At 34.0% G+C, this 72,089-nt stretch overlaps 1 protein-coding gene across 2 annotated transcripts; it reads right to left on the bottom strand.

Annotated features, from left to right (window-relative positions):
* Nucleotides 1–16,019: 16,019 nt before the first annotated feature.
* LOC128984481 (cytokine receptor-like) lies at nt 16,020–70,272 on the bottom strand. Of its 2 annotated transcripts, XM_054403810.1 has the most exons (24): nt 70,022–70,272; nt 58,680–58,820; nt 56,714–56,992; nt 55,384–55,522; nt 54,343–54,518; nt 53,266–53,423; nt 51,989–52,160; nt 49,953–50,115; nt 49,487–49,641; nt 48,327–48,475; nt 46,776–46,929; nt 45,141–45,296; nt 44,179–44,337; nt 43,007–43,176; nt 39,409–39,520; nt 38,393–38,557; nt 35,956–35,988; nt 34,335–34,484; nt 28,680–28,770; nt 25,855–25,924; nt 22,435–22,545; nt 21,665–21,856; nt 20,231–20,416; nt 16,020–17,288 (listed from the first exon to the last, which is right to left on the bottom strand). In XM_054403810.1, exons 2-24 carry the CDS (start codon nt 58,792–58,794, stop codon nt 17,037–17,039), a joined length of 3,507 nt encoding a protein of 1,168 aa, XP_054259785.1. In that variant the 5' UTR covers nt 58,795–58,820; nt 70,022–70,272; the 3' UTR covers nt 16,020–17,036. The 2 variants fall into 2 exon arrangements, with proteins under 2 accessions (XP_054259785.1, XP_054259791.1); XM_054403816.1 differs by lacking the exon at nt 35,956–35,988.
* Nucleotides 70,273–72,089: the final 1,817 nt, after the last annotated feature.

The following is a 72,089-nucleotide window of genomic DNA, read 5'->3' as shown; positions in this document are numbered from 1 at the left end:
GCCTGGTTGCATTCATTAAATAAACCTTTTAAAATTTGTTTACTACACAAATAAACTAATAATTAATTAACAAATTAGATTTATACAACCAAATCAAAATTAAATAATCAGTTACAGTTATACAATTCACACAACTGTATTTTAAAGAAGTAGAATTGCTGTTAAACAAATATTTATTTTCATTTTAGAGTTCTGGCAGGATCTCCCTAATCCCCCATAGTAATACCACTGGTTTGGAACTGGTATTAGACTGCAACAAGGAAGAAGAGGCGAGGGAGCTCATTGAATTGTTGTCAACTCCAATATCCGATGATGCAATTCCGTTGCCTCGCATGGTTAACAACAGACAAGAGTGGAGGATTGAATGGGACGAAGCATTTGAGAACAAGTGTCAATAATTCATGGAATGGCACGGATACCAAGACTTGGCCTCGACTTACGTTGAACCAAGTAAGATTCTTCCAAAGACGGTATGCAGTAGGAATAAACCTTTGTCCTTTGCTTGACTCTTTTGATAAGGCATGCAATTATGTGAAGATGCATGATTCACAATTAATTTTCAGTTAAAGGAAATTGACGCTAGTCATGTTTTATATTTGATATAACAAAATGTTCATATAGGCTACATTGAATTTTAAAAACACAAAATAATACTAAATTACTGTTAACTGTACCACAAAACTGCTTTGTTTACTGTGTATATAACTTTCAGCTTTCAATCCTTATTCAATTACAACGATAAACAACTTATGAATCGCTGGCTCAGTGCGGTCTAGCTTTTTTCTTTCAATGTGTAATGACAATGTATCTTACAAAATAGGTCACAAAATACCCCCGCCGCAGCAAACCTGCCGACTAAGCGAATTTCCATTTGTCTGAATTGATTTTCAATTAAATATATTTTAATAACATTAGGTTTAACGAGTACCTAGGTTTGCTGTTACAAGGAAACTAATAAAGTGTGTTTTTTAGTAGATAGCTAGTACAAAATAAATAAATTAGCCAAGTTTGATCAAAATATATCCATAAACAAGCAAACTACAACATATGACAATATTCTCCATAAGAATAACATGGGAATTTTAAATTTACAATTTTTTAAATTTTCTCCGTTACTAATAACCGAACAAAAATACTTTTATATACTAAAATTTGTTTTTTTAAGCTCTTTAAAAAGGTTTAAAGAGAAATTGGCAAATTTTGTGTTTTGAGGGTCAAAAGTGAGAAAAACCAATTTTTACCCCATAAAACCCCCCGTAAAGCCCCGTTCCCATGATCCGATCATGCTGGTTCGCGAACTCATTCAAGTTTCCAGCTTTACACCTTTAAACCAAATTTCATCAATATCGGAAAGAATTACTTAAGTTATCGCGTTCCCGGACGTATATATATATACGATAGATTTATATATATATGATTTATATATAGATTTATATATAGATTTATATATATGATATATATATATATAGGTATATATATATATATATATGTAGGTGGTAAAATGTAGCTTAGTGAAATGTAACTTAGTTGTATACATATATAAAAATTTGAACGAATGGTGTTTTTAGCCTCTGGAACATCAAAATGAAAAAGTAAATCGGTCCCGGGTCTAGGTCTTACCGTGCCACCTACGGTAATAGCTACTTCCCTGAAAAGAAAAAAACTGCTGGATTACTAATGAGATTAGAGAAAAAAGACAAGAGCTTATTAATCTCTATTAATATTAATAACTATATCTTATTGATATCTCAGTAGAACAAAAGATCCTCATCTATCAAAATCAATAAAAGAACAAATGTATTGGTATAAAAATGAGTTGAAAAAATCAAAAATTTCTTATTATAATTGAAAAATATCAAAATCCATTAATACACAAAAACTGTATGGGAAATAATAAACTCTGAAATAGGTAATAAAAAGCCCAATATTAGAGAAATCATCTCATTGGATATTGAAGGTCGGAAATGTACTAACCCAAAAGAGGTCTGTAATATTTTAAATGATTATTTTATTAACGTTGCTCAAGAAGTTAGTATTAAATGGTCATGATGATTTGCATATAAGGAATAATGTAAAAATAGAACCCCCAATATTTGATGTAAACCCATGCTTTAGATTTAGACACAATTGTCAAGAAGAGGTGGAAAAGGTAATTAGTTCTTTTTCAAACAAATTATCAAGTGGGTATGACGAGATTCCAATTACAATTATAAAAGCAGCAAAATTCGAACTTAGCAAAGTATTAGCACATCTGATAAACTCTTCTTTTGTTTCTGAAATTTTTCCTAATCAGCTAAAAATCTCCAAAGTCATGGACTTTGGACACTGACAGCCAGCATATGCGAGTTTGCAGCTAATGTGAACACCCCACCTCACACTAACTCGCGTCACTTAATGCATGTGCAAGCAATGTGATCCAGTGGCGGCAATAAGAGCCCGCAGGTCCCCCCCGCAAGTTTGTTTGGCGAGCCCACCTCTCCCAATAATCTTTAAAAACATTATCACATGTATTACCGCCTAAACTTGCATTAAGCTTGGCACTGCACCTCACAAGGCCCCGAGGTCATCATCACAGCCATGATCGCGGTCAAATCGTGAATCCTTCCCATAGTCATGGACGAAACATCATCATAGTCTACCGTGATTGCAACCAAACCTATGACATCATCTGATAACAACATTATCGTCTCCCGCGTTTACGGCCCAATCCCTAATATCTCCCGCGACCTGTGGTGACAGGGAGAAATCATTTTTTACGCAATCATAGCAAAATCTAGATTTATCTTGCAGAAAAAGAAATGTCATTTCCGTCCTCGGAAATTTCTGCAAAATATTGAACATCTATGGCCACAAAACCGTCATTGTCACCCGCAGGGAAATTTTCTCGTTGATATCCGCGATCGTGCCAAAAGTGTACGCCTAATCTTTCACTCTCGTGAGCGTGATCCTCGCGGAAATAAAAGCTTTTACTTTAAATTGGGCATTAGTGTATTGAGTACAGTACTGAGAAAATCGGCTCTAGTTTGAATTTTTGACTTTGTGCTTGATCTATCAAGCTTGTAGGCCAGGCGCTGCTCGGCTCAAAAATCAACATTATATAAAAACCAAAGCAAACCAATTTTGAACCAATCTGATTTGGCCCGAGGCCAATATGCAGGCATACTTTGGTATAACGAATAGAAATTCTAACGAATAGCAATATTCGTTAGTTTTTTGCTAACTTCTGTTTTATTCGTTAGTTTTTAAACTAACTAACTAATAACTTCTATCAGTTTCTTTTTAAGGGACTAAGTAATAACTTCTTACTAGTTAGAATTTTTAACTAACTTTCCAAATTATGCGAAAGTGTCTCAAATACGGGTTATTTAATTTACGTGAGGGTTGCGTGCGGCTAAGAGAGGTCAGCGCCCTTGTAGACAAACAACGCAGGGGGTGGGGAAAGAGAAACTCAAAGTCCAGTTGCTTTGGAATGCAGTGGGCCTGTGGAAGGGCAGTGACGGCCATTATCAACACCCCAAGTACTGAGGGGTTGTAAGGGGGAATGTTTGTTTGTTGATTGATATATGGTCGCAAGTGTCAAAACATTGTCTTCGGTTGATGTTCATTATCTGACAAGTTTTAAGTCATTTGTTTCTGTTGTAGTAATGTAAAATGTGACAATGTTTGATTAAAACACAAGTACCAGGGGACTGAGCTTGCTCGAGGGGTTTGATTTGTTCAAGAGTTAAAAAATAGAGCTTATAAGCCTACAAATATTTTCAGTCTTACTACGATTAATTAAGTTGTAAAGTCAATTCGGTTTTGTTAGACATCCACTCGTCCTTAATTTACCTTACAAACTTTTTCATGTGGACGAGCAATCTATAAAATGTCTACAATAAGCTTCAATCAATATTAAACTCATGATACATAACATCTGTTATCTGTTGACCGTTATTGCATTAAGTCACTGGGATTGCGAAACGTCACAACTATAATTACGGGATGGTGTAATAACCCATCAATTCGTGCGACGCATCGTCGAAAACTACAACACGTCCTTGGCCTTTCCTTTGGATTTTTAGTTTAATATAGTGTATAATGTTTTGAGGTAAAACACTTAATGTTTTTGAACAGTCGTAATTATACCTATGGTTAATTAATACATCATACAATGCAAATTATATTATATAAGCAATTCTCAATAGCATTGCAATAATTGGAGGAAATTGTAGGAGCCGTTTTTTTTTAAATCATTGTGCACAAACTTTACTCATATTATAGTATAGATTAGTAACCAAGATGTGTCATTACGAAATCATTTCAAACAACTGCCCAACAAACAGCTAATGAAAACTAACTTTATTTTCTATCAGTTAGTTTTTCAACTAACTAACTTATAACTTCTATCAGTTACTTTTTACGGGACTACCTAACTAATAACTTCTAACTAGTTAGAACTTTTGACTAACTTTCTCAACTATGTACGCAGGGCCGATTTACCGAATTGGCACGGTAGGCACCTCCCGAGGCAAAATTCTTATCTTTTCCAATCACCTCCCGAGGCAATATTCTTATCTTTTCCCACGTAGCGTCTCCCAAGCGCCGAGCGCCGTGGGCAAATGAGTATCCCCAGCGCCGAGGCTGTAAATTACCAAAGGGTCTGCTCAGTGAAGTAGAAGTGACAAGGGTTAATACCTTCTCTTTTAAAATGGTATCATTGAGTTTAATCTGCGAAGCAGTAGAGGTTGGGTTAGATTAGTTTACATTAGGTTAGTCATTCAAGATTACGTGCGAGCATATCAAAAGTACGAGAGTCGGTAAGCTGGATTACAAAATATTGATTAAATGTTAATTTAGAATTCAAAACGTATCATGTCTGCAGAAATGTATGTGAAATTAACATCATTCCAGGTGCTGATCGTCTACAATGCTCAATTGGGCAAACGCCTTTACCGCAGTTCGTTGCTTTTTTGAATTCCTATTCTGCTGTCAAAACTGTAAGATTATACCAGATAGCCTGCTCGGCGCTGGGGAAACGTGGTGCTTGAAAGACCCGGCGCTCGGGAGACGGAATCCTTTTCCCGCAACCATGTGGACATTATCATCGTCGTGCGCGATCGCGGCATAATTCTGATCAACCCTCGCGGACGTGTAAAAATTATCATTGTATCTCCCAAGGTCCTACCGCAGGCCCTGCGAGCTCGCTATTGCTGCTACTCATGTGATCGTAGCCTTAACTGTAGTTAACTCAACCCTGTATTTCAATGGAATGACTAAAGGCACTTTGGCCTCCTTCAGGTTTAAGTTTGGGTTTTACTGTACTTGATAAAGATGGTTAACCCAAGTTGAAAACAAACTGACTCAAGTTGCTTCTACTTGTTAGTTTGACATGTCACATCCTTAACACTAATACCAAACCCCACCTAAGCTGACGTTAACCGAAACCCCCGGTATGTGAGACCCCATTTGAAAAATAATGGACCCCGCTTAGAAACACACAAACCAAAACGCTCGGTCTGTGAGACCCCGCTTTAAAATACACTAACGCTGGGCTTCTGAGACGGACATGTTATGAACAGGCGACCTGTCAAGGTCACGGCACCCATGCAAAATGAACAAACGATATATCAATAGGTAGGGGAGGAAAAGGGGGGAAGGTATTGGGGGAATGGAATCTACCAAGTAAACAGTGTTGCCAACATGCGTTTTTGAAAATTCCCGTGGGCCTGTCAGACCGGGGTTTCGGTACTAGTGTTAATTGTGAAAGGTGTTCTTTGATATTGATACTAGTGATATTATTTTGCAAGTTTTTCAGAGAGATGATGTTTCCAGGTGTCTGTAGAACCCAGCCTGACTCATCACAAGCTACAAACAGGGGTAATCAATAAATGAACACGCCTAGACCTGCAGCAACAGGTCCAATCTCAACCATCAGCTTCAATCTGAATTCGTTGTTAATTCTTTATTTTTCATTTCAAGAGAGTCTAAAGTCTGAACTTATGTGTTATTGTAAGGTTTAAGTGACAAAGAGTCTTAAGACTGAACTTCTACCATTAGCATTGCTTATATATTTATTTTACATACATTAGTTTAGGGATGGACGAGATGAGATTTTTAGTTCGAGACGAGACGGGACGGGACGGGATTTTTGATTTCTCATAAAATTTCGAGACGAGATTGAGACGGGATTTTCCTTCTCATACATAACGGGAAATGCACGTTCCACATTTCAACCTGATTTTTTTTAACATTTTTAAATACCTACTGATTTATGACAGACTTGTTAAATAAAAAATAATAATAATAGACAAAAATATTTGAAAACTTTTATTAAAAAACTTAAATAAAAACATCAGTATAAAAAAAAATTAATAAGGCCTAACTTAATAAAAATAACTCTTCGGCATAGGAAACTTGGGGATATCAGTTAGTATATAGTTCAACTTTGAAAAATATCAAATTTATAATAAGTCTAAAACAACTAGTCAAGTATCAAGTTTTTTAAGTCTTGTGTTATTTTTAGAATGATTTTGGAGTAACTTCTCATTATTATCTTTGACAAACATTTTTTTTAAGAATTAATAATTTAATAAAAACGCCTTCGCAGTTTTTTTAATTAAAAATTTCTAAGCTTTTCAATTTTTTTTTTAAATCTTGTCTCGAAAAAATATCAACCAAAATAGAATCTCGTCTTGTAGAACAAGATTTAAAATTTTCCGAAACTTTCCCGAAATTTCGAGACCCGTCCATCCCTACATTAGTTAGAAGTACATTTTTTATTCTTTTATGTTCCTATCAAGTGCAACGTTTTGATGAGTGATTTTTTTCTTACGCAAGTTAAGAGGATTGTGTTTAGAAGTATTTTGTTGTTAAAGTTGGTAGTAACCATTTTTTAAAAGCTACCAACTTTTACATTTACATTTTTCATATAAATAAGTGTTGTCTGTTTTTTGTTACCGTATTTATTTTGGTAATTATTTGAATAAAATAATAAGTTAACAACTTGTTTGTATAGCTTTACCATTTAGTAAATAAGTTTGTCATCAACCGGTAATAGAAAGCATTACGTTAAAAGGTTTCAGATTTATATCCTGATTATTAGGTATGTATGAAACCAGTTTCAGTAACTGATTTATGAATTTCAATTTCAAGAATAAATAAAATACAGTACAACTGTATACTCTGGTAGCAAATGACTTATTTGATGTTTTTTCCAAATTCATCCTTTAAAATCTTAATTTAGCATTTTGGTTATTGGAATGGTAAAATTAAAAAATTAATTAAATTTATTGATACCGTACTATATAATAGAGAATATTTTCTTAATTTAATACTTAAAGCCTGACTGAAATATCTTATTGAAATGTAATTATGTTATCCACAAAGTTGTTGAGTGTAGTTGTTCATGATTTGTTTGTTAAGTTTTGATACTTTTATAATAAAATGCTTAAATGTTTCGTACTGTTCTTAACTTACCTTTACCTCTTATCTTTCATTTATTGGAAGGTCATCTATACTACATTTCATACCACTGCAGTGAATTTCTTATTTGAATACATTACATTACATTAGTATTGAAAATATTGTATCATTAATAATATGATTAAAGAGCAGCAACAACATCCCGTTATACAACATGTTTATGATGTTTGACATGGATAAGTTTATTAAATGTGTCCACATCATCCTGCACTTTGGCATAAACACCTTTAAGAGTACTCTGAAATGTTGGACTGAGAAGCTTATCAAAAGATGTGATGGACATTCTATAATAATTCAAAAACTTCTTATGATATTGCCTTATACCTTGATAAAATCCCTAAAAATGTCCATCTCTATACTTTTTGCAATGAAAAGGGTTTAACCAATAACACCTATGAATAGTTCTTTGTAACAAACAATTAGCTTCAAGAGCAGAGACAAATTTCACTTTGGACAACATTTAAATGTTGTTGCTATCAACAGTCGGTTGGCTTTGGACAACAAGACAGCTACCATGGACTGTTCAAAGAACATACAACAATAAATTACTTACTATAGTGGCACCTCACATCTGTCAAACCATCATACGTGCAATAGCCTCCCAACAAACCAGACATAGGGACCTACACCATCACAAAAAATACATGCAACTGACTTCACCCCTCCAGTCCACAAGCTATCACTTCCTGAAAGAAAACCATTCAATAAAGGAGCTAAATATTTCAACCTCCTTTCAGAACAACTTAAAGCAACTAAATGATTCGACCACTTTCAAGAAAACATCACAGACTGGATGCTGGAAAGACACTTCTATGCTGAATTCATCCAAACTCCAAACATGACCAGGGCCGTATTTAGAATCGATGAGGCCCCCGGCGGCTCTCACCAGTGAGGCTCCTTTATTTTCTGATTCTCCGGAAGGTTGGAACTTAAGGGTAGAAACGAGGTATTGTTTCACCTCGATAAATTGGCCTTTTGTTTTTAACAATCTGATCGGCAAAAATACTCAAGAGACTAGCTTATAAAATAATAAGTCTATTATTTTTTTTAAAAAATAAATTATTATGGGTCTTAGAAGGGACCAGAAATTTTTCATTTCTTTCATGTTGAGTAAACAATCTTGATCTTTGGGTATAGGATCAAAATCGGGTAGTTTCAGAAATAATAAATTTAAAATATATTAATTGATATAATACTATAATCGGTTTATACAAAATATGGAATCGCGGCCAAATTTTTAGGGTCTTCTGCGGTCACAGTAAGATCGTGGACATCTGCTGAGGTCGCGGACGGAAATGCACGTGTCTACGTTCACATCAAAATAGTGAACCTCATGAAGACATCATCTTCTCATTCTGCAATCCTGGCAAAATCATGAGGTTTTTGAATTATTGAGGTTCGAATCAGCGAGGTTCTACTGTATATTCCTGGATCACTGTAAAATTGCCGAAATTATACTAACATATAAAAAAGGTTGCTGTAATTTAATAGATAATTACTGCTTAGTAGCCCTTTTGTAAATATTTACCAACATTTTTAAAACATTTATTTACAGAATATTTTAAAGTTTTTTTTTAAGAAAAATTTCATCAACAAAAGTTAGCACGGTTGTGGAGGTATATCAACAATAACGGAAATTTCTGATTTCCTTGAGATTGTTATTGAGGCATTGGAAAAAAACAATTACACTTTTGGAGTATTTTTTATCTCCAGAAAGCTTTTAAGTTTGACTGTTTGAACCAACCATCCTCTTTGATAAGCTGGAAAATTATGGAATTAGAGGCTCCGCACTGGAGTTAATAAGGTCCTACAAGCTAAAAAGAAAACAGTTTGTTTCAATCAAGTATAACGATAAAAATTGCTGTTCCAACCAGGTAGAGATGAGACTGGGGGTTCCCCAGGGTTCAGTCCTAGGGCCTTTATTATTTTCAATTTACGCTAATAACGTAAATAGAGACGACAAAGACAAAATTATAACATACACAGATGACACTTCTTTAATTGTAAATCATTCAAACTTAAATACTTTAGAAATCTCTGCAAATATATTACAACTAGCAAATTCAGTGGCGGATCTAGAACAGTCACAAGGGGGGGGGTCTGGGGGGTTCTGGGGCTTTTGTGTAAACTAAATTTGTGAAAGTCTCCAAAATGGTATATTTATACCATTTCTTTGTCCAAAGTTAGTGTGACAAATTATTTTACGCAATGTGTATGCAGTGTAAGCTGTGAGGTGTAGGCCTATGGCGGGACTGAGCTTTGGGGAGTCTTGTAGGGAAACTTACAAAAGTCTTGAAAATCTTACCATTCCTTGCACTATCATAATTTCCCTCTTAATTTATTACAAAGAAATTAAAGAAAGTTTCAATTAAGCTCTGTCTTTACACAATAGACGAATTTTGGCTAGTGACTAAAGACAAATATAATTTACTAATTATATTTCCCATTGTGAGTGTCTTTAAAACTTCTAGGAGTGCCTTGGAGGCTAATTACGCGAGTTGTGTACACTACTTTACCTACGACCATTTATAATTACAGTACCAACAATCTCTATTCAAACGTCTTAAGAGAGGTTATGTTTTCGTTTATAACCTCTCATTGCCACTGATAGTGATCTAATGGCTCATTATCCCAACCACTCACTCATTGTATAATTAATTAAGTTGGTCCTAATAGCTTATAAGTTGACGTTCGAAGCATTACAATTTTTGCATTTTACTTCTTTTTTCTCAACTTCTAAGAGAGGTTATGTTTTCTTTAATACCTCTCATTGCCACTGAGATCGAGTTAACAAAACATTGTACCAAACACTAATTGCACCATTCGACAATTAAATTGGCCTCAACAGCTTATTAGTTGAAGTTTGAATCATTACAATTTTACTTCTTCTCTCTCAATCCTTGAACCTCATTGGTCCGTTACCCGTGTTGTTAATTAAAACTATGCTGTTAAGTATGTAAACAATGCTGTTATATGAAACTTTTCAATTCTAAGAACTGAACTGAAACAGCTAGTTTAACACGTTGGGTGCTGATGACGGGAATTCCCGCAATTGCTTAACATTGAATAAATGCAACTTTTATGTTCAAACATGTCGACAGCACAAATAGTGTTAAACAACGGTCATAGGTAAAGCAAGTAAACAACACTGATAACTGAATCTTTTTCAATTTTAAGAACTGAATTTAAGGTAAGGTAAACATACAATTTTAGAGATCCACTGTAATTATGAGGCCACAGCCAAAAACAAAGTTTAAGGTAATAAGACTAATAAGTCAGACTTTTTTTACATTTATCTATTTATTTTTATTTACAACAAATTGTACAATGGTTAGTAATAATGAAACCTACTTATAAATAATAAAGTATCTTTCAAAGCGATAACTGATGAATGGAAATAGAAATACCACATATGATTTGGACGATCTGACCTGACAGATGAAACACCCAGTACACAAATACTACAAAATCATCGACTGCTTGAAGTAGAAAGTCTGAAGATTTTAAATTACATTGACTACCACCTGTTTCAGGAATTTAATTGAACTAGAGGAAAAATTCTCAAATGCAACATAGATTACGGGTTACATAATTGATTTACAACGCTTAACACATATTTACCTTCACATTCTCCGTTTATATTGACAAATCGCACCAATCATCTCAATCCTAGATCTGTTTAGGTCTTTACTGTTGGACATATGTTACCAAATTTTAAGACTTTTGTGTATTTACTTTGGTACAGTGTACTTAGAATACAGTGTAAGTACCTATATATATGTTTAAGTATGGATGGTTTATTTGATTATATGAAAAAACTATAACATATTGCAGTTTGCTTATCACTTTTTTAGTAAAATATATTGGAAAATTTGGTGTATTTAAATAGCATAAGCAAGAGCAACGCTCTAATAATCTTAAGACTTTTATTATAGCTACTTGTTTTTCCAACATAAGATAAATCGTAGTTCTCAACTTTAAAAACTATTTTTGAAAAGAAGTATTCATTGGAGTTTAAATAAAGACGATTATTAAATTAAAGAGTTTTGAAGTAAACCAAAATGATTAACAAAAGGTATTTACCTTCTTCTACAGCTCAGTTCTAACTTGAGTTACAGCCGTTTTGGCATTATAATGCCATCGTCAGACGTGGAACATTCAGCTGAAGAAGCGCTGTCATAGTCAAAATCAAAACACAAACAAAATTTTACAATTAACGAAAATACAACGAATAACAGGCCTGTCGCACAAACGGTACCGGTTGATACTGCTGCGATCTGAACTGGATGCCGACTCTGTCAGCAGATCGTGACAGAGCGCGGCAATGTTAACCGGTACCGTGTGTGCTACAGGCCTGTTATTTGTTGTATTTTCGTTAATTGTAAAATTTTGTTTGTGTTTTGATTTTGACTATGACAGCGCTTCTTCAGCTGAATGTTCCACGTCTGACGATGGCATTATAATGCCGAAACGAACGTAACTCAAGTTACAACAGTTTGAACTGTAGACGAAGGTAAATACCTATTTTTAATTACTATCACAGCTCAGGGGCTAAAAACGGATTTTAAAACAACTGAAATGAATGACTTAAACATATTAATCACCAAACATCAACTCAAAATGTATTCAAAAACAAAAATTATTTATGTTGGTGTTTGGCTATACTGGTCTTTAAAAAATTCTTCAATTCTCATTACTGTATTTCATTTTGGTTTAGAATTAAAATCAATAGTCTAAATTTTTCAACTTAAGAGGACATTAGAATGTTAGGCATTAAACAAACTGGATGATAAGCATTATAATTAAACTCTAAATAAAAATGTTTGTGAACAAACATTTTTTGAATGGTTTAAACTATGTTACTACAACTGACATTCATAGCCAACTTAGAATTTGGATTACCATTGTGAATTCAATTGTTTGAAATTGGTTATGTTTTCTTAAAATATATTTTCAATCTACAATCTTTTATTAGTGCAAGGCTGAACAAAATTAGAAATAAATAACTCTATGTTTATTGTTGAAAATGGAGATAGCTTTCTTTAAAACAATACTTTGTAGTAATTGTAAACTTATTAGTCTATGTCAAACAAATTTGGGCAGGTCCATTATGGTTGACTGTATACTTATTAAAAGTTATTAAAATGTGTACTACCATTTTATTGCTATTGCTATTCATTTTGTAACTCATTATAATGTTTGTTTAATATTGAGGTAATTAAATAATTTTAAAATTTACAATTAAGGCACCTTTGGTTTATAAAATGTCTGAACGCTATTTGTCATTTAAATTTCCACTAATCTTTGACTTGAAGTCTATGTTCCTAACAATTGTTTACCAACCAACAAGTGATATAATAAGAGGCATTTTATAGTAATTCATTTGGGGAGGGGTCTTGTTTATTGTTGTGCGTTTTTTTTATGGGCTTCAGAATTGAGTTGCACAGCATTATGGAGGGATGATGAAAGTGTCCAAGATAGGTCACAAGTAGTTTAAACCTTTCGTTGCCAGTACAGAGTAAATGGACAATTCCTCAGTGTAGGTAAAAAATATCAATTTGTATTTTAATAGTATTTAAACATTATGGCACTTTTAAGGTACAGTGTGATTGAATGACTGAGATTATCTACAAGTATAGATCATGTCAACTAGGATGGCGTGTACGGAGGGGTTAGGGTGGGAGCCTTCTCTGAGGAGACACTAGACGCTACTGGTATTAAATTGATCTTATGGCAATTAATTATTGAGACGATTTTACAAAATACCAAAAGCAACGTTGGTGGGGGAAGGGTTCTTATGTGCATCCTACTCACCATCCTAAATGACAAAATCTATAACTGAGTCGCTTGCTATAGAAACGTGTGTTGTATTCTCCTTTCCCATTAGGGATGAGATAAACTCTTCTCTAACAATTCTCTAACAAAAGAATCATTAAAATTCATACAGTTAAGAACAAAATACCATGATCTAGGATATCTCTTTGAATAAATTACAAATTTTTAGTATTAACTCTTAAGTGAATCACCAAGTAAGATGAAGTTAATCTTTAAAAGTACACCAACAAATCGTGATTTTCTATAGCTAACTTATGAATAATGCGTCCTATCATCCTTGAGCCTTCTTTATATACAACTGTGTAGTTTCAAAACTATATTTTAAAACAGTTTTGATAAAGTTATAAAAATAATATTTTTATGATATGACACTTCATACTGTTAATTTTACTTATTAACAAGCTCAGCAGTGGCATGAGTTATACACACTGCCTTTGATAGATATAACACTTATAAGTATAAGGCAAAGTACAGCAACACTAAGTGGCCTATGAGCAAATATTTTTGACAATTTAAGACAAATGCTTTTATAACAGTTTAAAAAGTAAATTAAAAAAAAACTTTAGAAATCAGATTTTCAAATTTCCACCCTAAGACTTTGCAACAGTAAGCGATGTCACACATTATCATAGTTTAATTTAGATGTGCAGTGTTTCACTCAAAAGTAAGACAGAAGAAGTTCTGTCTTTCGATGATAATAACCACAATTAATTAAAAATGTATTTTTAGTACAGCACCAACTGTAAAAGGGGATAGAGAAGAAAACACGAATAACATGTAGGACAATGAAAATCTACACATCGGACAGCTTATAACACTTAACATCACTTCAAAACATTAATAATAGCATTGATTATACACGTACTAGAGTTGACACTCAATGGAGGCTACCATTATCTGAACAGCGCTGTTGCAGAGTAGTGTCAGTGAACCGAACTACACCACCTCGGGCATGTCGGTAATGCAGTTTAGTTGTTTATTAATATTGCGTTTGTTGTAGGTTGTAAAATATCGTTTTTCTTGATGAAATTGTTTGTTTGGTTTAAGTTCCATTGTTTTATAATCCATTTTTAATATTCAATGAGAAGGTGCTCAGAGGCGCACTGCACTACCGACCCGAGCATCTGAGGCCAAAACTATGTCACCAAAATTGGTAACAGAGATTAGCATTACCTGTCCTCTCTTATACGTGTATACTCAATGATAATAGTAAACATTTCAGGAATTTAAACATACTATGGACATTTTTGCAATTCTAGCTTGGGTTTCTGATTGAAACCAAAGAATACAAACCCTTTAGGAAGCGAAATGCTGATGGAGAATAGTCAGAGGAAATTTTACTGTGGAAATGAGATTCACACGGCCGCGCTACTCTATCCCTCCAAGCCGATTCGTTGTCTCACTCAGTCAGCTGATTTGGCCGCGCGCTCACTCAGGATAGACTACTTAGCAGCCGCCACGGGATTTATCCGAAATTCAAATATTCCCAGACTAAATTTTTAATAAAGGCATTGCGCTTCTTATAGGTTTTGTAATCATTGTGGAAACTAAGTTATTTTCAATAACCAGACATGAGTATTTTAATACTGTTCATACAAATTTGTTGAAATTATCTAATTCTTTAATTACTTAAAGTAACTTGATTAACTCAGTTATAAAATAATCATGGACAGCTTATAATGTGCTGTTACTTTCCATAAAAAATATCACAAATCAAACGTTTTAATCACATTATCAACACTGTGTCTTTAACATTCTATGATAAAGGTACACCAGTAAAATCTCTACAGTAGTTTGTCTTCTAAAAATATAAACCTTGAAGATATTCCTTTTAAGAAAAATAATTTTAGTTATTTTATAATCTATGCAACTATTTAGAAACTCATATGTCTTTGCATTGTAAAATTAAGCTCTATAATTATATCTGGTTTACATGCATACTAACCTAGCAGATATGTTTGCTTATTACTGAAGATAAAAAAATCATATTTACACTAATTTTAAAATACACTGCCATCAAGGAGTTTCAATAAAACTTTTCTTCTTAGATCAATGATTGGCTTAAAAACTACTGAACCCTGCAGTTATAAAGTAAACATTTATTTCGTAACAATAAATTAAAAAATATATTTTGATTTCGCTTTTACAAATACAGATTTAAGTACAAAAAAAGTTGGACGTCACTACCAATTTAAGAAAACTTAGTTAACTGATTAAATGCAATAATCATAAAAAAGGGTATTTGTAGTTGAAATATTATTGATGTTTTGTGCTTTTCTATTGGAAAGACTAGATTACTTTAAGCACCGGTGTCAAATTAAATTATTGCTGTTTGTTGGAATATAGTAAGTAAAATCAGATAACTTTTAAGAGGCTTAATTAGCTGTAGTCAAACAATTGAAAGTATCAAAACTACTAACTCTCTTCCTGAACATTTTTGGAAAACTTTATAGTTATATTTTAAGCATAATTATTTTATGCCTCAGATTCTAGTTTAAAATTACTACCCACCTGATAATTTGTAAAAAAGTCATTAAAATTAAAGAGAGTATTTAAAGATAGGTCTACTAAATATTACAGTTAGAAGTTAAATTTACCTTTTCCTGTGTCATTTGTTGTATAAAGGATTGAGTCCAGATTTTGAATAAATTTATTTTATGTCTTAAATTGGATAATTGTTGAAACTGTATTTTAAAGGTCCAAGATAAAAAGGTTCAACGTTTCATTTCCATTTTTTAATACTTTATTTGATTGTCGATTTGAACTGGAAACTGCAGCACAATGAATAGACAATATGCAACAGACAATATATAATTGCCGATGCTCATTTTTCTTCTACAACAAAGTAATGTGCAATGTTTTCATGACTGAAATCACATACTAAAATATACCTAACAATAAAAAATGTCATGAAAATACAAATCACATTAAACGCTACTTAAATTAAACTAAGTTTATTTACAATATTGATCTTAATAATTTGAATAACCTATAGACAACTAACTATAAATGACATGATAAACTTAGGAATATTAACAAATGGATGGAAGCCTTGAATATGCTGATTAAAAAAATGATAAAATGTGGGTTAAAATGTAACAATTAAAATAAGCTATAACAATATATATATAATCTGATGATCCCTGATCTTTCATGGGAGTCCATGAAACACACACGCTATTAGTGCCATGGAATTATTAAATGTTTCCTTATGTACACAATCTGATAATGATTAAACTACTATGGATTGCAAACACTAACAAATATTATTTACAGATAACAGTAAATTGATTTAAAATTCCAGTTAAAATTACTGTTATCATTTAGTTAAAATACATCATTTGACAACTAAACACAAAACATATGAACATGCAAAACATTTATCTCGTGTATAAATAAAATCTCTGTAATAATCTCTTTAAAAAAATAAGGAAATCAATCTGAATTAAAATTAATCTGATCACATTTTATTTTCAGCTTGGCTATGGAAGGAAGAAATTGCGAAGGTACAAGGAAAATTTTCACACAATAGATATGCTAAAGTGTCGTCAAAGAGTAAAACTACTCTATCGACATGACATAATAGCTTTTTGAAAGCGTAAAAAAAAAAACAAATGAGCAGGCTATCGTGTACTGTGTTTAAGTACTAAACACACTTTAGTATCACAGCTCTGAATGACCATATTTTGGCTGTGAAAGCTGCCTACTATAATGTACACTACAGGAGTATATACAATTTACAGGCCTCCATCTAATTGTCTGTGAGGTATGTAGTCGGAGTGGCCGAGTCGACAGTACTGGGGAGTTTCCGTGGTCTCCCCCGCCATTACATACCCCTTGCTGGGGATGGGTTCTGCCTTGAGTGGAGGGTGGGGCACGTAGGTGTGGGCAGGGGTGACTGTTGGGGGCAGAGATACATAGCCAGTGGCTGTAGGGGTGGGACGCCATGCTGTACCTAGCATAGAGTATCCCGATACACCTCCCTCAACCTGTGTACAACAAACACACTACATATAGATACACAATACAAGACTTCATCATAGAGTAGAATAAAGAGAAATATCAGTCAGTGCTGCCAACTGTGACCACCACATTAAAAAATCTAGACATATATTATGTACACCTCGAAGAAATACCTTGTTTTTTGTATATATACAGTAAAACTACAGTAAACTATTTACAGGCAAACAGTAAAACTCACTACCTCAACAATCAACAGCTGACAGGGGTATGTCTAGCTGGCTTTGTTTTACTAGTGCATTCGACTTTTCATTGACAACTGAACATTTCAGGACAAAATTGTTTTATGTCGTTTTCATAGAAAATAACTACTTACTACTGAGAAATATGAAAATGCCTGTGTAATAATATTCTACAAGAAGGCTTATGGTTAACAGAAGGGATGGGTTGATTCCAAAATTTGATTCTAAATTTCACCACTCAAAGTCGATTCCGATAATGATTTCCGACTTGTCTGCGAAGTAGGGGATGCAATCAGAAAACTATGGCTAATGCCATTGTCGCATAAGACAATAATAACGTTTCCGTGACCGCGGAAGATAATGATGGTAGCTTAATGGACGTGAAGGGGATGATCATAATTTTGCCGCAATCATGGGAGACAACGATAATGTACACACGACCCCAGAAGACAATGATGATGTTTCGTTACCGTGGGGGTTATTCTGGGTTTTGCCGTGACTGCGGAAGATTATATCTACACGACATTTGGTAATGATCAGAATTTTGCCGCAATCAGGAGAGACGACAATGATGAAAACATGAACCAGGGAAAAGATAATCAGGTATAGATAGATGGTCACAGGAGATAATCATAATTTAGTTGTGATTGCCAATGACGATGATAATGTCTTCTATATGACCATTACCGCGCGAGGTGTTCTGGATTTGGCCGTGACTATGGGAGACAATAACGATATCTACACAACTGCAGGAGACGATAATGATGTCTACTTGACCGTGGTGGATGATTGGAATTTTTCTGCGATCATGGAAGACGATGATAATGTCCACCGAACCATGGGGGATATTTGTGATTTTTCTGCGATCGCGGAAAACTATGATGATGTCTTCTGGACCGTGGGAGACAATAATGATCTCCACATGACCATAGTAGATATTTAATATTTTACCATGATCGCAGAAGACATTTTGTAAAACTTTTCCCAGACTGCTGAGCGATATTTAGGATTTTGACTGAATCTTTGCTTGAAATTTGGAGGATGCCTGAAATTTTTTATTGAAAAATAAATTCAACATAATATGTATTTATTTGTTTACAATTGTATTAATCTTGTTTTGCTTAACCTTTGTCTTATTATAAAAAAATTTAAGTTTGTGAATTTTTTTTGTTATGTAAGAAATGTATTTAATAACTATTACATGCAGCTGTTGACACTATTCAATGTATTTCTATATACAAGAGATGAATAAAGCAGTTTTGAATTGAATTGAACTGCCATGACCACGGAAAGACAGTAATAATGTTTCTATGATCGAGGAACATATTCAGGATTTATAAGTCATCACAGAAGATGACGATGATGTCACCACTACCTAGAGAGATGATTGAAAATCTTAGGCTAGCACAACTCTTGTTAGAATAAAATTTTAATTTTTTTGTAAAAGGCTTTTTTCATTTACCTTCAATATGATATTTATTTCATGGGTTTATAAAGATTTAAATTTAAATTGACTTGTTAGCATTTTTTATTGCTGGATTCCTTTTTCTTTACTTTAACAGACACCTCATTGCCACAAAATACTTTGTGGAAGTACATAAAGACAGGGGTGGTGTAGTACAATCAATCCAGACAATTTGTTAAAACTAAAAAAAATATTGTATTGATATCGAGAATCAATAAATATTGATATCGATACATCACTAGTAAAATGTTTTAGCATTATAGGCCTATACTATTTTTAATAAATGGAATTGGAATCGAGAATCGGTTTCAAAGAAACAGAATCAAAAATTTCTGCAATCGACTAGTTAACAGTTTGCATTAGAGACAACTCTACTGAAATTAATAAAACAGAGTTAGCCTAATACCTTTTCATTAGGCCTATTTCAGTTAGTTTGATCTTCACAAAAAACTAGAAAACTTTAGTATACTATGAAGAAGATACAAGACAAGGTCTTCTATTTCTTTTGACTAGATTTGTTATTCTTTATGGGAAATATGGATGAAAAAAGAATGTCAAGAGTTAAAAGGACAGAGTTAAGATAAAAATGGATGCTGAGTAGAAAAATACCAAAGGTTACTGCTCAGCAGTTATGTTCATCATAATTATATAAATTATTACAGACGGAAACAATTATCTATGCTGTCTTAAATAAAACACAAGGTTAGTGTCATGTGGTACAGTTCATTATAACTACTTAAGTAGCTACATAGGGAAGAAAAGAATACATTTAATGTAGAAGAACGCTCATGGTTACTGTTACTAGGAATAGTCTAAATAGCTACAAAAGGAAGAAAAGAATCTATGTAGCGTAAAAGAATACCCCTGCTTACTGCCATGAGTTACAGTTCCTGTTGAGGAAAAACATGTATACTTGTTTTACAACTTAAATAATTTTGAGATAGATAATCTGAGTGTGTTAAAGTTAAAACAAAAAATTAAATTGAAGTATTTTAAATAGGATGCATTTTGTTGACAAATATAAATTGATTTAAAAATATCTCAGCATGGGTTAAATATAAATATTTTGTAGTTATTTGTTTTGTAATGACTGTCATTTTTTAACAGTAATAATAACCTTCTAAATGGCTACATAAGGAAGAAAATAATCTACAGTCTCTAGAAGAAACCTCAAGGTTTTACTGCTCCGTTGATATATTTGCACACATAATTATTTAAAACATTTATTAAACCACAGAAAAAGAAAACAATCAGTAAGCCATACCTCAGTAAGATTTGGAGAAGACTTGACCAGGCAAGAGGTGCTTCCCCCTAACATGACGTACGGCTCTCCCCTCTCCCATCGACCGGAGGATGACTCACTGCTGGTAGACGATGAAGCCTTGTTGCGCTGTCGCAAGGAAGTGGGAGGGGAGCCGTCATGGAAAACTCCATCCAGTGATGTTGCTCTCTGTTAACACAAGTTAGAAGTCTCTCAGAAAACCAATAAATTGTGGTTAGTTGGCCATCGTTCACAATAACAACATCAACATTTACCCTTTATGGACATATAAACAATTTTTATACCTCGGTTCTCGGTACAAAATCGGTACGGTACACGGTGTCACGTTCACACAGACTGGTTAACATTTCAACAAGCACTAGGGTTGGTCGCCCTAGGAATATAAGATTGAAAAGGAAACTTTTGAGTATGCAAAGAAGAGTTTTGTTGAAAGTAGGAAAATCATACAACCCAGTATCGCATGATATGATTAGGGTTTTGACCGGAGCCATACCACTCAACCTGCTCATTGAAGAAAGGACTAGGATTTTGGAAGACAAGGCCGCGGATAGAACTACGTTGGAAAATGGAAAGCAAGAGTGCAAGAAGAGAGGAGACATTAGACGAGTGGCAAATGTGCTGGGAGCAGATGAGAAAGAAAGGGAAGCGTTCAGGTATATGCCAAACATCAGAAGGAGAATGGAACAAGATTGGGAGATAGGCCATTACTGAACACAGTTTGTCACAGGACATGGAAAATTTCAAGGCAAATTTGTGGAGATTCAACTTGGTGGAAGAGGAAGTATGCAGCTGCGCAAAAAAAGACCACGAGTCACATATTGATGAATGTCCATTTCAGGAGGCAAATAGGAGAGAATAGGAAGAAGTCTTGGATAGGAAAGGTCTAGAGATGAGAAAATAAAACTTGATGAGAGACAAGGAAACAAGATGTTTAGGAAAGTAGCCAGGGAAATATGAAGAAGGGTAGGTACATACAGGCTTTTGAAATGAAAAAAGAAACAAACAAAAACAAAGAAAGAAAAGGAATGAAAACTTCCCCATGAAGGGGAGAGGAAAGGTTAAAGCGAATCCAAACAATCCCTATCGCTCAGGGCGGTAGGGGGTAGGGGAGTCGTGCTGTTTGTTAGGATTTTGGACACTTAGTGTGTCTGGTCAAGGAGTCAAAGTTGCCAAAGCCTAAGAAGAAAGATTTTTCACGGGGAAAAGGCCTGGCAAATAAATCAACTTAATAAATTAATCAACTCTTTTCAAAGGAATCTGATTATGGACTGAGACTCAAGGGCCAACATTTTTGACCTGACCCGATGTCGATAAGTTTGGCCTGCAGACCCCTTCTTTTTTTATTTAGTTTTTGAGTAAACTTACATTTTAGAGATGCAATCTTGACAGTAGAGGGATTGATTTTTGTTGTCTTACCTGACTGTGCAGCTGGTCAGCCTCAGTGCCGGAGTCTGAGCTGATGTGAGTGCCATGTGTGAGTGACGAGGCAACACTCTCATGACCTGAGCTACACCCAGAACTGTCTCCGTCTCCCTCCCCTAGACTGTTCAGGTCCTCCCCTCGCCTCTCACCCAAGCTCACCACTCCACCCTTCTTCTGCAGCAACAGCTGCAAAGACAACATTTTATTGCCAAACCAAATCTTTAGGAATTAGGAAATTTTAAAATTACTATCATTATCATTACCAATTGAAATGAGGACGCAGCCTAAGAGGATGGAGGATAGCTTAGAAAAGGATCGAGTCGGATAGCTAACCTGAAAAGTTGGTTTTAGACTCGTTTACTAATACGAGTTCAAATCTGTGACACCCAAAACTGTATTGCTGCCCATTGACTTGAGTCCTAATAGATAAACACGTATACAACACACAAGTCATTTACTAGTTCCTTACACAATTCACAGATTTTTTCTCGGTGATAAAAATTGAGGAACGATTTCCAGTTTTCCTGGTTTTCAGGTCGGCTAAACACACTGCAACTGTGGCCATCACATGAACAATAAAGACTACACTGTCTTTTAATTTTAAGTTTTTGAACATTTCACACCATTTGAAAAAAAAAACAATAAAAAATAACAAAAGCGTAGAGGTAACTATAAAACAATTTAATATATTCACACAACCCTAACTTTTAACTTATTGCCATGTGAACAAACAGAAATATGGAATCAGTTCAAAATTGTGTTACCTCCTGGTCCGGGGTAGCAATACCGAGGTCTTGTTTCTCCTCTAAGGGTGGTTTCTGTCCCCAGCCATACAGGCTCAGATGAGTGTGATAGTCTGGGTCACTTGATTTCTCCTGAAAATTTTGTTCAAAGTTTACACACATGTAAAAATATATACTAATTAAAATTAATTTAAATTTTTTTCAAACCAGACATACGCAAAACTATTGAATATCTAAAGAATGTTGCCAAAAATTAAAAATGTAATTTGAACTTTGTTGTTAAAATTTTAGTGTAACATGTATGATTGTATTTTGATAAAATGCTGATCAAATAATGTTTTATCTGAGATTTCTCTCAAAAAGATTTGATAGAAAAAGCTGAAAAATTGATCTCAAGTGTTGATTCAAATGTGCCCCCCTTCTTGATTAGAACCTTAGGTTGATTCTTAGTTGGTTAGCAAATCTGTTTAAATGCAGATTTTTCACAAAATCAGCACTTTTTCTAATTTAAATAAAAAAAAAAACAACACCTAAGTCTAGCCTGAAGTAATGTGAGAAAGAATCTTGGGCCTAGTGTCCTAGGACAAACAAAATTTTGAGATGGACAAAATTAAAATGACCATTATTTTGAAATTTTTAATTGGACCAAGTTCATTTTATTTCTTAAAATTGGTCTTTCCTATCTTAACATACATATTAAGTTTCATAAACCGAACAATCCGAAGATAAGTATATTATTTATTAGGGGTGTGCGAAGCAGCAAAAAATTTTCGATTCGAAGCAACGATTCGATTCAAAAGATTTTCGATTCGATTCGATGCAACTCGATTCGAAGCAATATGGTATTTTTCTATTCATAATTGTCAATTGAGTGGATTAACAATAATTAAAATTTATCACATTTGTGTAATACAAATTTTTGTTGATGTGGTATTAGGCCTATTCATACTTACATATGAATTTTAGGTGAAAAAATATTTATTTTCAATCATATGTATTAGAATAACTGCTGGAAATACCAGTGAGCTGCTTTACTTGCCTATTTCATAATTTTTACTTGGAATTGGCTCAACTGCAAGAAAGAAGAAAATATTTTTTTTATCAAGACACTCATTCTCATTTTAATAACTGTTTAAATAACTAAATAGGTACCGGTAGCTAAATTACAACAAATTTGAATGGAACTTAATATAAAAAGACCATTAAGAAATAAATTTACATATCACAAGTTTAGGGCCTGTGGACCGGCTTCAGGACTGCAAGCAAGAAGAAAATAAAAATAATATGTTTCCACCATGCAACATGTATCATTCATTCCCTGCCTCCTAACCTCCTTAGTATAATAACCTCACACTTACATTATTTGTTACATCATCATAAATAAAGAATTATTATTGGCATCAGTAGGCCTACAGCTTTACATAGGCATTATTTTTATAGGGCCTAAAATAGTAATAGGCTAGAAGCAACATGTCAAGTGGAGAACTCATTGAAGAAAAGATATTGTGTAAACTAATTTCCTATAAAACTCAAAAACAGTAAATAACATACAAACATTGTTTATGGTATAATTAATAAGGACTAAAAAATGCATATAATGTCATACAGTAGTATAGACCTACCGGTACTGCAAGAGATTAAAATCCTAAAACAACTGATTTTGATAGCTAATGAATGAAAAGAATTAAAAATCCATAAAATGAAGCCAAACAATATCACAACTAATTAGGTACCCGAAAAGTAACTCTTAAATAATATATAGAAGATTAAAATAATATTAAATCAAGAGACAAGAAAGTTAAATGCTATCTTCTAGTGCCCTTGGCAACACAGGTCGATGTTTTTAAACTACCCTCAATGTTTTTGGAACAGCAGGGCCTTTTTCTCTTAAGGAAGGGTAGTAGTATGTCAACAAAAACAATGAATCAGTCTCACCAGCCAGGCCCGGGCAACGATGTGTGAATTCAAGGTCATAGACCCTCCCCCTCCCCTCTTACACCACCCGGTTGCTACCCAGTTGCTTCAATTGCTGACAAAATGCAAGTGATGAAACAAGGAAGTAGAGACAAAGAAATATATTTCTTTATTCAAAAACACAAAACTGTTAGAGATTATTTTCAAAGAAATTAATTCAATGTAATTTGTGAGTTGTAAATATTGTATTGGATCTTAGAAATATATTTTTTTAACACTATTTAACCAAGATACAGATCTGTTCACTATATCAGATATTTCTTTTGTTTATAATTTATTATGTAAAATACTAAAATATATTTTTAATTAGGTATTGAATGAACAATAAATGATTATACTAATATGTCTGGATAAATAGTCTTTCTATTCTTTTGACTCTGTTTTCTTTGCACTGTTAGTGTTGCGTCACGGCTTTTGTCTTGTTACTCTTATCAGTAGACGACTAGACCTGGCTCTGGCTAGTGGCAGTGCGGCAATTGCTCTGTTGTGTCTTTATTCTTAAAGGTCGTGAGCCAACTTTATTTTTAATTCTCATTTGAACATTTTAATTCCTCTGTAATAGATATAATAATATAAGAGTGTTTCTTTGGAAATAAATTATTCTTTTTTTTCTTTTGCCCCAACAAAAATTGTCGGGGACCGACAGACACCTAACAAAAATACCAAATGTATCAGTCTATAACATTGATCTTACTAGTTAAGTATTAAGTAACAATTTTTCAGACTTATTTTTAAAATGATTTTGGAGTAACCTACCTTGTTTTGGCTAGGTTCACAGTAGTAAAATATTTCACACACTGCTTACATCAAGACAAAAAACAAAACCTCTAATCATTTGCAATGTCAAAACAAAAAAATATAAAACAATTAAAGCTATATTTAATGCAAAGAATGTATTAAATAAGAACGCCTTCGTAAAGGAAACGCAACAGCAACGCGCTCCTGTATTACGGGTATTGCATTGACTTTCTGCAGGCGTTTTTCGTATATGGATACTGACTCCCTCGTGAATCGAATCGTTTTTTGACCACCACTGAATCGAATCGCGATTCGATGCATCGAATCGAATCGAATCGAAATTTCGATGCATTTTCGATGCATCGCACACCCCTATTATTTATGTAAAAAATACACAATGGTAGATATCTGATTAACAAAACAGTTTTGACAAAAATATTACAATAAAACTACAGATTTTCTCTTTATTTTGACCCATAAAACCATTTTGCGATGTCTGACTTTGGGACACTGGTCAGGTCAGTTTTACTGAAATAAGTCTCCTTAAAACTTAAGGCCTTAGTCACAGTTTATCAAAATAGCCGAAGTAATAAGCTTAGTTCTGTAAAACGGGGTTGAAAAATAAATTTGTCATTGGCAGCAGCAGTCTAAGCATTACACTACACAGCACTATTCTACAGTATATAGCAAGGACTACTATATAAATGAGTGTAAATGTAAATAGCTTACAATGGCTGGTGCAAGTCCAGGAGGGAGTTTCACTTCGACCTCTTTCATTTGTTCATAGCACCTCCATAATCTGAAACATTGCCACAATGCAGTAACTTTCTATGTTTAATATGTTAAATCCACCACGAAATGGTATTTTCATAATGAATATACTTAACAGCCATGGTGTTTTAAGTTGTATAAACTGTTTTACACATATTTCAGAATACTTTTAAACATTTATACATTGTAATGATCCTTCTGTTTCCATGAAAATATACCAATAAAACTACTGTACAGTATTCTCATAATCATAAAACTTAAGAATATTGGGAGCAGAACCTGTTTCTCTTAACCTCTGCTCTTTGAACTGTCAAATTAAAATATTTAAAGCTGACTTCAATTATTATTTGTTTATTTACAATCTTCCAATAGCTCCATAAGCTTAACATACAAACTTTACACCACAGTGGGGCTAAGCCCTAAGGTTAAATTTAAAACTGATATGCCTATATGTAGGGGTCTGCGGTACAGAAAATTTAAGGTCGGTACGGTACAATATTTTGTACCTCGGTTCTCGGTACAAAATCGGTACGGTACGCGGCTGCCAGTATTTTTGCGGTTTTCTTCTCAGAACTGTATCTAAACCATTATTTTGAACTTTAATACAGTATAGACATTACTATGAAAATGGATAGTATCCTACATTCATGGTTTTCTAACAACAATTACTGTACCACATATTATTAAAACAAAACCTTTTACTACTATGAGGATTGTGTCAAGAAAAATCACAGTTGAGATAAAGGCTTTACCTATTTTACTCTGAGATACTTTGAATAACCATGATAAAGCAGTTTAAAAATAGGATAAGAGTTTTTATGAATAAACATGTTTGAAACATTTATTGACAAGATAATTTCACAAAACTGGTAAATTATTTCCAACCAACACAATGTCTAGTTGTTTTTAATTTTAAAAACATATAAAAGCATTCAGTAGAAGACAGTGTAGTTTTGACAGCTGTTCACAGCAGATGACAATGAAAAACTGGAGGTTATGATGAAGTAATGGCAAAGACCATTTTTTTTTATCAGCTTCAAAACTAGTTAAGTTATAAGATGGATACAATTCTTGCAAAGTTTTTTTCTGAAACTAAAATTTGGATTATCACAGAGTAAGATTTGATGTTGGGCAATTAGACTTTATAACTGTGTAAAAGGTGTGTATCCCTGAATTTATAAATTGCATTCTACACTTATTCACTGCCAAACATAATTCAGTAGAACCTTGATGAACCGAGAATTACACTAGCCTACATAACTTCATTACCCCAAGTAAAATACCAAGATAATTTTTATAATTGTATTTGAATCGTATAATCTTAGTTTGTTAAAAATGGATTGAATGTTCAACAATAATTGCAGTCCATTATTGTTAAGCAGTATGGTCCCAAATTATTGTTTTTTATTTTGAAACATCACAGTTCATTTTACAAAATTATAGTTGAAGCAGACCCTCATTAGTGCCGCTCGGCTGCACTCAGTGGGGAACCCAATACCACAAATCAATCTTTTAAATGAATACAAATATTTGGTAATAATTGTTTTATTAATATTCACCTTGAAATTTCAATAAATTTGGTGTAAAATTTGACAAAAATCTGCCATTTGGACCGATTATTAATACAATACCAAATACCAATAAAGTAGTACATTCATTGGTAATTAAATAATAGGTAAAAATTTACCGATTGTCAAGTTTTACCCCCTGCTGTGAGCTATGTCACAAAAGCTGATAACGACATGGGTGATTAGTAACCATGGCAACTTGTTGAATGCGTGATGAAGGGAAACCCAAGAAATAGAAGAACAAAGAGAAAGAATAAAAGACGTTGTTATCTTTATACCCTTTTTACAATTTCCGTTATTGTTATCTTTATGTAAGATTTTATGATTTTGTTTTATAGGTTTATAAAATAATTCTTTTTAACTACGGGAATATCAATTTATAATTTATCAACGTGCTTCTCTTCCGAAACAGCAATACCGGATGCATAATAAAGGTCAATGGCCTAAAATATCACGATTGTGCAATATTGTATTTTGATGTTGAAATTAAAATCACGACAAAAGTTTGTATATATCCATGGTCGTCAATAGAAAGATAAAATATCCATAACAAATATTTTAATTTATAAAATAAGATTGTAGATTAGTTACAAGTTTAATATGTAGCCATAAACAGTTTTATGGCAGTAGGCAATGGCCAGCGGCAAATTCAATATTCACGAAAATACTGATTAAGTTAGAGATAACATTTAACAGTCATCATAAAACTATTATTTTTATGATAAAACAGAATTGGGGAAAGTCGTAAAGAAATAAAAGTGATAAAACTCAACAGTTCTTGGAAGTACTTCAATACAACAATTATTGTCGTGATAAAATGTTAATGGATTTGGGACTGCTAATGGGTTTTTTTTTATCACGCTAGTAATAAATTATGAAGATCGTAAACAAACATCTGATAAGACTTTTATGTGCTCGGAACCAACTGCCACGATAGTAAACTGAAAGTAATTTATTATTATAATAGGCTGTACCGAACCGAATTTGTACCGTGTAAAATGCTGTACCGAACCGATGACGGTAATTAAGCTTGTACCGTACCGTACCGACTTTTTCGGTGCACCGCAGACCCCTACCTATATGTTAATCGAGACAAAGACGAATCCAACGAATCAAAAATCATTATAAGTGTTATAAGTGGTGTAACTAACACGACTTTGTTTTATATATATAGATAATGAATATAACGAGATAATGAAAGTAATATAAACTCACCGCTTTCCAAGAAAAGCAACTGCCAAGATGACAAAAACCAAAACCAGGCAAACAACCACCCATACAATGATCCAGAAGTCCTCTTTGGCCCCTGGAACATAGCAAATACAACCACAGTGTAATGACCACTGACTACAGCAGTGTGCAAAATAACACTGTAAAAGCTGTTAAACACAGTGCAAAGTAGTGACTCTAGGTTGTTATGCGAATTGAGATAAATAGATATACATTATAAAAAATCACAGTGTAAAGTCTACTGACTACAACAGTGAAATTAAACACTGTAATAGCACTAAAACCGAATGTTTGTAAAGGTAAAAGGTTCCTAAATTCTTTTACAACACACCTTCTATTGAAAAGTGTGACAACCCCCCCCCCCCTCCCGTAAAATGTATATTTTACTGAAAGAGAGGAAAAGGAATTGGGATGAGATACTAGAAAAAAACACAACTATTCTGAGACAAAATACTGTATTATTTTAGTTAAGATGGGCGGATTGATCTTAATTTATGTTGATAAAGTAATGGTGAAACAAGTAATTCAGTGGGAAGGATGAGCTTACATTAGCTTAATTAATATTTAATTTGCTAGTTAGTTTTTTTTTACTGAAGAGCTTCCGGAGATAGACCTAATGATCGACCCACTTTAAAGTATTTCATCCTAAATGATGGTTTTGTCATTTTTTGAAAAGTAAAATTTTACAGAGGAATATTTTCCCCCCATCTCATTACAGTGCCTCATGAGATTGTCTATGTTGATGTTGTAAGGATTAGTTAAATCTTACAAATATTTTTGTCATAAGTGTTTGGTTAGTATTTCATACATTTTCTTCAGGTTCTTCATATGATTTCATATTAGGCATATAAGATGAGATGCTTTAAAACCCTCTTTAGGCATGTTTCTTTCAAGTAAGTGGGTGACTCAGTCGGTAGTGAGCCATACTACAAATCCAAGGCAGCGATGTAGTTTTTGCAATACAAAACGTGGTGCCACTTAAATATTTATCAGTAAAGTTCATTCTTGCACTGTTCACCTCTTGCTTCGTTTGATAACAATAAACCGGCAATCCAATCTATTCTCCTTGCTTGGGAAAACGCAGATTTAATAGAGGCTGTCAACCTCTTTAATAAAGAAATATTGACACTACTATGGTGAAATTTAAATTACTGCAAGGGCGAATACAGTAGAGTCCCGCAAACTCGGCGTAATGTGGACTGGAAGGGTGCCCAGTTTGTGAAATGCCGGGTTATCGGGAACTAGGGTCAAAAATAAGAACAGTACAATTTTTAAGCTTTTTAACCAACTTTTTTATTTATATTTATATTACAAGTCAGTATTAAGTCATCAGATATAGTACAAAAAATCCTTGGTACGAGTTACGAATGATTTGACTTGAGCTGGCTTGAGTTAATGTTTAACTCGGACTCAAAAAATCACTAATTTTCTAATTTTCGATGGCCGAGTTATCCAGACTGCCGGGTTATCGAGTGCCGAGTTTGCGGGACTCTACTGTAGTGAGAATCCTATTCTGTGTCATGATCGACAATACTATGTTGTCACGCTGAACAGCAGACATTTGATTCTAACCAAGGTAAAGATTTCCTTAATCCTGTTGGTTTTATTTTTTAAGTTCATAAAATGTAGGCCTACATGAACATACAATGGATTCATAAACACTGGTTTACCCAAGTTACTTGTAGCAATTTTGTTTAACATCATGGTTCATAACAAAAATAGAAAACTAGTAAGTAGAGGCACCCAAACTTAGAGCGAGAGTCAAATGAAGCAGTACCCAAAATTGACCAGTACATAAAACAAATAGACCAGGCATAATGACACTGCAGCAACAACGCCAGGTGCACATTTCTGAGCAAGTTATTACAAAATTATTAAACAAATTAAGTGATTAAAGATCAACTAGATTTTTATTATATTATAATATCATAATAATTATCATATTATCTGTACATTTAAAGTTTAACCGGAAATTTAACCCTTTGGAGACCAACCGGTACTTTTAACAATTTCTGTAATGTTATAGAAAAAATACTATATTTTTTTAAAAGCAGCCCTCTTTCACATTTCTTGCATGCTATTCTTGATTTAAAAAAAAATATAATAATAGTTTTTTAAACTTTCGATACATTGGAAGTTAATCTTTTTAGCACAAAATATAAACTTCTGAAAAATCGGTAGTTGGTCTCCTAAGGGTTAAAAAAGGGAGGTTAAAGTATTTTAAAATATTTATCAAGTTTTTCTGGTTCGGGTCAAAAGTGATCAAAGTGATAGTGGAAGCCGTCTGCTGTTTGCAGTGAAAATTCACAATGATCACAGGAGATTACCATGATGTTAACACAAATGCAGTAAGGTGGTCAAGACTTTCCTGCAATCACAGGATTTTGGAATCGTTTTTCAATCGAAAGTCGTAAAATTTTATGATTATCGAAAGATTTGTGTAATCGAGGACAGGAATTGATCCATCCACATTTTCACGGTTTAACCACAAAATCCACAACTGATCAGCTTGATATAGATTTGCTACACACTTTAGATGGACTATGATATTTTTATCGCAGCATTTAGAAAGAATGATGGGCTGTTAATTCACTCTGCCTTTTCAAATCCCCAACATATCTACAAGACCAGCCATTCTGATACAAGTGTTGTGCAAGCTGTTTTTAGTTTTTGATCATGTGTTTGAGCTTTTAGAAAATAGCTTTACTCATTTATTTCATACTCATATACTTTATACATGCCATAACCAGGCAAGGACGTAACACTGATACACTGATCCAAAATCATCTATCACCTTCATTTGTACTGAATAATCTGAAGAAACTTAAGGTAACAAAATAAGGTATAGCTCTCTGGACCAATCCTTAAAAATCATCATTTATACATCAGGAGAAGATCATGCATATCTGCACTGCATCACCAGGTAAGCAAGATTGAGAATGCTCTGGATTCCAGGAGGTTGTCCTAGGCACCTTTTTGATATCCAAGGTGTTTCTGATAGCACAACACTTCAAAGGCACAACGATTTCGTGAGCAGACGTATTGAGTCACTCTACAGATTGTGGAAGCAAGACTGACTTAAGGACGCCTCCAGAATAGGGTCTTCTCTCTTCTTCTCTGAAATCTGGTAGCAGAGAATCTTATGAAAGTGAGGTCCTTGCCAAGAGTATGCTGATAGGTTGGCTAACCGATGTTTGATCCTGTTTGCTGGAATCTCAGTCATGAGCTGCTCCTTCTGATGCTGCACTATATGTATTTTTCTTTAACTTTTCATTGCATTATTTCAAATTAAACTAAACTAGCCTACAACTAAAATGAAAAAGGAAAACTTCATAAATATTTAATGACATGCCTTAATGTTAAAAACCTTTATTACAAATTAAAAACACATAACCAACAATATATCTTCAAGTCAAAATTTGTTACTAAAACATTGTGATAAATCTATTAAAAATTACATGACAAACATAAAAGATCAAATTAAATATCTAAAATATATCACAAAATTTTAACAATATTTATAAATTATGTCTATCTAAAATAATAAGTAGGTAATATTTGAACAAATAACCAAAATAAAATCACTCAAGAAATAACACCACCAATTGACCAGGAATGCTGTTTCATGAATAGCCAATATTTAAGAAAAAAATATCAAGCATAGACTCTGCCCCCTTGGTTTAATATTGAAATGTTTTGCAATTTGAAAGTGGTTTTTATGTAAAAATAGAACAAATAACATTACCAGAACATATAACAAAATTTTGGTTGACAAAGAGAATGCAATTATTATTTATAGATAAAACACAACAATGCAGTTTTCAAACAAATGAACTGTGAGGATATGCAAATGGTTTACATGGGAGGGGGAAACATCCTTCAGATGGCATTTTGTTGGTGTTTTTCCTAAACTTACAAAAGCTCATATACTTTCTTATAACTATGTGATGATCTCTTATACATTTTCAACTAGGGAGGAGAACCACTATTTTATTATTGTTTGAATAGTAACACTATCAACAAGGATGATGTATTAAAATTACTTCTGGTATTTCAGTTTTGGGAAATCGTTTACCAAACTCAAAACTCCAAAATAATAGAATAAAAAGGTTCCCCAGGATATCTACGAGATTCCATAAAAGAAAATCTGTGACCATATCAAATTTTATATAATACGATAATTTTGTATATATATTTTTTCTGTTGTAAGAGGAAAAATTACATAATTTTTGTTTCAACTGACGAATTTATACTATTGAATGTATAACTTATACAGAGTAAAGCGGTTTGGCATTTCATTCATGCAGTAGCAAAGCTGTTTGTTGAAGAGAAGAGAGTGGCTCTAGTTTGTATGTAACAACGGGAGGTTTGTATTCGTCCGATGTTTTATTAGGTCATAATGCAGTGAACTCGAGAAGTGTTTATTTTCTAAACACATGCATGCTTTTATACCCTATTAGGGTTTTTTACGTTTGCCTCGGGTCTTCTTTGTTGACGGAACACATTTACCCAAATTATAACTGAGAATGCTGTGTGAAATATTGTCCATCAAGGGAACCGTGAATTGCAAACAAAAGGCAAGCTGCACAGCAATAATCAAGTGAGGGATAAACAATACACATCACAAAATGAACATCCTTCAAATGTCTATGGCAAAAGAAAACAATATTAATACAAACTAGTGATGGGTCGGTACTGGTACCGGTTCCTAGCTAAAATTGATTCTCAGTTCTCGGTTCCAGGTACATTGGTACCTTATGTCTTAATTTAAACAATAATATGATCATCTCAAAGTAATATGATAATAGTCGTATTCTGAGATCACTGCAAAATCCGAAATATCTTTCTCAATTACTGAAACATTATCACTGTTTTTCACGATCCCGGCAAGATCATGAACATCTTCAGCTGCCGTGTAGACATCATCGTTTTACAGATGGCGGCAAGATCATGAAAATATCCCGCGGCCGTGTAGACATCATCATCATCTTCCACGATTGCAGCAACATCATAAACATCACTCACGGTCGTGTAGACGTCATCATCGTCTCCCGCCATCATTGCAAAATCATAAACATCTCCTCCAGCCGTGTAGACATCATCACGAACTCCCGTGGTCACGGAATCATCGTCTGCGATCGCGGCAAAATCATGAACATCTCTTGTGGCCAAGTAGACGTCATCATCGTCTCCCGGGATCGCGGTAACGTTATCGTAGTCATCCGCGGAAACATCATCATTGACTCCCGCAGTCACGGAAACGTCGTCGTGTAGACGTCATCATCGTCTCCCGTGATCGCGGCAAAATCATGAACTTTTGAACGTGAAGTTCAAAAGCGGAACCAAAATTTGACGTGTAGTACCGACCTTCACTAAGACAAACCTATAATTTTTTTAGATAAACAACCGCCACTATTTCTTCTATTCAACCAACAGCCCACGACACCAAGAATTTATAAGAAATGTAGGTAATGTCCTCCGCCTTGGATAATACCATATATTGATTTCCTACCAAATGACACATTTGAAAAACAAACTCGGACCGTCAACTATACAGTGAAAAAACTATTTTCCTCAAAAACCTTTGTAGCCAAAAATGATCACCAGCTGAAAAGGAAGTGTCATTAGTCTAAGCCATACCTGCACTGTAGCAACTCCCTTCTCCGGGTTCTGACCAAGGACCGTAGTACACAGTGTCGTCGTCAAAGTTGACAGCCCTTACAGAGAAGGAGTAAGTGTGGTGAGGCCCCCCAGAGTTGCAGTCCTCCACTGGAACCAATGACTGATTTCCTGAAAAATAATTTTAAATTAAAACTAATTTTCACAACAAAGATCTTCAGTGACATCACTTTGTTCATTGTGTGAGAAAGTAAGCTATCATGTGAAGACTGAAAGTAAACTGTGCAGTTGTAAAGCTTATGATTAGCTTGGCATGTGTTCTTACTTTTGAACTTTTTGAACCACGACCCTTCAAAGTTTACGATTTTCAAATTGGATACATTGACGATAAGCGAAAACAATTTGAATTCATTAATCAGAGGTTAGGATCCAAAATAACCCTGGTTAACTTATCACAGAGCATTTTTACAAAAGGTAACATTTGAAATGAATGAATTACAATGAGAAATAATGGAAAGTGAACTGAAAAATAAATGTTTTTCTTACTTTTGAGCTTTTTGAACCACGACCCTTCAAAGTTTACGATTTTCAAATTGGATACATTGACGATAAGTGAAAACAATTTGAATTCTTTAATCAGAGGTTAGGATCCTAAATAGCCCTGGTTAACTTCACAGAGCTATTTTTACAAAATGTAACATTTGAAATGAATGAATTACAATGAGAAATAATGGAAAGTGAACTGAAAAATAAATGTATGTACTGTACAGTATATATACATCTTTAAAATAATTGTCTCTGTCAGTAATATGGTGCATTAGGTTAGGTTATGTTATAAGAGAATCAACAGGAACTGATCATGAATGAGATGTCATAAATATAGCTGTAGCAAAAAAACTTTAAAATTCCAAACATAATTTTCTCTACTTACTATAACGGTTAGTAATTTTTTGCAGTGCATGGTGTAAAAATGGTGTAGGGTAAAAATTCTGAGACATGCAAGGGATAAAAGCTATTGACAAAACATAGTCATGCGCTGGAAAAATGACGAAGTTTGAAAATCATTTAAGAGCTCACTTTATTGCTTTTAAATGTATAATAAACATAATATAAATTATTAGGTTATTAGTCAAAGACCCTGGATTGGATAACTAATTAAAAAGTTGAATCAAAACACTGATTCCATACAATCATTATACACGTTTGGTTTAACTTAACCATAACTATCTCTTTGTCAGAATGATGGCTAAGTTTTGTTGCCTAGAAATTGCTATTAAAGCCAATCATTATCAAACATATTCATATGTTTAATTCATGCTTTTTTATTTGCGTTTATTAAGTTGAGAATATCCCCAATGCCATTTAGATCAAATCATTTTCTTAACCTTGAGAAACCAAGGTTAAGAAATTAACCTTATGAATTTACCTTATGAAGGTTGGGTTAAGGTTAGTAATAAGCAGATTAGTAATCTGCTTAGTAAGTGAGCTTCCTTAGTTTCACCAGATTCTATTACTATGTTGGAGGCATAACATTACTATTTATACAAGGACAACACAAAACATCTATTAGACAACACATGTTCATGCATAACATAGTCATAGTATGTTTTGCATTCATGTTTTATATGTTTCCCCCACCAACCTGAGGTTCGAAAAATCCGTTCAGAGCATTCTCCTGCAAAAAGACATATGGTTACAGTGACCACTGAAAAGGTTAACGTCTGTCCACAAAGTGATTCATTTTAAGTTGTCTAAAACCAAAAATATTTTACATAATTAGGAGCTTTTTATTTAAGACCCACTATATTGTTTAAGATATACTTCTTTGAGAAATATACAGGTGGGCGAGTACTCAACTTTCGGGGTAATTACTAGACTTTTTTGAAATACTAGACCTCGAGTCGAGTAGTTATAAAAAGTACCACTTCAACATTTTCTACACCCAACAAACAACCATCCATATCATGGTTCTTCAGAGCTAGCAAGAAGACTACTTTCCTACAACATTAGGTCTCGATAACGATACGGTAAGTTAAACAAATGTATTGAATTAATCTATTGAGTTTAAGTAGTAGATACTCAACAAGGGAGTCTCGTGATTAGTAAAGCATAGGCAGATGATTCTTGAGGATATTATGAAGACCAGTATTAGATTTAGTTTGAATTGCCATCAAAATATTTTATACAAAAATATATTAATTCAACAAATAAATACGGTAATTTTTTATTTTAATGAGTAGATGTCACCAGAAAAGCGGTCGGTATTGGTGTTTAGTTTTTGAAGCCGATGAGTAACTGCAAGGAGCATCAATGCATCGGAATGACGCAATCTCATTGGGTCTTGGCAGAAAGTTCAGTTCCACTTCAGTGCAGTGTTGCCAGATGGACGATAATTTTTATACTTTTACAACTGTGGTATGGTGGCGTAGTCGTATAGTGGCGTAAACAAAGTATAAGTATTTACTTTCCCAAATTAACTAGGTACACATTATTTTATAATGAGTTTATATAAACATGATTTAAATTAGTCAAACTATTAACTTTTGTTTACGAATTAAAAGTTATAGCAATTTTATAATATAATAATTTGGCCAACATTCACCATAATGGTGTAATGATAAATATGCAACGTCAGCCCTGCAAAACAGCTGTTTAATGGGGTAAAAAACAGAAGAAGAATCAGCAGAACGGCTAGAGAGAAAGAGAGATGGCTTAACAACAACCAAAATGGAGTGATATGTCAACGTCAGTCTTGAAGGTTTTTACTTTAAAGTGAACTTGCAACTTCTACAACCAACAGGCAACCTGCACCAATCCAAATTAAACCAAATGCTCAAAGCAGGCCTAATGCCCTGATTATGCAAATGATGCTTTTTACTGTGCATAATGAGCTTGAAAATATTTTGAAAAGACAAAACACCAAACAGGATTGGGTTGGTTCCATTCTGATTTTAGTGACATGATGGAGGACAGTGTCGAAGTACCAACTTATTGTTGTTAAGTTTTATAAATGAAGCAGACGAAACTATCACGCTAATAGAATCATTAAAGATGAGGGTACATGACCTTCTTAAGAAAGGAGACCAAATTGCAGAACCAGAACTAAAACAAACCGTGATGAAGCAAAACATTGCTGAATTAGTAAAACTAATTGAAGAATTAAATCCAATTTATGCAGTTTTAAAGACTGTTACTGTTGAATGCCCAGCTTTTGCAATATCCCTTGTTTTGTTCCTGATGACAACAAAGTCTATAGGTTAATGTTCCTCAGTGGTGACAACCAGTGGATCTTTTGATTGATTGATGAAAGTATTGACATCAAACAAGTCCTCAGGGGTTTGATGAAAAAGTTCCAGAGTGGCTTGTCGGACCCAGTTGATAATCCACATATACAATTATCTGTGTGTTTCATTGATAGAAACAAAGCAATTTGTGGGATAATATTACAAGTTAAAAATGAAAACAGAATAAAACTGCTTCATTGCGACAGCATTATTTCCAAAATAGCAGCGAGAACAAGCGATAAGTCATACAAGTTCGATAAACACAACAAGTTAGATGATGCTGCTCTATCTGTGCATCTGCACTGGGTTTAGCAATGTTAAGAGATATAGTGATAAATCAAGTAGCAACCACAGGATCTATCTAAGTTGTGCATTTTTCCTAGTCAAGTAGTACAGCCACAATATTTATTTTTTTGGCTTTTAGTCTGTGAGAGGTCTCACATAAAGGTGCCCTATGATATTCCAGTTTTAGTTGGCATTAATCCCCAAGAAATCTATGTGATTGACAACAAACAATTGATATTGCTACATTCAAAGAAATATCATGTGATTTTGCCGTGGATTCGTAGTCTATGGCGCTATGCTACCAAGTGAAGCACAGACACACCCATGGTTTATAGGAATTTTAATAATCTAATCAGACTTACAGTATTCAGTTTATGGCTTGCTTCATAACTATTTTATCACAGAGATTGGAAATGAATGTGGTGCATGAAAAACTTCAAAAGTTTGATTTTAAACTGCCACCAACATTAAGCCTCTATTCTTCAAAGCATATGTTATAATATGGTTTACCTGTGCAGTTCAGAACTTCTGTTAGGTTGTGCTCATCACCAATCACTTTATTGAGAACTTCGTATTTATCTAACAGTCCAGCTGCGTATATCGGAGGCTTCCACAGAACTTCTACTTGAGACGAGTTGACAAACTTCACCATAGGCCTGTCCATTTTGCCAGGTACTGAAAACGTATGATTTGTGAGAATTAAGAAATATTGTTCTAGGGTTTCTAGTCTTACAAGGTAAGACCAAAATGTTAGTTTTCCAAATAATAATGTTTCTATTTTTTACAGCAGGTAATGAGGCTTGTTTAATGATTTAGGCATAGGAATGTTGTCATGTGTTCAGAGATTATTTGTTTTGTACCTGACTCCAGTTATAAGATGCCTATCTCTAGCAGTAGCTTACTAGACATTTTGTTTTTCGCCTCACGTGATTTATTACTGTACAGCGATTAGCAAAGGTGTTGTTAATCGTTAAAAGTTTGAGGAAGCTGTGATTTTAAACTGAACTGAACCAAGGTTAATGGCTTGAAAATATCATGATTGCATAATATTGTATTTTGCTGACTTTAACATTCAAATTATGACATTGATGTATATTTGTAGGTATTAAAGTGTTTGTATAGGCCTGTCATATATTTTTACACAATGTTGGATTAACCATGGATTCCAGTTATCTGTAGTCTCCGTCCCCCCAACTACCCCGGATAATCGAAGTGCTACTCTAACTCTCAATCAACCAGTTCTTATAAGAAACATTTGTAAAATTAAAAATGCTGACAATTATTGGGTTGTTTATTCTAGAATTATTAAATAACATACATTCAGTTAGAAATGAGCTACCAGAAACAATACATTTCTACCACAGGTATGAAACTTGCAATGAAATCAAGTTAAATCAAAAGTATTATCATCAAGAAGTAAATAAAACAAACTATGAACAGCAAGCATAAATGACAAACAATTAGAATGATGTCATTTAATATCAGAGCTGATGATGAATTGAATTAGTACTTCAGTAGACACTTACTTCCAATTTTCGTGCGAGCTTGAAGAGGTGTTGATCGTTGGGAACAGGCTACGGTGCACGCTTGTACAGAAACATTGTATACAACATAACTGTCCAGGTTTCTCAACCGAACCTATTAAATAACAAAACCATTAGTTTGGGTTGATAATACTATTCAGTGATATTTACAACAAAAATAGGTTATTAATAAAACAATAATTCGATCAACACATATATACAACATAAGGGGGGATGGTGTGGGGTATAAGAGACAAATCTTTCAATTTTTCAGAGGGGAGAAAGACTACAGAAGATATTTTTGACTCGATTGTGAGGTTTAACATATTCTACAAAACAATCAAGCAGAACAACAATTATTACGAGCAGAGAATAGTAAGGAAACTTTCCAGAGAGATAGAGATTTGAGGTTTGACACCAATACAAAATGCAATTAGTGTTTTAATTTGTACTAAAGGACACTAGAGGGTGCCTCTACCTCAAGCCGCGTTCTGAGCTGCCGTGCCGTTTTTACACAGTGTCTTATGGGAGAGATGAGATGGAATGATGAGTGTGGACATTCACGCGACGTCAAATGGCGTATTCGCTATTCATTTAAAACAAAATATAAGAATTTTTATCCACTATGTACAGAGACTAGCTACAAAGTAAAAAAGCTTTTTTCGTACTATATATAATCCTAATTTAACTTGGTTTTTCTTGGTACAGACACAAATAGCAGGATGAAATATTTATATCCTAAATGGGTTTAAACATTCAAAGACTTTAAAAATAGAAAAGAGTATAAAATAACCACCTTTTAAAGAAAGCTTGGAAAACCAACCTTTGAATAATGTAGTGGTTTGTGAAAACCAACTTTTTAGCAATGCTTGAATGATATTCTTTTATTTAACTTGACTCAAGCCGAGCTCATCATTCATAACAAAAAAATTGCACTATGATGATGAGCTTTTGGACTAATATTGTCAATCCTTATTCGATTTAAAGAACGACAGCTGCATCCATTGATGGAAGATTACTGATTACATCTTCATTATGATTTATTCATATTTGATCAACATTTATTTAGTTTTTGTATTTGAAAAAAAAAAATTACAGTAGCCTACCATGATGACTTTTTTTGGCAAAACACAATTTATCTACTTCTTTCAATTTCTCCGGTTGAATTATCTTTTGTTTCTTTTCTGTTAAAATAACTGTTGACCCAGTATCAAATGTAAACAGATTAGATCCTGAAAGAGTAGGACTAAAGATGTTAATGTTCTTAAATACAATTTTTCATCTAGACGATACTCTTTTTTTCTAATATCTGTCGTATATTACAGATTTCAACATCATTACCTAATATTATTTGCAGGGGTGTGCGAATAACGATTTTCAACCTCGACCGAACCGCGCTTTTTAAAAATCTTCGAGCTTGAGCTTTTTTGAGCTGAGCGTTTTCTAACCTCAACTTAACTGAATTATTAAGCCAAATTTTATTTTCTAAATATGTTAGTCTGACCTACCGTACTAGGCTAATTGAAAACGTAGAACTAAAACATAGACAACACTCTAAACAAACAATCTTTCATTTCATCCGTGTTTATTTAAATCTTCAAAACTCGATATAATTTCTCTTGTACTAATTATTCTTACTAAATTTTAAAACTGACAAGGTGTTACAGGCAATGGTCTTTCTAGACAATTTTGTTTTACTTTCAATCTTGTACACTTGAGATAGGGTCTTTGTAGCTTTTAAGTCTCGCTAAATTGAAGAACTGATCCGGTCAACAGTAAGCAAGAGACGCGACTAAATTCTAAAATTAAATATAGGCTAAATAACACGAAAAACAAAATACTGTAATGCTTGTAACATTCTGAGGTGGAATATCCGGAGCTAAACACAATTAATTAAATTAATCTGTGGCGGCATATCCGGAGCTAAACACAATTAGTTAAATTAATCTGTGGCGGCATATCCGGAGCTAAACACAATTAATTAAATTAATAGTAGCAGTGGTTGAGGTTAAGTGGATAATGGCAGCAATAGTTGCTTGCACTAAACTGGAGCTACAACTGAAGGTAGCACTGAATGAGAGAATTCAGAGACATTGGCGACCATATGTACTAGGGGAATAGTATGGGAACTATGGGCTGAATAGGGGATTGTGGGATTGTAATAAAGCGTCTCGATTTTCTAGCAGAGGTGCCATGCCAGTGCTACTTCCAGTTGTCTAATTTCAATTTCTAGCTCAGTGAATGCTCGCTATGGTAACAGCGCATGTTTTCAGTCTTCGGATATTCCATTTCGTAAAAGCAAAAGCGGTTCCCTGATTCTGTTTACTTAACAGACTTGGGGACGATAAATAACTGAGAGTGCATGATAATTTTGGACTGGTCATGAACTATGTCGGTTGTCTGATTCAGAATTTTTAAACATGGATCGAATCAATACAAACAACAAAACATTGACCTTTGCAACTTCCGGCTTAAATATGAGAGTTTTTACTGTGCATTGTCACTATTCATAGTTTGTTGACTAATTGTTATTCCCAACTTTTTATATGAAGATGTTGTCTAAATCAAAGCCAAACAGAACTATCAAATACTGTAAACCAACTGTATTGCCCAAACTTTGATTGTCAAATATGTGACTTACGGTGACTTACGTGACCCTTGACTAAAATCTGGGACTTCTATGACTTCTGTGACTGGTAAACACCCTGTTGTCTTAATTTATTTATATATATATACAACTTCCATCTACTTCTAGTGATCCCACCCTAAGATAATCGAGTTCTACTATTTACAAGAAAATCACGATTGCTTTCGGTTTTGTAAAGAGTTGGAGTTTATTTACGTGGATACGATAAGAAACTGGAAGTTACGGTAATTTTAAGCCGTGCGAGGTGACGCTGGTTTCCTGATCGAGTTTTGTTTCACGAAAACAAACTGTCTACTCTGAGACTGAGACATGAATTACGTGTCTCAACAACATTTGCTTCTAGGAAAAAATAGATGCATAAACAACGTAGAATCATGAAAACTTTGTTCTAAATCACAACACAAATTACGTGTATTTTTACTTCCTATTAAAAGCTTGGCTCGAACATCTGAGCTTTTTTAAAATACCTTGAGCCGAGCTGAATGATGGAAAGCTTGAACAAAAAGCTCGAAGGTTTGCGTACTCGCACACCCCTAATTATTTGTGAGTATACCCTTGTATTGTATTGTAACCTCCAGTTTTAAAATAAGACATTGTAAATTATGTAGGCCTATAATGTATTGAGGTTAGGATACGAACTCTACATAAAACTTAAGTTACAATTAGTAGACAACAATTTTATTTAAATATAATTTTTAGGGGTAAACTAAAAAAAACATAAAACTGACTTAAAACAGTAACCAAAACCGAACCGATAAAATCAGCAACTGATCTAACACTAATTACAATCCATGCATAGTAGTATAAACTAATTGTGTCTTTGGGCATTAACAATTAATTAATTAAACTTTAATGGGTAAATATAAAAATTATGACTTTGATCAGAGCTTAGTAAAATTTTGTAATAACTACATAGTAATTTTGAAGTCAAATTAATAGTTTGAGCCACTTTACCTGTTTGATGGGGTTCTGCTGACTGCCTTCCACCTTCTGAGACAGACCGTTGTAATGTACCAGATAGTAGCGCAATACTCCGTTCATGGAGAGAGGAGGAGACCACTGGACCAGCATGGAGGTGTTGGTGACTTCTGACAGTGAAACATTCTGTGGCGGCATATCCGGAGCTAAACACAAACATTACACATTACTTGACGAACAAAAGGGTTCATCTTCAATCATAATTTCTTCAAAGGCCGAGTTCTTAATTACACAACCCCTTGAATTTTTGTTGTATTTTTTTTATAAAGATGAAGTTGTAAATAATGCTAAAACTATGTCTCTTTCTACAAAAATTACAAATCATATTCGTGCACCTACCATTACAATATAGTCAACACAATAACATAGCTCGAGAAGAGACTCTCAAATTCCCCATCTCTATCACTGTTCTTTATGTGAAAGATTTTTGTATGCTGGTATGAAACTTTGCAACCACCTTCCCTCTCAAATCAAATTGGCTGAAGAAATTCATATGAAAGGAGTATTTGAGTTGTTATGTCTCTATCCAGTTAAGGAATTGTTCAGTTTCCAATAATACCATCTAATAAGTTTATTTATGGAATATCACAATAAATTAATTATCTTACATTTTCCTGACAAATGAAACTATTATTTCATTTCAATAATCTCAAATGCAACTAAAGAATCAATATTGTAGTAGACTCTCGCTCATCCGGACTAATGTGGCTGACGTCCGGTCCAAATTACGATAAATCCGCACTATCGACAGTTGAGCAAATACAGTAGCCAACTGTATATAGCCGTTTTTTTAAATTTTTTTCCAGGTCCTCAGTATTGATGCAATTCCACCAGTAATAGTTTTTACAGCCGTGTTATCTTAGTTTTTGATTAACCAAGGTAGTCTCGGACCCGTTTAGCTTGGATAATCGGACTTCTACTGTACTGTGCGGCTAAAAAAAATCACGATTGCCGATCCGGACTAGCGGGAGTCCGGACAAGGCCGATCTGGTTGAGCGAGAGTCTACTGTATTTTATACGAGTGATGCTAGGCAACCATTTTGATGAATTCATCTATGAGACATTTCAAGAACTTTAAGTGCAATTAGAGAACATGCTAAATTATTGATGGGTTTTGCTAACAATGACACAACAGCAATACAACTTACCAGCTTCCAATGTTGTGTTGTACTGGCGGTCGCTCCACTGACCAATACTGTGCTTGGTGATCACAGCTACCATGACCATGTAGGTGGTATAGGGTGTTAGATCTGTCACATTCCCTCGAATTGCAAGTCCCTCTGCTATGGTGGTGTTCTTAGCTTCAACTGCAATCACGAGTCTCGGATAAGAATTAAGAATCAAAAGTTTTATTGCCATTGACCTTTATAAATAATTAGTAATATACAAGAGTTAAGGCCGATACTGGTACTCAACAGCAATGGAGGAATGTTAAAATAGAAATTTGCATGAAAGAACAATGCATATTTGCTTTCCTAACACACAAAACATCGTGCATTTTCAACTTAAGAAGTAGACAGTTCAATGTCAAGACAAACTGCAAGCATCTTAATGACATGAAATTATTGTACTGGTTCTAGTGTGCATGAGTTATAGTGGCCATAGACACACATACAGATACAGTGTGTTAAGTCCTGGAACAGCTTAATATTGTTTTAACCAACATAGATACGGTGGTACAGTTTTGTATCTGGATATTTATCATAAAAACCTACCTTTTTAGGCAATTATAAATTTTCCTCTCCTCCAGTGGGACGGCCCACAAGATGTTAGAAGAAAATCTTTAATGTAAGCATAGGTTGATATGCACATCAAATTTAAGATTCAAAATGGCAGATTCAATGCATTTTTTAACGTCAGTTTGTTCAATGTCTGTTTCAGTTCAAATTTGCAGCATTGTATTTTACTAGTAAAGACCTTTAGTTTGATGTGCATATCAACCTATGCTAACATAAAGATTTTCTTAACAAATATATAAATAACAATATTTATACGTTATTCCTTGGGGTTGATTTAGCAGGAAATAATTTTACAAACATAGAGATTTGCTATTTGATATTCATTACACAAATTAAGTACCAACATATCTTATTCAAAACATGATACAAACCTTTGCACTTTGTGTTGTGGGGTGAAACAATCGGACAGTAATATATCTGGAAACCTGTGACCACTCCAATACGATCCGAGCACTCCAGTTTCCAACCAACCTCAATGAAAGTAGGACCAACTCGGTTAATCCATATGGTTTTCATTTTGCCCAGGACTGTAACAAATATGACTATATTGAAGTATGAAAATTAAAATACCTGGTTGTAAATTTAAGAACTTGAGAAATATCAATTGAACTTTGTAAATATTACCAATTATATTACCATGGAAATGGAGATGGAAATAGATTAGTGTGTAAAATGGAGAGAGATGTCTTCTTTTGAACTGTCGTTACTGTCTAAGACCAGCTGTTTCTCAAGCCAGCACTATTTATCAAATATCCTAATAAAGGACAGCAGGGTTCAGTTTCTAACCACCAATTTGTAACTTTTCTCAGGATCAAATTGTTAGGGGAGCACGATAACCATTCAGCTACCCAGATATCGAATGAGAGACAATTCTGGGGGGGGGGGGGGGGGTGAGGATGTGTCCATTGCTGGAGACAACAATGGAGAAAACATAAACAAACATGACCCATATCGGTCAACATTTACATATTTTTACTTGCAACAATCAAATATGAAAACTTGACAAAAATGTGTTATGTTTACATATTTGCATGAAATTCGGTACCGTATGGAATAAATAGAAATTTTCAGGTATTTCACAATGTTGCATTCTTTAGGTAGTATTATAAATTAGGGATGGACGAGATTGGATTTTTAGTTCGAGACGAGACGAGACGAGATTTTTTATTTCTCATAAAATTTCGAGACGAGATCGAGACGAGATTTCTCTTCTCATACACAACGGGAAATGCACGTTCAAAATTTTTACCTGATTTTGTAACATTGTTAGATGACTGTTTAAATACTAAAATAATGATAATAGGCAAGAATATTTACAATCTTTCATTAAATAACATCAGAATAACATTTTTTTATTAATCACGCCTAACTTATTAAAAATGCCTACGATTAGGAAACATGGTGATATCAGTTAGGATAGAGTTCAACTTATCCTAAAATAAAATAAATCATAAAATAAAAGCAATATTAATTTTTATAAAATAGTTACTTGTTTTGACTTTTTTATAGTAATAAAACATTCCTCACACTGCTTACACTTAACAAAACTTCTCAAATGTTATTAAAGTAATATTATTAAAATAATGAAAGTAATATTTACATTAAAAGAATTAAAGTAATATTTACATTAAAAGAATTAAAGTAATATTTACATTAAAAGAATTAAAGTAATATTTACATTAAAAGAATTAAAGTAATATTTACATTAAAAGAATTAATTAAATAAGAACGCCTTCGAAAAGGAAACGCAACTACAACACGCTCCTGTATTGCGGGTATTGCATTGACTTTCTGCAGGCGTTTTTAATTTTTTTTTTTTTTTTATTCTCGTCTCGATAAAAATCTCGGCCAAAAAGTAATCTCGTCTCGTGTAACGAGATTGAAAATTTCCCGAAATTTCGAGACTTGACCATCCCTATTATAAATATTATTATCTTGTTGATTGGGCTTCCTAGTCAAGCGACAATGAGTAGTAAAGGACCTTGATGTGGTACTGGTGTACTTACTCCTGTTGTGGATGACTGTACAGGATGCCCAGACCATTCCACTACTCTCAGTCTCAGTGTTGGCGGAGATGGCGAACTGATAGATCTTCTCATCAGGGACTGTGATGTTCTTGATGGTAACATCCTTGGATACCCACGTCCAATTCAGAGTACCCTACGAGTCAAGCGGATATATTAGAAACTGCTCATGTAAGTATTGGAGATCTGCAGGATAGCAGATGGGAAACTACTTTGACCTAGGACTTTTGGGATGGGGAAATACAGCATAATGTGATACAGTAATTTTATCCTGCATTTGTAAACAAAATTGTAATAAGTGTGCTTTCAAGGTTGTTTTAGAGCAATTTACACATTAAAGTATAAAAAAGTATCTGATAAATATTAAAGATAGTAATAAAAAAATATATCAATTTAAACATGCATATTAATATTCCAATAATCTTTTTCTTCATGTTTTGGTAATCTTGGACCTCATGGTAACAGAATTTTACAAAATATTAAATTTAAACACACAACTAGTGATGGTCGGATCCGGTTTTGATGGATCCGATTTTTCCCCGATTTTTTTGCTAACATAAAGCTGTCTGTATCCATGAACAAGACCAGTTTTTCCCGATTTTTTACCAACACAAAGCTGTCTGTATCCATGTACGCTCATCCGGACTAAAGTGGCGGACGTCCAGTCCGGATTACGAAAAATCCGGACTATTGAGGGTCGAGCAAATACACAGTACTGTATATAGCCGTTTTTTCATTTTAGTTCCAGGTCCACAGTAATGATAGCTGGGCATATGCACTTCCACTGGTAAAAATGTTTTCCAAACCGGTAATAATAACCGGTAGTAATGTTTACACCGGTAATAATTTTTACCACCATGTTATCCGGTTAATTTCAAGTCTCTAGCTCATCGGGAACTTTGTTTAAAATTTATATCAAAATTTGTAGGAAAGCGAGCTAATAAAAACAAGCCCATGGGGCGTAGCCCAAGGGAAATATCACAAATTAAATGATATAATATTGCATTGTCATCCATTTTTGAGCTACCTTTCAAGTTTCAGGTCTCTAGCTAATCGGGAAGTATCAAAATTTGCAAGAAAGCGAGTTAATAAGAACAAGCCCATGGGGCATAGCTCAAGGGAAATATAATTAAATGATATAATATTGCACTGTCTTCCATTTGAGAGCTATGTTACAAGTTTCAAGTCTCTACCTCATTGGAAAGATAGTATAAAATTGATTGCAAAATTTGTACCGGACAAGAAAGCGAGCTAATAAAAACGTTTTAAATTAGGAATTCTTCTGGGAACATTTCCCTGGCTTGCTGCCGCACTTGTCCTGGCGTTCTGTTTTAGTTTTAACTAGTCATGAAATTTTAAACTTCAGGTTCCTTTTTGACATTCCACACCACTTATTTAAACTCGTAATATATTTTCTCTTACATTACAGACAAATAAAAATCTTAGAATGTTAACAAAATAAACTAACCTCAATAATACAGTATATAAAATAATTAGAATGAAAGGGTTAATTTAATTATAACAACAACTTACAGTGCATTGGTAAGGCCTGTCCTTTTTGTTGTCGCACCAGAAGATGGTATAGTTTGAGATCGGCTGCGTGGTGATAGGTGGCTTCCAAGACAGCTCGTAAATATGATGATCGAATGCGATTTTAGTGAACGATAACGGCTCAGCTAAACCTATTCAATCACATATCATTGAATTGAGGATGAAAAATAAGTAACATGACGATGTAAACCAAATTTTCACATCGAGAACCTTGGAATTTCCATGAAACCTATCCCCTACTAGATTAAGCCTAAAGTGTTTAAGTCATAATCATAGAAACTGTTATTGAAAATAATACGGCTTCAATTTTATATGTGAGGCGAACATGAAAACAAGAGGTAAGATTTAATTACCGGTATGCGGGTTTTATGGAGGGACGGCCGTAGTTAATGAATTTTAGCTTGCTTGCTCAAATAAGTGTCGGATAGATAGTTTGGTTTAAATACGATTAAGATCTTAATCACTCTGATTTTTATGGTTTTGAATTAATCTTTTTTGAGTTTGGATGCTTATAACGGTAACACAAATCTCTTTCTTATTTTGGACTTAACAAGATTTAATGTTATGTTTATTTTCATGATTTTTTATTGCTGATCATATACATTCTAAATGGATATAATTAGGACTGTCTAGTAAATGGCTAAGAATAGTCTCTGATGAAGCGAGATGTTTTCATAGCCTTGGGATGGCTGTCTAACACAAAATATGTAAAATAATACTATTTGGTTATTTTTTTCCCTTGCACTGTAATGTTTGTGCAAACGATGTAAAAAAATTATATTGGATAAATATTTGGTTAAAGAAACATTTAACAGCACTTACTGGGGATTGGGGAATGATTAGTAAAAAGGACCAAATCAGAAAACAGGTGACAAGGAAAATGTCAAGAGGTCGAGGTACTGAAAAATGTATACGTAAACGTTTTAACGGATATAATCAAATAATAAAAAAGGAAAAACAAACAAATAAAAAAACATGTCCATAGGCCACAAAAATTATCAATGGACTTAATGGTTTTTGTTCAAAATACAATGTTACAAAAACCATAAAAGAACAAAAAAAACCTAGAGTATAAACCGTCAGTACAGTAAGTAAGGGGTATTGGCATGCTGAATGTTGGAATAGGACAAGTCCAAACTCACTTTTACTGAGTTGTGATGGTGATGGTACAAAGACTTCAGAATAGTCTTCCGATTCTCCTTCGATATTAGTAGAAATGATCCTGAAGCGGTAACTGTTCATACTGAGTCCTCTGAACTTGGCATAGGCTGATGTTGTCTCGTTCGCATCCAAATTCCTGAAACACAATATTCATATGTTTTCATCTTTCCATTTTAACAATATTGAAATAAAAAATGTGCAAAATCCATATTAGACACAAAAACACTACAGTACATAAATTCAAATATGATGAATTTACCTAAAGCTGGTGAACTACTAATCTTCATTTTTATAAAAATAATTAAGCTACAGAAATATATTATTACAAAGGGTTAGAAAAGGGTAGGAAAATTTTGCATCTTCAACTTAAAAGGTAAAAAAAGGAAGATCAAACTTCAACAGGTACCAAATAAATAGCCAGAATTTGACCCGAGTGACAATACTAACCGTGGTACGCCGTCTTCTTCAACAGTGACTTTATACTTGAAATGATCACCATTGTAGAGATATTCGGGGATGTTTTGCCAGTAGACATACACATCTCTGCTAGTGGGGCTGACTGTCGTTACCTCAAAACTCCCAATATCTGTTTTAGGAGCAGCTCCAGGAACTGAAAATGACCATCATATTAGAGTGGCTTGAAAACAGAACCGTAAAATAACAGTGTTCCGGTTCAGAGGACCCAAAAAATATTGTTTATGCAATAAATCCATATCCAGAGTACCTTAACACAGACAGGCATTCATTTTCGTGCCTCATTCGAGTGCGATTTTCGGTAAACTCATAAGAGTGTTTTGTAGAAAATTTAATTCCTGACCATGAAATTTCTTTCAAAGCTTTGCTAGCTCTTACCGTTTTTGACCTAAAATCATTTGAAAAAACCGTGTTTTTCTTAAAAAAAGGGGGTGAAAAATTCAAATTTTGAACTGCCATAACTTTTGATAGGAATGACATAGATATCTCTAGTTTGCGCCATTCTTTTTCTTTTTTCATGCCCTCAAATTTTATATGTCAAAAGGTGTACCTTGCAATTAAAAAATTGTAAGTTAAGAGTAGGGGGAGAAAAGGGGTGAATGGGAACTTCACATTAAATTCACAATAATTGTGGCCCCTATGTCAATAGAATATGATTCCCCCAAAACTGCATATTTCTATCTATTGCAGTTTTTACATAAAAAAAGAAGCAAGTTAAAAAAAAAACACCCTGTATAGACCAGTGCATTCTAACCCCTGATACCCAACGCTATTTCAGATATTTCACCATTCAATGATATTATCAATCAAGGTCTAGTTTCTTTCAACCATGGAAATACAATAAATAACAATAAACAATAAAAAGTCCCAAGCGACCTATACCTAATTACTATAAGTCTGTGTTTGCTTGTTTCCACATGTTTTAGATTATGGGAACAAAAAAACAAAAAACATAGCCTAATTGTATGATCATATAACCATATAGAAAAAAATCTTAAACTAGTGTCCAAAACAAGTTATAGAGTATTCTAAAATAAACAATCGTCTCCATTCATAAAATACAGATATCTTATCTCTGTGCAGGCATTCAAGGATGTAGCAGTAACTAATAATATGAGTTCATGAGGTCAATGTTCTGCTGATAAGACACAACTGTATCAAAATATTGCTTCCTTTCCCTTCTAAGGCTTACTGATAAAATGCCCCTACTCTACTATTGTAGTCCCTGTTAGCAAACACAATTGAACCTTTACTTTCACAATGTAGTACTGATAACTGTTGCAAGGTCTTTCTATAAGGGCAAAGTTGTATTTGATGTTTTGCATTGCTATTTATTGTAAAGCTATACAGAAGACTATTGAAATTGGTGGGCCAAGCAAATAAATTTGAATTATCAAGAGTTTGATTTATCAGGAGAAAAATAAACCATAAGAATTATAGAGAGTTCTACTGTACAACTTCTGACTTGACTCCACCACTTTCTACTGCTGCGATCACTTCTTTTTTCCGCAATAGAAATGGATTTGTATTTATGCTTGGGTTCCATGATAAAACAACAAATAATTTAGCTTCAGCCATGGTTCCACACTACAAAAGGCTTCAACGAAAAAAAAAAAAAAGTTGAAAGTTTTGATTTATTGGGTGTTTAAATTACCAAGAGCCCAAGAGCGGACTGTATATGCTAATTTGACACCATCGCAGGGGAGGATAATGTTATTCCCTTAATCTCGGGAGAGGTTTCAATCCTAGGGGACGGGTGCCGCTGGAGTTAATTTGACAATAAATGTAAAATTCATAACAAAACTACCTGCATGACCACGGCTCTATTTTATTACTGCGTTAAGGACGGGAAAGAAGTACCTAGACTCCTAGGTAAAAAAACCAATCTATATTGAAATTTAGGGCAGTTAAACAAACTATTTTTTCTGGAGCAAAGGCAGTTAATCTAGGGTCGTTTAGGAGAAAATCTAACTGTATTATTCTAGAATATAAATATACTGAGTACATACTTGTTGGCTTTGTCTTGATGGTCAGGGTGGCTGGTTGTGACCACATATCTTCCCCTAGGGCCAAGGGAGAACGCATGAACACTCTCAGGTCATATATACTGTTGGCATACTTAAGCCCTGTGATGTTGACCTGGTGAGTTGCATTCTTTATGTTATAAGTCATGTTCACCACCTGTAAAACAAAATACACTGTTTACAAACCGGCTTAATAGCTTTTGACAAAGTTGTCAAACTATAAGCATCTCAATTTCAATGTTCTTAAAAATTATTTTTTGTTGTTGCTAGGTACTACTCAAGATTTTATCAACATTTATTTTAAATTAAAAAAGCACAATTTTCTAAACTCAGACACTCGACAATGTTACTTTGATTACAAATAAAAAATTACATATTGATCTTTTCAAATGGTGCGTTGGACAGAACTAATTTTTCACCAGTTAAACTCATAAATTCTTTTTGAAATAATTGTGTGAATGATTTTCCAAGTGCATACAGGTGTAAAATACAACCATCAATATCATTGACTAGCCAAATCGGGTCCTTTCCCTAATGTTCTGGTTGAGGTCTAATGTAGCATACTTTTTCCCAAATGAATTATGTTCTTTAAGGGGGATCGGCCCAGCCCGCCTATCTATATCATGTTAATTTCGTCAACTAAAGGTACATTTTTCTAAAAAAGTTTTAGAGTTAGGGATCTAACTTTGATGTTACTAAAAAGAGTGTATGTAAATGGGTAATTACAGCAGGTCCCTTTTCAAAAATATTAATGGGGTAATTTTTAAATTTGTTTTTAAAACAGCTGTTTTATTGATTTTAAAAATAATTTACGAAGTTTAATAAATATTTTATAAACTGTAGCCCATATCAAAATATTATTAATGGAAAAATTGCAGAAAGACATGATTAAAAATGATAAAAAATCATTATCTTTTTTAGTTTGGGATGTAAACAATTTTAAATAAATAAATATTCAAATAAAATTAAAGTAACATCAAGGTTGGATCTCTAACTCTAATTATTAACATGGGATGGATATGCGGGTCCTCCTTAAACCCCCTTAAAATATTGGATGATTTTGGTTCCTCCAGAATGTTAACATAGTTTTAGGTAATTGCTTATTTAGATAGAATATCTGTTAATTGACTAGTGTCTTAAAACCATCATTAGATTGTTAAACTTACAAAAAGGCAACAAAGAGTTTTGCAAACTACAGTTATCATTGACAATAAGTGAAAATGTTGAGGTGATACATCTATAAAAACATTGTATATACTGACCGTCCAGTGATCTCTGGGATCCCACTCTGATTGGTATTCAACCTTCTGTTCAACTCCTGGAGGAAAGTTCTGCATAGGGAAGACCACAGACCATTGTATCAACACACTGCTGGAAGTCTTCTCTAGCATAGTCAGGTTAGCTGCCTTAGCAGGGATCACTGCAATACAATCACACAGTTAGGGTAATGGATACCAATGTGAAATCAAGTAGCCTACTTAAAACAAATCTACAGATGTATCTGCTACATACTATGACCACTTTGGGGTTCTTTGTATTGATTTGAAAGCAACATATCTAATCAAACAGGATGCCTAAACAGGTCCCCGAAATAAAAAATGGACTTTTCTGTCAAATTTTGCTGAGAAGAATAATCAAGAGTAGGTAATTCCTTTGGTGATTCTCAAGGCAAAATTCTGATCATCCCTCGCGGCAATATAGACATCATAATCGTCTCCCGCGATTGCAACAAAAGGTTAATCATCTCCCGCGGTTGTGTAAACATCATTATCGTCTCCCACGTTTGCGTAGACATCGTAAATGTCTCCTGCGATTGCAACAAAATGTTAATCATCCTTCCCGGTCGAGTAGACATCATCATTAACGGCTCACGGGGTCATGAAAATGTCACTGTTGTCATGCCCGATCGCAGTTTATTTTCAATCTCCTGCGGTCATGGATACGTTTTCATCACCATCTGTGATCGGGGCAAAATCCTGAATATCTCCTGCTATTTTGTAGACATCATCATCGTTTCCCGCTGTCACGGAAACATTATCACAGTCTTCCGCGATCGCGGCAAAACCCTGGCATCTCTTGCGGTCGTGTCATCACTAACGTCTACCGCGATTACAGAAATGTTATCGACGTCATTCATGTATGCACTAAAAGCGTTAATATATCAACTGCACATTCTACCCAAAATATTTAAGGAGAAATCCCATACATTTGATGGCCAGCCCAAAATTAAGTATGATTCCCCGTTTTCCCGGCTGGCAGACACCCTGCAGTGTAGTAAGATACCACCAAAATTGTCCAACGTAACAACATACTTGATTGCTCGAATGTTAGTTACATACCATAAGCATAATGATGAAACCTAGTTCTCTGAGTCTTGACTCCGAACCTATTTTCTCCAGTCATTAAAAAAGAATAATATTCATAAGGCTGTCTGTATGGTGTTGAAGTTGTTTGGTCGTAAAAGCAGTAGTTCTTCCCATTAACATCCGTCTCATCTGGACATGGAAACTTTAACCTGAAATAAAATGCAATTCTTTAATACATTATTTATGAGTAAATCATGGTCGTAATTCCTTTATTCAAGAGATAACATGACCTAAGTGAATGGTGTCATACAGTTAAATATTAACTAATAAATTAATCTAAAATAAACTACTTTATTTCTTTTTTGACGGGTTAAGAACAACAATTTTTATCTTTTGAAATTTAGCACTGTCCCAGAGTGAGTGTTCTACAAGTCCATCAAAACCATTTTAAAATGTGAACTATAAACTAAAAGCATTTTGACTATTTTTTTTTTCAACTAAAATATTTACCACAAGTTTACTTCTCCCTACAATAGATTTTGTTAAGGATAAATCACTTTTTAATCTAAATTAGTGTAAAATAGGCGGTTAGAACTGATTTATAAGGGCTTAACTCAGTTTTTATACTAATCAAACGGAACAGACTTCTGACTATATTCAGATAGTCGGTTTATCAGCAAAAGAGCAGGAAGTCTAACCGAGGAAAAGTGTTTAACTCTGGATAGTAGAGATATTGGTGGAAAGTTTTCGATCAAAGAAATGTTATTACATTTGTAATCTACAAACACATATAAGATTAATTTAAAAGGCTTTAAACATTGTTCGACGTGAATTCTGAACTTTCTACAGATTATTTTATCAGAATCTTATTTGCAGAAAAGCTGAAAAACACTCTAATACCAAGCTGCTTAGGGATTTAGAGTTTTCTGACATTACGTATAGTTACTTATTCCCTTTACAGTCACTGATAAATGCAAGTTAGCAAGTATCAGCCGAGGAGCTCCAAATAAGCGTGTATTAAGTACGAAGGTTGCTGCTGGGTATACTATATCTAAAAGTATTGAGTAAACTTACCTTCCCCCTGCTCTACCTGGAAGTTGGTATACCAGTGTGTACTTGGTCTTGACAAAGTTGTTAGGCGTGACCCACGTACAATTCAAGTTATCCCAGTTATGGGATACACATGAGAAGTTCTTTACAAATTCTGGTTCAACTGTAATAAAAATTAATTGTAATACTTGATGTGCGAGTATTTTTTTAATAGGCTCATAAAAATTAAAATTTAGATTTTTTGGCATATATAGTATTAGCGAATTCAGAATGCTGATGGAGGCCAGGTCAAGTCCCGTCGCACACACGCACCCCCACACTCATGGGCGCAAGGTACAGGGTAAGTTGCTCGGCCGATGAATAGCTGGGGTGGCCCAACCTTTAAATCTCCCCGCCTCACCGAATACTCCACTTAAAAGCAGAAGTGTAATAAATAATCATTATTTGAGAAAATAGTAGATACTGTATTGTTAGTTATCATAATACAAACAATTGTGTGTTTGTCCTATGTTAATCGACCGATTTTAAGTATTGTAACAAACTATTTATCATTAATTTAATTTAATTAAAATTAAAATATTTTTATTTTGATTGGTTGAGTAAATAGAATATTTAACGGACGGTCCTAATCTCCTACGCCTGTGTGTGCCTCCATCGACATTCCAAATTTGCTAATAGGTACTATAATTATAAATTATTTATGGCAAAAGTAGTAATGGCAGTAAGTCAAAGTTATTGAATTTCACCTTCAACTGAGCAAGGTGGCTTTACCAGTATTATTAAAAACAATTTATGAAAATTGCTTATTTTTATTTAAAAAATGGGAACAACTAACTTTGGATTGAAGAATGACAATCAAACTTTTGTCTATTATTATCAAAACGATGTATATAAATTGCTCTATGAGTAGTACAAGTTCTTATTCAGTATTTTTTAAACTACATGAGTGAAAGCATTCCACTTTTAAAGTTTTCATCGAGAATAAAAGATTGACGATAAGCAATCAATTTAATTGAGCACTGAAACCATCACTGGTAGCAAGAGAGGCCTAAATGACATAGCTACAACAGTTGATTCTCTGATAAAACCTAATCCCATTTAACTACATATTTATCGTCTACTTAAGTATTGTTGTACCAAATTGGATAAAAGTATGGTGTCAATTTAGTTTACAGTGATTTTAGACATTTATTTATATCTACACTCAGTAGAACTATCTTTTTTACAAAAAGATGCACCAAAACCAACCTGACTAAGGTACTTGAACAATTGCTCCTTTTAGCTAAACATTTAAACTTTTGTTACTCTATTCAGTCAATCTAATCAGCTAAAAAACATTTTATACAATACTTACATCCGACCGCTACGCTATTAAGGCATACTGGCGACTCTTCTGTTCCATTGATGAGTTTACAATAGTACATGTCCTTCATCGGAACTGGTTTTTCGATGTATAAGCGAGCAGTTGACTCGTTGACAATAGAAATGAACTCTGGCATAACTTTATACGACGTGTGATAGAAGACGAGACTGCTTGAGTTGAAGCCCTGAGCCACCACGCTGGGACTGAGCTCACAGAATATCTCCAGAGGTTGTCCATACTTAAGTATTATATCGCCCGCTGGTAGAGTTACTGTAACATCAACATGTTTATGTTTCAACATACCAAGGGTATAGATCCTTACAGTTAGGGTAACGTGTAGGAGGAATGGGGGAAAGGCTCCCAACAACTCTGAGTCACACTATTGTGTGCTGGGTGGTATTAAACTAATAAAACAGTGAAGCAACAGTGGTGAGGAAAGGGTTCTTGTCCGTATTCCGCTTCCCACTCCAATTGATACAATGCATACAATTTACTCAAATACATATGCAATTTTGTATTTAGTACAAACAATTTTTATTAGTATGGCCTCTTTTAAACAATTTTGTTCAAAAAATATTTTCTTTAAATTTTAAACAACAATAAAAAAAAAATCCAATCACCAACACAAAGTTGTACAATAGAATTGTCCAGACTGATAAATTTCCTTCAAGTAGACTAAGTAATTAAAGCCATCCAAATACAAATTCATAATAGGTTATATACCTTTTTCATAATCGGTCTATTCCATAGGTAGCTAGTTTCGGGTCAAATAACCCATTATCAAATCCAACATCTAATTGAAGAAGGTTTAATACAAGTTAAATCCAGTTTTAAATCATCCAAACCTTCTTCAATTTGATAAATGGTCATTTGACCCAAAACTAGAAATTCTCGGAATATTACATAGAACTGAAGACAGTACGTAGCCTCCTATTATATATATTTAATCCAATAGCCTTGGTGTTAAAAATGTTTAACTAAGCATAGATGTTTCACCAACATTAAGTTGTAAAAAGCAAACATTTCAATAGATGAATAACTTCTAAGTAGCATACAAATCGACCTTGAGTTGGGAGTAATAGTCAGTAATATCAAAGCTGCACTCACTTGTCCAATAAAAATTTTTATGACAGCCACCTAATGACTCATTGGCAATAATCAAAAGATAAGATCTTGTTTTCCACTGTACGTGTTGTTGCACGATTCCATTAATTTTGTTAACTAAGATTAAGTGCTTTGTTTACATGAGTATTATTTTACATTATCAAATCAGTAAATAGAATTCTGGGTGATTTTACACTTACAAGAAATCCTCAAAGGTGAAAACCTAGTGTTAAATGTACCTAAATGTGAGAATTCTAAAAAATAAATTAGGAAAATGACCAAACTATAACAGGGGTAAAATATTATTTAGTAGAAATACAAATAAATGTAGGCAGATTATTGATTAGGATCAAAAAACAATTCTAGCAATCAAAACTTCAAGTGTCAGCAGTATCAGCATAAACAGATTTTCAGGACTCAACTTTACATTAGTTTAGGCCTAAGATAGGCAAAAATATTAAGTGATAGGAACATTACAGGTGACAAATCTATTAAAACAATTTGGCTTTACCTAAATAGAAAAAGTCTACATGGACATGGGTTGGAAAGTTTCAATTACAGAAAATAACGTAGAACTTAGGATAGTTGATAGTTGAAAACTATAACCAGGCGCCTACTCGTGATTTAAAAAAAAACCCATCCTTCAAATAAAATGATCTAAACTGTACAAATACTTAGGTTCATGTCCATATTAAAAGAGACTAGATCAATACTCATAGAAGTTCACTTCTTTATCGATGGTTATTATTTAAATGTCAGAGGGGTTGGGGTCAATCTTTTAGAAAGTTGCCAAAACATGATCCATGTAGACCTTACTTGTAGGCTACTGTAGCAGAGGTGTCCATGAACTTACCCCCAGGCGTGGTGATACCAGGACTACAACGGTATCTGTCATCCGTCTCGGCCTCGGCCACAACAACTACAAACAACACCACAACCCACGTCCTGCTGCATAGCAACCTTTCCATCTCTGGGTTAACTTCTAATCAACATCCTGAAACAGAAACATTTAACTTATTTAACCCGGCAAAATTTATAATCCGACTCTCATAAACCAAAGGGTGTTGTTTTTGAACCTTTAATCACACCCAGAAACTGTTGCACCTAATGCGATCATTAATAACAAACAAAAACATTCGAGTGAGTTTAGCCTATGTATTCGATTTATAAACTCAATATTAAACCCAACACATAAAAAATTGTTTGCGAGTCAGGTAGTAAATTAAGAACAGAAAATACATAAGACGGAGGAGTTTATACATTCAATTTATAAACTCAATATTAACCCTCCAATCGGCAGCACGACTACAATAGTCGCGGCCGGTGGTTTCTGTAGTGGCAGCGACTATAATAATAGTTACAGTTTGCAAGGTTTATTGGTTAAAAACAATTGCAGAATGGAATAATTTTTATACTGTAAGAAAGATAATGTTCTAAACTTGGACTTTGTTACAAAAAACAACTTAATTTCATAAAGGGATGACTCTAATTTGAGCATTAAAGTGAACAAAAATTTCTAGCAAAGTCAGATGCACCATGTACGCCTACGCATCAAAAAACTGCCAAACACGTGTGTTTCAAAAAATCATAACAAGGGGTATTTTTTGTCTACAAAGAAACAGGTTGTACTACTGCAATAAGGAATAAATTTCCAATATTATGGTGCAAATATCATTTCGATATAATTACATACGATCTCACAACAAAAAACAAATCAATCAATTTTTACAAGTTCATGAAGTGGCAGAGCAACTATAAAAGTCGCCGTCGTAAAATACATTTTATTCACTGAAATATATAATTATCCATATGACAATGTATCTCATTAGAAATGTCATAAAATTCTTTGCATTGTGGTATTTAATTGTTTTAGATTGCACCACTGGGGCTGAAGTTATGAGCTGTTACTTTTCATGAATATTTGTCTGAATAACTAACCTCAATCATTGTTGACCAACAACTAACAAGTTGAATTTTGATTATAAGTTGTAAGTTTGTAAATGTTTAGTTTGGATATCATTTCAAATAAACAAAAAAACATAAATATATACACCTTGACTGAAATGTGACATTACTTATAGAAACTTGTGACAATATCTGTAGCCGGATTTTGAGCACTTTATTGACTGTTTACCAACAATGAATATCGCGGGTGTGACTGTGACTTTATCACTTTGAATCACATTTATTAGTTTTAAATTTGTAAATATTTAGTTTGTAAACAGTTTCTTGAGCATAGACTTAATAAATTTGTGGTTTGGGATATTACATTTAGCCCTCTTTTGAAACATTTCGTCATAGTGAAGAAACAACTTGATCGCCACATGAAAAAGGCACAGCAGCATTTTATACAAAATACTATAACATGTGTATTTATTTATGTTTGCCTTTATAACTTTAAGATTTATAAAAGTATACAGATTTATAGTAATGATCATTATCCATGAACAATTCTTACAACAGTAGAATTAGCCATTTTTTTGTTTTGAGGTCATAACTGTATAAAACAAAATGGAAGGTTAATTGAAATATTTTAACATTTCCATGTAGGGAAATAAATTACAAAAATTTTGTATAGGTCTATATTGAATTTCATATAAAAAAAACCTTCACTTCATGCAGCGAAGTTTTACTTTCAAAATTCAAAAACCATTCATTATATCTTTTCTGCCTAATGCCAATACATACTGTTCTAAATATTTATTTTGTTGCCATTTTCAAAATTTTTTGATTTTCTTTATGAACAATTCAAGTAGGCTACTTATACGGTTCAATAGCTTTGCTCTGTTGGTTTAGTGTACATGAATTTAATAAAATATGACTGCAAAATCGTCAAAAATGCCTTGCCATTACAGAGTTCGCCCATTGCCAGTTAAAGGGTTAAACCCAACCAAAAAAAAATGTTTGCGACTCAGGTACGGGAGGAAGGTATTTTAGAAACTCAAATTTGCAGTAAAATTAATTATATTCTAGCTAATGGAATCAGTAAATTAGTCCTCAGTTTTCACAGATATTTTAGGCCCTCTTATAAGAATGAGGAATAGCGGCACCTGTGTATTCTCAGAATAACACAAATACAATTTCAATTAGGTAGATATTCATTTTGGCCTATGCTCACAGTACAGACAACATTTTCAATAGGCTAACACATATAGATAGCATAAGAAATAAACATAGATACTCAACATACCCCATTATTACGTGAGCCTAGCAAAGTTAAATATCTAATCTAGTGATGAGGTTGGCTTGGCTTTCAGCATTGACTATATATATATATATATATATATATATATAGTCAATGCTTTCAATAAATTTATTAAGAGTTTTAAGATCCTTTCTTTATATGCCTTTCAAAAGTATGAGGTCAAAGTCAAACTCAAGAGGTACAAGCCTAATAAAAGTATGAATCAATATTAAAGACCCAAAAATAATTTGTATTACCAGTATCTAGAAAATACGACCAAAACTGTCCAATATATAATCGTACAGTTTCCAAATAGCATTAAAATCCTGAAACTGTTTATGGAGGTTTCTATTATTCCTAGAATGGGTTCCATCCGAAAATGACTACTACTGTATACTGAAACAGAGTGAGTGTTATAAAATTGACAGTCTTTGATAAGTTGTTGATCTCTGATAGTGGCTTAAACTGTGAATGACGAGTATCGGTCAGAAGAGGCCCAGTTTCCTTGTGTTGTTGTTTATTATGATAGCCCATATCCTGCTTCTCATGAGCTTAGCCATCATTGATTGTATTATCAATCAGACCCAGTCTAAGGGTAAAAATAAAAATAATCCAGTTAACAACTCATCTACACCTATTAAGTTGAGATTTAAAATTAATGGTTTATTTTCTTTTATTTTTTTGTGTTGTGTCCATACCTGAGACATATTTTATCTGCACACCATGCTTATTTTTCCACTCTGTTTTAAGTTTTGGCCTGCTACTCAGGGGAAATAGTTGCCATGTATAAATGAGATTTCCTTCTCCAAAATAGCCTAACACCTGTTCTGATAGGAAAGCCTTAAGGATTGTCACAAAATCTCCTGTTAAGGAGCATTGTAGGTCACTTTATTTTTATTAGAACCATGATTTTAACTGTAATAAATGCGCGATAACTCAAGCAAAAATTATCAGATTTTGATGAAATTTGGTAAATACATGTAAACCTAAATTTATTCTAACGAGTTCGCGGACCAGCATGATCGGACTATGAGTCCGTAGATGTTATTTAATGTTATTAATTATTAATGTTATTTAAAAAGGCAATAAATCTGAACATTTTAAGGGAATATTTTAGTAGATATACAGCCAGGTAAATGGAAATTTGCTTAGTCTGCAGGTTAGCTGACGGCAGGGGTATTTTGATATTTTGATTTTTTATTGCGATTTTCCTATGAAATAACGGAAAATTCTGATTTTCGCAATATAGCATATGAAACGCTTTTGATTAAAATTTAGCAAGTTGATATTCCTTTTAGCTTAAACAAAATTGTACAACTCTCATTGCAGTAAAAATGATTATTTTAACGTTTTTGCATCTTTTGTGATTTTCCCTGTAAAATGTCATAGTTACTATGTTAAGTTTCACAAGCTGGAGTACAACTGCCAGAGTGCCGGTGTCGGCGTAACGTGAAAGGTGCACCCATGTCAGTGCCGGTTAGAAGTCGGTTTTTAATGGCATGCCGGATAGATGTGAAACAAGCCTTTCATGTTTAGACTTGAATGTTTCATGTCATCACAGGAGTGACAAACACACCAACACACACAGACACTGGTCACATTCACCGGTATAAACTCTGGTTACAAACATTGGTTGTGTATTAAATATGTCATCAAATTTTACTTTTATTTTTTTAACACATAATTTAATATTGAAATTTGATCTATAAAAATTAATAATGCATATTTTTTATTTGTTATTGAGAGTGGTAAACTTATAAATTTTCCATAAAATGTAATTGTAATTGCTTGTAAAGCTATAATTAGCCTTTATTTAGGTAAGTAATGTAGGATTTAGGACAATTTAGTTAGGGCTTTTTATAAGTAAAAATTTAATTCATAGGTCTACAAAAATAACAACTTAAGGACCCAATATTTTGTTTCATATTTTTTTAGATTTCTATTCATTTGTAAATAAACATAGCCTATATTAAATTGATGAACATTTTGTATTATTTAAGTTCATCATACATGTTCGGAATCAAAGGAAATTTTTAGCTTAATCAAATTTAATTTTTGACTTTCACGTGTGACAACAAAATTGCCCTTTTTACATAGAAAGACGAGAATATATACATTTCAGTTTAGCGCAAAAATAAGCCTCGGAAACTGAATTTTTGTGAAACTTAAAATGGCCGTATCCCTGAAGCCCTTGATCAGAATGAGATAAAATTTTGGATTTCTTCTTATCTAGTCTATACTTATGTATATATTATCTATGCAAAATTTTATTGAAATCAGAAAACCTTGGGTGTCAAGTCTACTTTTGGCTGGATGATTTGGCGTGGAATGACCCTATAGCCGTCACTGACAGCTATGGTTACTCCCACCGCTTACCCACAGTAAGGGTTGTTGCCAAGTTAATTGGTGAAAGGATGTGTCGATGTGTCGGATAGATGATGGGCCTAGATTATGTATGTTGCATGGAAAGAAAGTCAAAAACTTGCCACTACACTAAAAATGGATATTCATTCTTCCAAAAAAAGGAAAAGTGTTACGATGTGATATAGATGGTTTAAAAGTGCAAGCACCAAACGTCAACTAGATTTTGAGCTTGATATTAATTAACTTATTGCCTGAAGCCCTTGATCAGAATGAGATAAAATTTTGGATTTCTTCTTATCTAGTCTATACTTATGTATATATTATCTATGCAAAATTTTATTGAAATCAGAAAACCTTGGGTGTCAAGTCTACTTTTGGCTGGATGATTTGGCGTGGAATGACCCTATAGCCGTCACTGACAGCTATGGTTACTCCCACCGCTTACCCACAGTAAGGGTTGTTGCCAAGTTAATTGGTGAAAGGATGTGTCGATGTGTCGGATAGATGATGGGCCTAGATTATGTATGTTGCATGGACAGAAAGTCAAAAACTTGCCACTACACTAAAAATGGATATTCATTCTTCCAAAAAAGGAAAAGTGTTACGATGTGATATAGATGGTTTAAAAGTGCAAGCACCAAACGTCAACTAGATTTTGAGCTTGATATTAATTAACTTATTGCCTTACAAAGAATAGGAATGACTTACCCCAGATTAAAAATTCTTGAATGATTTTAATCTGGTGCTACAGTATTGGACACTAAAACCTAAGTTTGATTTAATAGTTAGAGTATAGCTTCTTATATTATTAAACCCTATTGTTTGGGAGTAAGAATACTGTTTCTAGACATTAGCTCAGCTTTTTTTTATAAATTGTTGACAATGTTAATTTATTTAGGCTAAGTAGAGTGTTCAGCTTCTTTAATGGGGTTCACTACATGTTTTTAAAGAATAATTTTGAACTTTAACTTATGTTAGCCTAAGTCAATTGAAACTCAGTTTAGCCTAGGCCCTATATGTAGGCCCAGAAATGATTTTGTGGATCCCACCAACCACCAGACTATAGAATGATGTATTGGATTAAATTGTATTACGTATTTATAACATGCATGCTAAAAAGGCAGTTTAAGTATTTCGACTGACTTGGATTATTGTTATGTGACTAGGCCTATTTAAATTTCGGACGTGCCCAGGGACAACGTTTGATCTAGGTTAAACTTTTCATTTTTGCAGGGAGACAAAAACACCTAGGGTCAAGAGCTAGACATGATTGTGACAGGGGGCATAAAGTTGTTAATTTTAGTTCAGGATTCAGCTGCTAAGTTAGGCCTGTCGTAAACATCTACGGTAGCTATCATCTGGATGATTTAAGTTATATTGTCAGTAAATTATAGGCGTAAGTTTAACCCTTCGATGGTGTCGTTGATTTTAAAACACGCTTGGTGACACACAGAGTCTTTGGGCGTTGAAAAACTAGCCTAGACAATATTTTACATATTAATATAGGCTAAAAAGTACCTATTTAAAACGTGTAAAATCAATAAAATTATAACTTACGTGGAATCAATTAAAACGCTTGGTACTTTATACATTTATAAAATATAGCAAACAAAAACCACACGATCAGTGACACACAGAGTTTTTTTCCTGGTGTTGAAACGCTGGACAAACAAATTATCATAGGCTACACAACTACCTATATATTAACCAGCAACCTAACTAGCTCATATTATAGACTACATAGTACAGGGTGATTACTGGGAAACACATGTTTTTGACTTGCGTAGTATACAAGGAATATCGTTCGGCGACGGCCGGAAAACGTTGCACTGTGGAGGGGGAAGTGTGCAGTTTCAATTGTTGCCGAGTTGTGGAACCTTGAGCATCGTACGTTTGTCATGCGATGATATTATGCAAATGGAGAGTCAGTCACTCAGACTCAGAGAGACTTTTGTGCACATTTCAACATTGCATGGCATGATACTATCCCTTATCGTAACACGATAATACGTTAGATACATAATGTTAACACAACTGGATCTTTGCTTAAGAAGAAACCTCCTGGACCGGCAAAGACAGTTAGTAACCCTGAGACAGTTGAAAGAGTGCGCCTTGCAACAGTTCAGACTCCTAGCCTCTCAATTTGGAAGCGGGCATCTGCTCTCGGACTTCGCCCATCCACTGTGAGAAAAAATTTGGTCAAAGATCTTAAATTTCATCCTTTCAAGCTGGCAGTATGTCATCAATTGAGTCAAGCAGATAAAAGGCAACGTGTAAATTTTTGTGACACAATGAGTGAAATTTTATACGAAAAGGACAAAGCAGTTCCTTAGAGTGAAGAAGCGCATTTCCACTTGGATGGAGCAGTCAACAAATAGAATTTACGATTTTGGTGTGCAGAAAGTCCTCAAAACGTAGCTGGGTCAATCAGTTTCAAGTGGTCCAGAGGTGGTTGCTTCAAGATTTTTAATTTTTATCCTTGAAAGTATATATTATTAGAAGTACAAAAATACAATTATTTTATTTTTATACTGTATGGCGGCCATTTTTTTGTTACTCAAACGGCCGTTTTCAGCGATTTCAGAGCTCTGCGTAAAATTAAATATCTCTGGTTCTACTAATCCTAGATCATTAAAATAAAAACCAATCTCTTCAGAAAGATCTGAACTTTAATATGGTAATATATTGATGCACTTAAAACTAAATATATAGGTCTAATTACCTGTTTAAAGTTTAACGCAACGATGTTACGAATACTGATTTTAAACAGTTTATTTTTATATAAAGGCAATTGACTATGTGTTTGTTATTTTTTTATCTGATAGTTATAGGTGTGTACTCCAATTTCTCAAAGTTTCAAGTTGTGGACATGCATAGGGTTTTAAATAAAAATTGTCAAAATCTTAAAATTTTCAAAATTTCAAAAGTTTGATGCTTAATATCTTTGTTGGGCATGAAAATAAAAATTTTAAATTTGGCTCAGATATAGTTACTAAGTAAGAGTATTGTGCTGTAATAATTTTATATTGTGGACTCAACTGGTTTCAAAGTTATGAAACATTGAAAAGTACTAAATAAGCATTATAGCCGTAATAGCGTAGGAAGCATAATGTTATATTATAACTCACTATCAATGTATTTTTTAACAATGTTATATTTTAATCATATATTTTAAGCATTTTTATGTTTTAAAACACTCTTTGTTGTCTGCCACAGGTACAAATCTGTGAGAGGAGTGTGTTCAGGGAATTGGTAGACGTCCTTTGAGTCGAAATTGAAGTTCTAATTTAATTTTTTTGCTAATTCTTTGCTGTCTACATAAAAGTATTGAATTCTTTTTAGGGTTTGTTTTAACAAATACTGAACAATATTTAGCCTAAGTTATTATCCTCATCATAAGTTAGTTGTCAGCTGTATGTTTCATGTTGTTATCAATATATCGGGTAGAAAAATAAAATATCGATATTCAAAAAGAAATCATCGATAATAATGAATGTTCCCTTTAACAGGAAAGTAGGCTACCGAAATTTCATAGCCTATGTGCTAGTTTTCATCGTTCATTCATATTTTCTCTACATAATAATGAAAACCTTGCTTTGTTTAGCATCGTAATTAAGTTAGGTACCGGCTTTGACTATTAATACAACAACTAGACATTCCATCCCCATGTTAAAGTTGTAGCCAGGTTTTTAATCAAATTTGTCTTAGTTGATGTGATCCACCTACAGATTGCGCTGATCTAAATTACTGATTTCTGCCGATTTCACGATTTTTTTTACCAAGTGAAACTAATGGAATGAATTTATTAGGCCCAGCGCACACAGTGTGACTGTTTTACAACAATTGTTGCAAACCAGTTGTGTCTGAAACCAGTTTGCAACTGAAACAAAACTTCTGTCCGCACACGGTGTGACTGTTTTACAACTACAGTTGCGTCTATTGTGAAATCAGTGGAGTGTCAATTTAGTGCAATTTACGTTGTTTTAAGGCCTTGACTTAGACTAAGAAGACGTTATTAGCTATAATCAATACCGAAGACAGCAAAGGGTACTGAGAGAGCATTGGGTTCACCCTTATTTGAGCAAGAATGTCAGTACTAGGCTGTGTGTAGCAGCTACAGCTAGTCAGATAGGAAATTATAAACACTAAAAACACTATACGGCCGTTAAAATACCACAAAAACACCCCTTAGTCTCGTGCAACTGAAGTCTACATCGCAACTGCAACGTCGGTCCCACGGTTGTATGTGACTGGTTTCAAACTTTTTTTGAAATCGCATACAACCAGTTGTGTCGTGTGCGCCTCCCCACTGCAATACACTGCCAAGGTCACAAAACAGTTGCACACGCAACTGGTTTGCAACGAAAGTTGTAAAACAGTCACACCGTGTGCGCTGGGCCTTATGAGCTATAGCAACTGTTGTGACCCAGCAGTCAGTAACAAAAAATAAGGTACTAAATAGAGTTTTAGACACTAGTGCAATCTGTGACTGGCTCACATTCTTTTTCAGTAAAAAATTTGCGACAGCTGATCCATATAGATGGGATGTCTTCTTCTGTATCCAATAGTCAATTATACCGGTAATCAAATGCTTTTAAACAATCATAGGCCTACATACAGGAGGCTCAAGCCCCGAGTTAAAACCTAAACTTAGTAACTTTAAGATTTTTCAATTCGTAAAAGCTAGCATTATAAATTATTAGTAAATTTACTACGTTAGGCGTGACTTGAATGTTTGGCCTTAACAGTACCTACTTAAAAAATATCTACGAGACCCAAAAACAACACAGGGGAATGAACATGAATGAGTATCCCTAAACTGAACACTGAGCTAAGAAGGCTTGAATTTAAGAACACCATGATTTTGTGAACAAGCGACAAAATAAGGACCGGTAAGCGAAGTAAAACTTAGTGTAGGCTAACTTATTAAGTACCTACCTTCTTCTTCACCAAGACCAGCTATGCCGGATAGGTTGTTTCATTAGAATTAATGAAATTTAATAAAATAGGCTACCCTACTGACTGATACGCTTGTATCTTACTATTTACATATAGGCTATACACGTTACTTATGGCAGTGGATGTAGCCTCAATTTAGTTTCAGTTTAGTTTTTTTTTTTTTTTACTCATCCAGGCTATAACTTATAGAGTGGCCTTCCTACTAGCCATGCATTTAACAATTTATCAAACTTCCTTGTTTCAAGGTTCTAAATTTCTTGGGGCAAATTGTTGTAAACCTTGAGCGCTATGGTTGGGAAAGCATTTTTAGGCCCAGCGCACACGGTGTGACTGTTTTACAACAACTGTTGCAAACCAGTTGCGTCTGGAACCAGTTTGCAACTAAAAGAAAACTTCTGTCCGCACACGGTGTGACTGTTTTACAACTACAGTTGTGTCTATTGTGCATTCAGTGGAGTGCAAATTTAGTGCAGTTACGTTGTCTTAAGGCCTTAAGTGCGCTTAGTACGTCAGACTCAGACGAAGAAGGCGCTATTAGCTATTATCAGTACCGAAGACAGCGAAGGGTACTGAGAGAGCATTGGGTTCACCCTTATCTGAGCAAGAATGTTAGTAGGCTACTAGCATAGATTAAACATACTCCCCAAGGGGAGTGTTTAATCTATGGTACTAGGCTGTTTGTAGCAGCTAGAGCTATTCGGATAGGAAATTATAAATACTAAAAACACTATATGGCCGTCAAAATTCCACCAAATACCACCAAACACCACAAAAACACCCCGTGGTCTCGTGCAACTGAAGTCTGCAACGCAACTGCAACGTCGGGCCCACAGTTGCATGTGACTGGTTTCAAACTTTTTTTTTAAATCGCATACAACCAGTTGCGTCGTGTGCGCCTCCCCATTGCAATACATTGCCGAGGTCTCCAAACAGTTGCACGCGCAACTGGTTTGCAACGAAAGTTGTAAAACAGTCACACCGTGTGCGCTGGGCCTTAGTTATGTTAAACTCATGCTGGCTATTAAGTTAATAGTTGAAAGAAGCTTATAAGGCTATCTGACTTAAAAGCCGAATTAACATAAAGTAAGAAATAATAATGAGGATAATATACTTAAGGGACTTTAATGCCATTGTTAGCCCTCCTTGAAATATTAGTTAATTGAGGGTTTATTTTTAGCTTTACTTAGATTTGTTGAGAACGCATGATGGAAAAAAATCAAATGTTGAGGAAGGGGGTTAAGAATATATTGAGCCTAAATGGGATTCTGATCCTAATCCACCTAGGCCAAATAGGCCTACAATGAGGAAATCAACTCCTCTGACAAGTTAGACAAAATAAGTTAGGCTAGGTTAATAGAACAAGCTTAACCTAATAAGCTCATAAACATTTTATTCGCTCACAAAACTAACTGACAAGTCACGGAGTTCTCGTTCAATTATTTGTCATCTACATTCAACATAGGCCTAATGAAATTCATCCCTTTCAGAAATCCTGCGTTCACGATCTTTGTTTTCACGGTGTAATATGTTTTACGGAGATTGCGCTCAGAACTACAGAAGAGATAGTTTTTATACTAACATGTTGATCAAATACCCCCGGTCCCAAACAAATATAGGCTATATATTTACATTCGGTCTCTTGAATACCTAAATCTATTTCAGATAAATAACATGGCGTTCATACATACGTGCTTCTCCAAAGTTGCTGCAGAAAAAGCACTGAGTCCACAAGTATCACAAAAAGTTATATGTTATGGTTTTATTTCACTCACAGCACACTGCACTTATCCATAAGTAGTTAGGTTAACACAAGTCATTAATTTGTGTTTAAATATCGAATCAATCGCGCACTTAGTGCCAAACATTGTGCTACCAACCAACCTCCATTTTGTTCACTTGTCTTGTCACTTCACTAACTTAGTTACTTCTCTTCTGCTTCTCCTTCTCACTTCAATTCCAAGTTTTGACTTCTGATTCTGAGAGAGGCCTGGAGGGATGACGGTCACGGACTGTGTTAATCATGTGCTGCAGGCTGCCAACATGGCCAACGAAAAAGTCTCACAGGGAAGCTTAATATATGTATATTTTATTTAACTCAGATATATTCTAGTATAACTAACTTTTCTTTACACGATTTTGTATTGCTCATAGTGGTTGGTGGCTACAGATATTACTAAATGATGAAAAGGAAGAGCACTTCGAAACATGTCTGAAACTTATTTTCCCCATGTTGATCGATATCAACAATGTGAACACATTTCATATTAATTAGTATTGTTATTTAATTGTTTTCTTATGTTGGGTTAGCTTAGGTAAGGTTATATTATTATTTGCCATTTTTAACTCTAGGTATGAAAGCATTACTGTATATCATCATAGGAGTAGTGAAAACAAAGTAATAACATAAAACTCCTAGATTGATAGGCCTAATACCGATTCGATATTTTTCGTAAATGGATTCGGATAACAAAGTTTCGTCATCGAAACCCTCAAGAAGCGCATCGGCCAAAATGACACTAATGAGCGCATCGGTCTTTTCGACCAAATTAACATTTTCTTTGAGAAAAAAGTATAATTTATGAAAACTAATGAATACAAGTACATGATATGATAGTTATACTTACAGAAAAACAGCATCGTTTTACATTAATTATGAAAATACTAAATATGTATTTTACAAGTTACACAGGGATCGTGAATGGATCTCACTTGATCATTTTCACTCTGTTCTCCAGCATTTTCAGCACAGGCCACACAAATGGCCAATGGGCTGTACTAATATGATATTATCTACAAAAGCACTTCTTGCAGCGAGCATACGAGGTCTGGGTTTTCCAAAATGTTAATTTGGAAAGTTTTCACAAAATTCCACAACGTCCTTCAACATTTTGGTGTTGTTAATGTTTTGGTCCTTCAACATTAAGGGACAGACATGTAGCATAGATGAAGTAATATAATGTACGTACATGTCTCTCATCTACCAGCTACTCGAGAACTCCTTTATATTCTGGTTGCCTTACCAGTCTGTGCAGAGACGATTTGTCAGGTTCTGGGATTTCGTGACTTATTTGAATTTCATGCAATCTCAGGTGAACATTCACTGTCACTTACCAGAACTTGAGACTTAATCAGAATAGAGATAAAAACCAAAATGTGTATTTTTATGTGTGACATGAATTTAAGCCTTTGAGCAAAGACCTACTAATTGTCCTTTACTTGAACAGTTTAATTGGCTCCGGCATTGACTATATAATACTACAGTAGTGTTATATAGTCAATGGCTCCGGCCTTGTACAGTGTGTGGATAGGCCGACTAGAGTTACACACAGGACACTGCCACATACATTGATCACATATTTGTACATTATACATGACACTGCATACACTCACGAACTCGCATTCAACATTCACACTGAAACCGGACTTCCTCAAACTTACCTTGACCACTCCCAACTCAACCAAAATCTCTCTCAGACCGACTGGGGACCTGTCCTAAACTGTCTATATGTAAATATTTGCTGTGGTTACGAAAATCTTTAATTTGCCTTATAAAATTCAAAATTCACGGGACCCTGGTGGTTTTTGACTCTAGACTTACAGACTGGACTCCACTTTTCACGCTGAGCAGTGGCTCGGCTCCGCGTCTGGACGAAGTCTCGGCTGATTTACTCAAACAAAACCACAGCAAAACGCACTTATAATTTACATTCCGCTGCTACACCTAAATAATCAATCTCTACTGACTGATATATTTCG

The sequence above is a fragment of the Macrosteles quadrilineatus genome, unplaced genomic scaffold, assembly GCF_028750875.1.
Source record: "Macrosteles quadrilineatus isolate MER2022 unplaced genomic scaffold, UCM_ALF_1.0 Scaffold_1__1_contigs__length_201487025, whole genome shotgun sequence".
Taxonomy (NCBI): Eukaryota; Metazoa; Arthropoda; class Insecta; order Hemiptera; family Cicadellidae; genus Macrosteles; species Macrosteles quadrilineatus.
Note: the sequence above shows the minus strand (reverse complement) of the source record. Positions and strands in the feature narration are given on the sequence as shown.

Excerpts from the sequence above, each read along its gene's own strand:
- LOC128984481 (XM_054403810.1), bottom strand. The coding sequence starts at position 58,794 with ATGGAAAGGTTGCTATGCAGCAGGACGTGGGTTGTGGTGTTGTTTGTA. Across the intron at positions 48,476-49,486 it reads ACCATCACAACTCAGTAAAA|GTTTAGCTGAGCCGTTATCG; the intron begins GTGAGTTTGGAC and ends GTGATTGAATAG. Across the intron at positions 43,177-44,178 it reads CAACACAACATTGGAAGCTG|CTCCGGATATGCCGCCACAG; the intron begins GTAAGTTGTATT and ends GTTTGTGTTTAG.